This window comes from Musa acuminata, chromosome BXJ2-2 (assembly GCF_036884655.1).
Source record: "Musa acuminata AAA Group cultivar baxijiao chromosome BXJ2-2, Cavendish_Baxijiao_AAA, whole genome shotgun sequence".
In the NCBI taxonomy this organism is placed as follows: domain Eukaryota; kingdom Viridiplantae; phylum Streptophyta; class Magnoliopsida; order Zingiberales; family Musaceae; genus Musa; species Musa acuminata.
In genome coordinates, this window is record NC_088339.1 from 19777540 (window position 1) to 19830973 (window position 53434).

Below are 53434 nucleotides of genomic sequence, written 5' to 3' on the forward strand. Positions count from 1 at the left end.
GAGCAACATCTTTCTTCGTTTCGGAGACCACCATCCCCATGGACTACTCCGGTTTGCTGAACAAACTGTGCATTGTTTTGCCTCTTACAAACGCACTTGCTAGATTGCGACTCCACATCAATACAACCCCCGTTGCACCACTCAAGGCCTAGCAATATGCTGAACTCGCTGCACACTTCAGCCTCCTACGGACGTATCCTTCAGATGCCGAAGAGAAAGTTTCAATACTTCATGGCGCCGAGTTTTGGTCGCCTTGGGATGGCCGCGAACATTCCATCGTCCGCATACAAGTGTTGGGAAATCATTGGGGGGCGACATCATATGCGCAGCGGAAGAACAAGAAAACAAAATCCCCGATTCCCAAAAAGATGTTCGTCGTCGTGCGAAGATTGGTGCGCAAAAATCCGCAAAACACAAAACAGCGTATAGAGATTGTGTTACCTAGGGAGATCGTATATCCCTGTTTTCTTGCAGATCCTTAGGAGAGGGTGAAGGAGGTCAAGCGTCCTCCTCTCTAGCGGTGATCCACACAGCAGGGTTGCGACGACGCTCCTCAAAACTCCAGGCCTACTCTGAGGTGGAGAGGGAGAGGAGAATAGGAAAGGCAAGCAAAGACTCTTGCCTATGAGGCTGTGAATCCCTCCTATTTATAGAGATCCCGTGTCAAACCCTAATGGGTCCTTCCCTAGTCGGTATTGGATCTGCATCCAATAAGACAAGGGCTCCGTCGGATATCTCATATCCGAACCTCTACTCATCGCAATGCCTACCATATGTGTGTGACCCTCTAGGCCCAATATCGAGCTGGCCGTGAGTCATACCTGTCAGAACTCCTTCTAACTTAGTGAATTATTATCTCTGTAATAATTCACTTGACTCATCGACTACGGAAGTACTAGGCCACTACGCCGTAGTCCCCAGACGATACAGGGGAATCCAATCCATTGGACCTGTTTGTCCTCAGTTACCATGTACCTATAGTCCCTCATCCATCTAATATCCCAGAGACCGTATATCGAGCATGGTGCTGTCAGACCCATACGGTTTCTACTCGAGTCTCGCTCTAATCGGATTCTCCCGGAGAACTCTTTCTCTCTCAACCCGAATGACCCTGGCCAAGGATTTGTCTGAGCAAGAACACATAGGATATTCCTCTCATGACGCCGAGAGTGGATGATCCTCTATTGACACTCAATAGCCCTCGTAAGGTCGACTACCACTCCCAATGACCAACTGTACTAGATCTGGGGACAGCCAAACCTATAAGTCTGGTATCAAAGAGTGGAGCACTCATACAGGACATCCTTGGTGTCTCAAGTCTAAGGACCAGATACACCACTAGGACTACGGAATCGCTGTCTGACAATAAGGCATCATCAACCATCCAACATTCCGTAAGTGGATCAATCAGTGAACTCATTCTCCAATGAGCACCTGTACTGTATCCCTAGTGTCCCTACATGAGCAGCTATGAGACCAGCTGCATCCATCATATGGACGGGTATACAGCACACCAGTCTATCCGGTTATCACGATGTCCCTCTCGAGTAACCTATGACCGGGATTATTTAGGATATGTGTTTAAAGGTGAATCGATCTCATTATCGTGATCTCATCACGATCCGATTCCCATTGCACAAATCCAAGGACATCACAATATATATATGCATTTATGCAATAGTTATAAAGTGATATACGCCAAAATATAATAAGCAAAAAGATTCTGTATCAAGTCACACGTGCCATCACTCACGTGATTGGCTTGCTGGGCACCTATGACTAGCAATCTCCCACTTGACCTAAAGCCAATCACCTATGTGTCTGATCCCCATCAGACTCCTGTGACGCTCATAGATAATCTGAGACAACGGCTTTGACAGTGGATATGCAATGTTATCTTCGGATGGAACTCTTTCCACTACTACATCTCCTCGGGTTACGATCTCTCTTATAAGCTGGAACCTCCTCAGAACACTTCTGATGAGACCCGGGTTCCCTTATTTGAGTAATCACCCCATAGTTGTCGCAATATAAGGAAGTCGACTTGTCGCTATCTGTATTGACTCCCAAATCTGTGATGAACTTCTTCACCCAGACTCCCTCCTTTGCTGCATCTAATGCGGTAATGTACTCCGCCTCTGTGGTCGAGTCAGTAGTGGTATCTTGCTTGGAACTCTTCCAACACACTACTCCTCCATTCAAGGTGTACACATACCCTGAATTCGACTTGCTATCATCGACATCAGACTGAAAACTTGAGTCAGTGTAGCCTTCAACCTTAAGGCTATTACCTCCATATACTAGTAAAAGATCCTTAGTCCTTCTCAAGTACTTAAGGATACACTTCACTGCTTTCCAGTGCTCCAAGCCTGGATCCGCCTGATACCTGCTTGTGACACTCAGAGAATGCGCTATATCAGGCCTAGTACATAGCATGGCATACATGATAGACCCTATTGCTGAGGCATAAGGTATCATATTCATGTTTGCCCTTTCTTCTGGTAGTTTTCCATGTCAAACCTTTTGACAATGGTTTCTATGTACCTGGACTGGGACAAGCCAAGCATCCTCTTGGATCTATCTCTATAGATTCTAATCCCCAAGATATAGGATGCTTCCCCTAAGTCCTTCATGGAGAAGTGTCTAGATAACCAAGCCTTTACTGTGGATAGCATTCCTATGTTATTCCCAATGATGAGGATGTCATCCACATATAACACCAAAAAGGTGATAGCGCTCCCACTTACCTTCCTGTACACACAAGGCTCATCTTCGTTCTTAACGAAGTCATAAGATATGATTGCCTCATCAAATCTTATGTTCCAACTTTGGGAAGCTCGCTTTAGTCCATAAATGGATCTAAGCAACCTACACACCTTATCTGGGCAGTTCTTGGACACGAATCCCTCAGGTTGCATCATATACACCTCCTCCTCGAGGTTCCCATTGAGGAATGCGGTTTTCACATCCATCTGCCAGATCTCATAATCATAGTGTGCTGCAATAGCCAATAGAATTTTGATGGATTTTAGCATTGCTACGGGTGAGAAGGTTTCGTCGTAGTCAACACCTTGCCTTTGATGATACCCTTTAGCCACTAGCCTTGCTTTATAGGTCTCTACCTTTCCATCTACTCCGATCTTTTTTCTTAAAGATTCACTTGCAACCGATGGGTACAATACCTTCGGGCGCATCAACTAGGTTCCAAACCTTATTGGAGTACATAGAATCCATCTCAGAATTCATGGCTTCTTGCCACTTCCCGGAGTCTATACTCATAATAGCCTCCTCGTAGGTCTGAGGATCAATATCCTCAGCATCCTCTCCTCTAATATGTCCCACATATCTCTCAGGAGGATGAGATACTCTATCAGACCTGCGTAAAGTTGAAACTTGTGTATTAGGTACCTGAACAGACTCGGGCTGTAGAGTGGTGCTTGAGCTTGGTTCTCTAACTTCGCTCAACTCTATCATTCTCCCACTGTCTCCGCCAAGAATGTGTTCCTTCTTAAGGAACACTGCTCTCTTAGCTACAAAGACATTTTTGTCCTCGGGATGATAGAAGTAATACCCACAAGTTTCCTTGGGGTATCCCACAAATATGCATCGCTCTATCCTTGATTCTAACTTATCGGGGTTATGTCTTTTAACATGGGCAGGGCAGCCCCAAATCTTAACAACCTTAAGATCAGGCTTCTTCCCTTTCCATATCTCATATGGTGTAGACACTACCGACTTAGTTGGAACTCTGTTCAGAAGGTAAGCTGCGGTTTCTAAGGCATATCCCCAGAATGAGATGGGTAGGTCAGCGAAACTCATCATGGACCGTACCATATCTAATAACGTACGATTTCTCCTTTCAGAGACACCATTGAGCTGAGGTGTGTAAGGAGGTGTCCATTGGGATAATATCCCATGGTCCTTGAGGAACTGAGTAAACTCTGTACTTAAGTACTCACCTCCTTGATCTGATCGAAGAGTTTTGATACTCTTTCCAGTCTGGTTCTCCACCTCATTCTTATACTCTCTGAATTTCTCAAAGGCCTCGGACTTGTACTTCATTAAGTACACATATCCATACCTTGAGAAATCATCAGTAAATGTAATGAAGTAGGAGTAACCTCCAATGGCATGAGTTAACATGGGTCCACATACATCACTATGTATGAGTTCCAACAACTCAGTGGCTCTCTCTCCAGTTCCACTAAATGGAGAGTTGGTCAATTTTCCACGAATGCAAGGCCTCACAAGTTGCATAAGATATATAGTCGAATGGATCTAGATATCCATCATTTAGCAACTTTTGAATCCTTCTTTCATGGATGTGACCTAGCCTACAATGCCACAGGTATGCACTGTTCAACTCATCTCGTTTCCTTTTGGACACATTTACATTCATGATATGTGGAGTGGTGTCTAACATAAATAAACCATTATGCAATGTTCCTTTTGTGATGATCTTATCATCTAATAATATTGAACAACCGTTGTTCTCAAAAACAAATTTATATCCACTAACTGTTAAACATGAAATGGAGATAATGTTTTTGATAATAGAAGGAACAAAATAACATGCATCTAATGCAATAAAAGCTCCACTAGGCAGATGTAAGGCGACCTCGCCAACAGCTACTACAGCAACTTTTGCTCCATTACCTATCTTGAGGTCCATCTCGCCTCTCTCAAGTCTCCTAGGCCTTGCTAGAACCTGCAACGAATTGCATATATGATAAGCACTACCGGTATCCAATACCAATGTATTATCATAAGATTCTGACAAATGGAGACTGATCATGAATGTACCTGAAGCTTCATCAAGCTTTTGTTTCGCCCTTTCTGCAAGGTACTCTTTGCAGTTTCTCTTCCAATGCCCATCTTTACCACAGTGGAAGCACTGGCCTTTGTCCTTTGCTGGGTCTTTCTTAGCAACCTTTGCTTTACCTGGTTTGCCCTTGCCCTTTCCCTTCTTAAGGGACCTTTCTGCTTTCCTTTTCTTTCTGGTCTCACCAGTGTAGAGAACTGGCTTCTCTTTCTTAATAGTACTCTCTGCCTCCCTCAACATATTGAGGAGCTCTGGGAGAGTCACCTCAAGCTTGTTCATATTAAAATTCATTATGAACTGTGAAAAGGAATCTGGTAGGGACTGAAGCACAATGTCCACACACAAGTTATCCTCTAGGACCATTCCTAGACCTATGAGTTTCTCTATCCACTCAATCATCTTTAGGACATGGTTCTGAACCGGTGTCCCCTCAGTCATCCTAGCGCGGAAAAGGCTCTTGGATATCTCATATCGTTGAGTCCTTCCCTGTTCCTCAAACAATTTGCGGACATGTAGGAGAATGGATCTGGCATCCATCTTTTCATGTTGTCTCTGTAACTCTGGAGTCATAGAGCCCAACATATAGCACTGAGCAAGAGTGGAGTCATCAATGTACTTCACGTAGCAAGCGATCTCATCCTCGCTTGCCCCTTCTTCAGGCGTAGGCATCACTGTATCAAGAACGTACACGATTTTCTCCGCTGTGAGAACAATTCTCAAGTTACAGAGCCAATCCGTATAATTTGGACCAGTGAGGCGGTTGACATCAAGTATGCCACGTAAGGGATTTGAAAGCGACATTTTCTGAAAATAAAGATGTAGCAGAAATGAATAACATGCAGATTTTGCAAAAAATAAACTATCAAGATATGGACTTCTATCTTAATATGCTCCCACTATTTTACTATCGAGTCACACGACACCCTCAGCACGTAAAACGGAAGTCTCCGGCAGACTTCTAGTGAGGATCAGGATCCAATCAGCGTCTTAGTGTAACCTCGAGGGACTCGACCAATCACACTAAGCCTAAAAGGTAGGCAACTCTTGCCGATCACAACTCCTTGTGATTCCCGTCCTGTTCGGCCTCCGAATCACCATGGCCTCAAGGGACTCGACCAACCATGATGCTCGGTTAAGTCAACACCTTCGTTACAAGATGAGTCTGATTTGATGATATACCATCGAGGGACTCGACCAAGCATACCATGCCCTCAGGTCACCGGTGACATCTCTATGTCGTAAGCAAGATAGCGAATCGCGATATAGGTGAGTCTCGAGGGACTCGACCAACTCAACCTACACCGGGAATCGGTTCCTACTCATAACGATGGAAGGCCATGTGGGTCAATCTAATTGCCTCACGTTTACCGACTTAATATTATCGAGAGATATTTCTATGATTTGGTCTCCTAATATGACATGTCACACATATACATATTTAATATATATCTACATCGCATGCAAATATATATACATATCTAGTATGTGTATAAGCAATCACACCAGATGATCATGGACCACAACCTAATATGATTAGGCCCGAGCCAATAGGCCTAATCACTCACATCAAGATTTATGTGTGCAACGGTGCATCTCCATGCCCTGTGATCGTCCATCTCGTCCTCGTCGGTTTCGTCGACATCTTGATGCATCTCCATGCATCACGATCGTCCGTCTCGTGGGTCCCGCTATCGTATCCACGCTCCCGCTGCGCCTCCTCATGTGATTACAACTTAATCATAGGCACGCAGGCCCGACAATAATCGAGAAATATAATGGAGGTTCGCAGACCTCAATAATAATAATCACAAGTACACACATCACACGGTCCATGATCATCCGTCCACACATCATACATCACATGTATAAATAATCATCATCATGTAGGACTACTAGATAATAATAAAAATAATAATCAACTAAACATTTTAATTAATTAATATTTTCTGAAATCAGGGATATATAGGGAATTTCTCAATTCCTAAGGGTATTTTGGTAATTTTGACAAAAGACAGAAACTGGAATTTCTCAAATTCACAGGGGCAAAACTGTCTTTTTGCCCAAAACCCTAATTCCCTCTTTCTGCTGCCGCTGCCGCCGCCGCCACCCTGCTGTCGGCAGCCTGTGCGGCGGGGCGAGGGCGCTGCCCTCGCCTGCAGGCGGCACGCTCGCTGGCGGCGCTGCCGCTGCAGGTGGGCTCCCCCTTCGGGCGTCGCTGCCTCCGCAGGCGGTGCTGTCCCGCCGGGCGGCCGCCCCTGTGGGGGGGGTATCGCCCGCGGGAGCAGCGGCGGCAGGCGTCGCTGCCCTGCGGCGGCAGACGCCGCTGCCCTACGACGCCTCTGCCCGCGGGCTGCCAGCCCCGCCGGCAGCAAGCCTGCTGCAAGCAGGCCGCCGGCCGGCTGCTGCAGACGCAGCCCCTGCGCTGCACGCACGCAGATCGAGGGCAGCAACTGTTGTTGCCCTTTCTCACTTTTGCGTCAACGATTTTGACGTCAATATTCTTCCTAAACACAACACACGCAGTTCAAAACCAATCATTCGCACGAACAACCTGGCTCTGATACCACTATTGGGAAATCATTGGGGGGCGACATCATATGCACAGCGGAAGAACAAGAAAACAAAAATCCCCGATTCCCAAAAAGATGTTCGTCGTCGTGCGAAGATTGGTGCGCAAAAAATCCGCAAAACACAAAACTGCGTATAGAGATTGTGTTACCTAGAGAGATCGTATATCCCTGTTTTCTTGCAGATCCTTAGGAGAGGGTGAAGGAGGTCAAGCGTCCTCCTCTCTAGCGGTGATCCACACAGCAGGGTTGCGACGACGCTCCTCAAAACTCCAGGCCTACTCTGAGGTGGAGAGGGAGAGGAGAATAGGAAAGGCAAGCAAAGACTCTTGCCTATGAGGCTGTGAATCCCTCCTATTTATAGAGATCCCGTGTCAAACCCTAATGGGTCCTTCCCTAGTCGGTATTGGATCTGCATCCAATAAGACAAGGGCTCCGTCGGATATCTCATATCCGAACCTCTACTCATCGCAATGCCTACCATATGTGTGTGACCCTCTAGGCCCAATATCGAGCTGGCCGTGAGTCATACCTGTCAGAACTCCTTCTAACTCAGTGAATTATTATCTCTGTAATAATTCACTTGACTCATCGACTACGGAAGTACTAGGCCACTACGCCGTAGTCCCCAGACGATACAGGGGAATCCAATCCATTGGACCTGTTTGTCCTCAGTTACCATGTACCTATAGTCCCTCATCCATCTAATATCCCAGAGACCGTATATCGAGCATGGTGCTGTCAGACCCATACGGTTTCTACTCGAGTCTCGCTCTAATCGGATTCTCCCGGAGAACTCTTTCTCTCTCAACCCGAATGACCCTGGCCAAGGATTTGTCTGAGCAAGAACACATAGGATATTCCTCTCATGATGCCGAGAGTGGATGATCCTCTATTGACACTCAATAGCCCTCGTAAGGTCGACTACCACTCCCAATGACCAGCTGTACTAGATCTGGGGACAGCCAAACCTATAAGTCTGGTATCAAAGAGTTGAGCACTCATACAGGACATCCTTGGTGTCTCAAGTCGAAGGACCAGATACACCACTAGGACTACGGAATCGCTGTCTGACAATAAGGCATCATCAACCATCCAACATTCCGTAAGTGGATCAATCAGTGAACTCATTCTCCAATGAGCCCTTGTACTGTATCCCTAGTGTCCCTACACGAGCAGCTATGAGACCAGCTGCATCCATCATATGGACGGGTATACAGCACACCAGTCTATCCGGTTATCACGATGTCCCTCTCGAGTAACCTATGACCGGGATTATTTAGGATATGTGTTTAAAGGTGAATCGATCTCATTATCGTGATCTCATCACGATCCGATTCCCATTGCACAAATCCAAGGACATCACAATATATATATGCATTTATGCAATAGTTATAAAGTGATATACGCCAAAATATAATAAGCAAAAAGATTCTGTATCAAGTCACACGTGCCATCACTCACGTGATTGGCTTGCTGGGCACCTATGACTAGCAACAAGCCCATACATGAGTACCGAATTCTTTGAGTTAGCAATTCCCCTCACCTTTGTGTGCTTTTCACAACTCTTTTGGTCACTAAGCTTATTCCACCTTGCATGGTCTCATCCTTTACCAAGCGCCTCGCTTGCCTTGAGCACCATCAAGTATAGTTGTCAACGTCGAGCCGTAGCTCGAACTCAGCCATCCCAACCTTTGTGCGCTCCGCATTCTTCCCAGCTTGCTTGTCCTTGTGGTGCCTCTTGCGCGAAGGGTTGGCCATTCCTCTAAATGTCACTCTCAGATGCCCGCTCCTCCGAGCGACTTCTTTTCCCTATATCTCCATACTCATTTTCCCTCACATGGTCACGCGTGTGTTGAATGTCCTCTACACAGCCCCGTTAGGTCCCCCACATTTGCATGCCAAGTGTTTCTATAAGTGCTTGTCCCGCTCTGATACCATCTGTCACGGACTTAGCTGGTTTTGCCTAAGTCGTGCGGCACCCTTGTGTGTCCGTCCGCAAAGGTCAGCCTCCCATGGTCCCTCAGGACCCACAAAAGAGAAAACGGGTTAGAGAAAACGTCTCACTCAGGATCCACAAGCAAACATTTCCGAAAACACTTCATAGACAATGCAAATTACAAACAGACTTTACAAGCTCTGAATAGTTGCACAACAATGGGTCAAAATGATCCATTATAGATCGTAAATCTCTCACTAGCGTCCACATGATACACCCTTTATTTACAAGCCTAAAGCGGCCACCAACCCAACTAAAATGGGACTACTATTAAGCCTTCGATCGTCCCTCTATATGTTGTGCAAAGCATGAACATACCAAAAGACACGGACATACATAAACATTACATCAAACATCCTGTTTAGAAGTTTGTCCATGACAGAGCGACGACGACAATGGGACCGGCAAGCAACAGCAAAAGTGGGAGCGGGAGCTGCAAGCGATGAGCGACAATGGGAGCGGCGAGTAGTCGGCACGCAGTGATTGTGGCAGCGGCGAGTAGCGACAGTAGCGGCGAGCAGCGACAATAGCGGCAAGTAGCGACAGTAGCGACGAGTAGCGACAATAGCGGCGAGTAGCGACAGTAGCGGCGAGCAGCGATAGTGACAGCGACAACAGAGAGCGGCGACAGTAGAGAAGAAATCTCAGCAGCAAAATCACGAGTGCTAGGGTTGGGGAAGTCGGGGAAATTGCGAGAGGGAGCCTGATATCGGTGATTTAGTTAGTTCGATTGAACCAACTAAAGCACCGGAGACCAACGTGACCTAAAAATCTGGTTCGGTCTCCTAGTTTAACCCAGGTGCTCGCCCGAAGCGCCCGACTCCCGGGCTCGGGCGAGCGCCCAAGCGACGCCTCTTTGAAGCGAAGCGCTCGGACATGAAGCGAGGCGCTCGGGCCTCTCCTCGCCTCGCCCGAGCGCCTAGGCAAGCGCCCGAGCGCCTATTGAAATCACTTATTGTAATCAATATATGCTTTGCGTCTCTAGAATTTATATTTGCTCATTTCTGCAGAATTCTGGGAAGGTTTGCCTATAATTGCATGGTACTATTTATCCTTTTAAGTAATTATTCTTAAATATTTTATTTTACCCGTTTTGCCTTTTTCATGAATCCAATAGGACTGACATCAGATGGACAATGGAAATCTAAACTTTATATCCATTACATGTCATACAACCTATTATGTGATATGCAAAGTTTTACTTTGTTGGACTTCATGACACGAAGATATCAGCAATGTGCTTCTATCTAAGTCTGGATGAGTGTTTCTCAAAAAATAATATGTGCACATAGTTATTCTTCCATGATGCTAAAATCAAATGCTATGGTCATGATGTCCATTCTTTCTATCTGTCATTGTTCTGTTCCCACTTCTTAGATTCGGTGACAAGAACAATTTCACTTTCTGGATTCTTTGTGCCAAAAAAAAAAAAAAAAACTGTTTTCAAGTGAACAAATCTCTTCTTAATCTTTTTATGAATATGGGTGATGGTCTATGAAGAAACAATCTCATTTCTCTCTCATATGTCAGGGTTAGAGATATTCTTTTTACCAGACATGCCTACAATGTTGATGGCTCACATGCACTTTTATCATATATCATCTGTGATATTCTCATTGGAAGTGGAAATATGATCATAATGATATATGAGATTCGAGGAGTCTAATACTATTGACCATATATTGATGTTTAATCAAAAGAATTTTTCTTGGGTTCCATGGTCCATATCATGTGCCACCACTGCACATGTTGTTGTTCCTCACCGACCAGAAGGGACATGTGCCAGCCAGCATTTGGCACGGTGGGAAAGATGAGTCTTACCCTATTATTCCATTAGGAAGAATCCCTTTTTCCTTTTTATGATTCGGAGATGTGATTGATACATGCACATGAAGCATGTCAAGTCTTACACCATTTGATTGCTACTTCTGCCTTGTGCTTCCTAAACAGGTGCATCTCTCTTTTACCTTTGCCTCCATCAATGCAACATCTAAACCTTATCAGTAATGGAATACTACAACACAACCACAATAACAAGCTATAATTAAATCAATAACATTCATATCTCTTCTAACTCCACCATCTAATGTATGCTTTAATGACTTAATCTGAACACTGTATATAGTTAATAAAAAAAATCAATCAATGTGCCATGTAGATAAAATAATATGATTTGATTATGATATATATATATATATATATATATCTCTTTAGATCGTAAATGGTTATGCTTTCTCTTTGCCCCTCTCTCCCTTTCATCATCATGATTGTACTTCCTCTTCATCCTTTTCGCCTAATGACGACTATACTTCCTCTTTACTCTTCTCCTCTCGTTATTAATATACCTTATCTCTATAAGTGAAAGTGCATTAGGGCCAACAACTATAGAGGCCTTCCTGAGCATAGAGCGCAAGTCCTAGGCAGCCATCATCGCCAACTGCTACCTTTTGTTGCTTGTTGACTAACATCTATGACGGTAATATCATTGGAACGATGAACTCTCTTCTCTCACCAGTATAACCAATAGTCGTAAATGATACCCATCATAAAAAATCTCTCTCTGAGATAAAAATTATTCTTTGTGTGGGTAAGGGTCTTATTTTATCTACAACATGAAATTACTTTTTATTTTTATTTCTGCAGAGATAACATGAAAACTATATGAGATATGGTAATAATATTAAAATTTTCATGGTTATTGATTTTGATACATAGTTTTATGATGAGGTGGAAGAATGTTGTTATTAATCGCACCTTTCACCATTAGCTATTATTTGTATGTTTCCTAATATGTTTATCAAAATATAGCTTTCGTTGTATTAAGAATCAATTTAAGAATAAACTTTTGTTTTCTTATTGATATTGTTTCATAATCAAAGTTATTGTAATAGAAGTTAATTTTGAAACACGTTAGAGGAGTTGTTACGTACACTCATAATAATATCATGCCTAACATGATCAACTTCTTATTATCTTCATTGTTTTTCTTGTGTAGACTCAATGATATAATTTTTTATTTCTTTTCCTATTGATGAAATATTACGGATAAAAGTTAGATTAATAATAATAGAGTTCGTAACGAGTATTCACAAGATGTTAAGGTTTCATTAATTTTGCATTAGAAAAGGGTTGCTTGGGATGGAAAGATTCTCTCTCTGTCCATGCAAATTATGTTGTAATTTTTGTTATATGAATCATGAAAGTATATATAAAAGAAATTTAACATGCTACATAAAAAATCTATGCTATGAGCCTTTCGACCTTACTTAACATGTTTTAAGATGCTTGATGTGATGGCGACATGCACTAATATGGAGTTCTTATCATTTAAAAAATATTTTATATGAATCGAAATATTATTCAAATTTTTTTTGAGAGGAAATACAATTTGTTTATATAAAATTTTATTTTTTTATGACTTACATAAAATAATCTTTTCATTTTTTTGACTTTTCTCCCTTTACAAAAAAAAAAAATATATCTATACTAATTTTCTTATTTTTTCTATATGTTTATAATTTAAAGAGTATTTTGGTATTATTGGAAAAATGAGTCACTATGTGGTGCTTTGCAAAACAAAGAAAAATAAAACTACTCATAATCTCATTAAATATGATGATAAATTAATATAACGAAATATATTCAATTCTTCGAGTATTCATACAAATTTCCTATTGTGATGTAATAATATATTTGTCTATAATAAATATACAAATAATAGTGTTGTATTTGGTCAATAATGAGTAAAAATGAAACAATGTGAAGGTTGTCAGCCACATCAACCATAGCGACAAACAACATCAGTCAAAGGACCGGCGGAGGTGGATTTCTTTGATAACTGTGCATATCATCATCATCATCATCATCATCAGCGTCATCATCATGCCAGTTGTGATAAAAGAGAGATTTTTAAGCGGCCTTTGTCGACGACGGGAAGGAGTGCGAGTGGGCAAGTATCGGATGCTCTCCTTGGCTTTGCTTTCCAGATAATCTCGTTGGGGTTCGGCCTCATCACTCCCTCTCCTCCTCCTCCTCCTCCTCCTCCTCCTCCTCCTCCTCTATAAGAATTCGCGACAGCCTCCGTCCGCGATCGACACCAAAACCCCTCGTCGATGGCGGACCTGCTGGCACCCGAGCAGATCGCGGAGTTCAAGGAGGCCTTCAGCCTCTTCGACAAGGACGGGAACGGTCAGCCCTCCCCCATTCCACTTCTCTTGCTTCTGTCGACCTCTCTCTTTCTCGTTTACGATTCGCTTCGAGTATTGAAGTAGGGTTTTTGCTGCTATGCTTGATTGACGTGGTCGTCTAGGTGATTCCCTTTGCTGCTTTTGCTCTGAATTCATTGGCCTTAAACTTCTTCTTTTTTCTTTTTGTTTGGGTTTTTCGATCTAAAGAATTCTCTTTTAATTTCTTGCTCTTTTACCGTATAATTAGACTGGGCGCCATCATCTCTTTTGTTCAACAAGCTTCATGCTTTCTAGCGGGCTATAACTTGTACCCATGATATTTATTGGAACTCCATCCTAAATTATGTACAATAATTCCTTGTGGTTGTGGTCTGTTCTTGTCATCAGCATATCTTGACAAGAAGATTTATGGTGGCCGTTCTCTCACCCAAATGATTACTGAAATAAATGGCCTCCTCTGAATCCATATTTACAAGTTCAGGTTCGATGGAATTAACCTTAAGAACCTACTGACTCTGAAAGTAATGTATTCTTTAAGAAAATTCAAGATTTTGAATGTTTTGGTGGGGACATTAGTCTAGAAAGCGAGTAATACGCATGAGGGAACCCATTTCTTCCCAGTTTGCGCTGAACTAATGATGATAAGATTGGAACTTCTTCTCTTTTGGCCAATCCAGCTAATTTTAAGGCTGACATTGGTTTTGGCCCAGACTTAGCCAGAACTTGAAATTGTGACGGAAGGTCCTTCGGAGATTCATGTTAGTAGAGGAACTTCAAACATTAAACAAATATTGGTCAGTTAAGTTAGAAGTTAAAAATATTTCTGAATTTTGTTTAGGTTTGAAATCCCTACAATTTGTTTCCATAAAATAGGGATGGCTGTCCTTGTAATTTTTATAATATACATTTTCACCTTTTTTGGTCAGTTTCCATTGTCTACATATTTTTCTCAAGCTCTCTATTTTTACTGTATTAGCATATGATTTGAGTCTACTTTTGTTTGTACGAAACTAAGTTAATGAAATGTTAGGTGTGTTTTACTATTCTAAATACTTGTACCGATTTAGCTGACGAAGTTGCTATGTAAATCATTCCCATCCTTTTGATTTATTGAATATCTATTAATTTTTCCACACTTAGCCTATGATTTTTAAGGTTTTTTGTCTTTGCACAAAAATTATGTTAGTATTTTCTCATTTGTTGGATATCATAAAATTCTCATTGTAGTTACCTTCTCAACAATAGAGTGTATGTTCTTCATTTGGTTTCTCCTAATAAAGAAATATGGTTACCCTCCTCAAAATTAGAGTATTTGCTTAAATTTCCTGAGTATATGTTCTTCATTTGGTTTCTCTTAATAAAAAAATATGGTTACCCTCTTCAAAATTGGAGTATTTGCTTAAGTTTCCATCTCAAATATGTTGCATCATTTTTATTTTTTTTTTGAACTTTTGGTCATTGTTGCAAATTGCACTATCAATTATAAACCTCTTGTATCTTCTGGATGAAATGTCATTAGGTCACATCACAACTAAGGAGCTTGGAAATGTGATGCGAACACTGGGACAGAATCCTACAGAGGCAGAGCTACAGGATATGATCAATGAGGTGGATGCCGATAGGAGTGGAACCATTGATTTTAAAGAGTTCCTTAACCTGATGGCACACAAGATGAATGCTGGCTCAGAGGAGGAGCTTAAGGAGGCTTTTCGGGTATTTGACAAGGATCAGAATGGGTTCATTTCTGCTGTTGAGCTTCACAATGTATTGGTCAATCTTGGAGAGAAACTGACTGATGAGGAGATTAATGAGATGATGCATGAGGCTGATACCAATAATGATGGCCAAATCGATTATAAGGAGTTCATAAAAGTCATGAATGCAAAGTAAGGAAAATTCCTGCAAATGTTTTTCTCTAAAGAATCAATACTTTCATGGCTTTTCATATAAGTAGTATTGTGAGAAAAGGCAACAATTTGTTGGTTTGGTGATTGTTTTATTTTGAACTGGCTTCCTAGAAATTTGTTCTTTCTGTTAAGATTCTTCAGGTTTCAGATTTTTCCCTTTGGAACCTCTGGATACCAAGATTTGCGACCTCTTTTTTTCGTAGTTTTGAATCTCGGAGTCGACTTTCACTATTTATTTACAAAATAAATGTCCAAACCAATCATAATCATATTAATAAGTAAGGCTTACTTCATCCCTATCTATATCGGTTTGGGCCACACCCAAAACCTGGACTACTGCAAAAACCTGCATTATTTAAGTCCTCATGTTGCAAATTGACTAAAAGTATATCTGCTGTGTGTATTTGCTTTTTCTTTTTCATGCTTATTTTGCTATTCACTTGTAATATTAAAATGCCTTGGAATATATCCTGTACCATAGGTCATAATGTCATTCTGTTCTTCCAGCTTTGTTTAGTTGAAACTTGAAGAAATCTCCAAAGGGTGCCTTGTAATATTTCCTACCCAATCAAACACGTGAAAATAATGAAGTAACTTCCATTGATCCTTCCTATGTTTTACTTTACACTCCACAAGTGCTCTTGTTCTCAAAATCTCAGGATTTGCATTACTTTGTGTCTAACTACTAGTTCTTATTGCATCATGTGGCAAGCTAAATTTGTTAGATTAGTTTTCTGTTTTCATTGTGACTGTACTTGTGGGACGAAGGATTTATTGCCTTTTGCATGCAAGCATTTCTTTTGTTTCTTTAGGTGTTCATCATTTCATTTAAGTATCTTCGCTAACTAGATTCTCTTGTGGCAGATCCTAGGAAACCCATTGTCTTTTCAACTCCAATGCTCTGCGTATATTTTGCTGGCTATTAATTTGCAGCCTATATTATTCTGCATGACTGCTTGATACTGCCTTCTTTGGCATTAGGGCTGAGTCTTTTATCTATGATATAGGTCCACTCAAATTGAAACATAGATGAAAGTAGCAGACCTCTGCCTCCTGGCCCAGCTCGATTTGACTCAGTTTCTAGGGTTCTATAAGCTTCATTGGTCAACAATTCTTCATATGCCAAATTTAGTTTTTGTTTGTAGACAATACTGCCCAATACTTTTGTTCATTGGAACCCATTTTAAAGCCACACAATTCCAATGCTTCCAAAAACTATTTCTGTTTTAATGGTGCTGAATACTCTGATCATAAGTTGGCTGCTTGTGGCTTGCAAGATGAGTGATGTTACTCTCTGGTGTTGCTTTGGTTACTGTCTGCTCTATTGTCATGGCTAATATTACCTTCTTAAACTTGCTGTTGCAACTCCTGCATTGTTTCCTTGTGCACTAGTCTATAGGCTGTGCTTAAAGAAACTACATGGTCAATTGGGAGGTTTCATGATGGGAACTTCTAATTGTTTATGAAGGTGCCAGCTAGCTTAGCTAGTAAAGATCTTGACAGTTTATCGTAAGGTTCTAAGCTCGAATTCCACCTTTATCATTTACCCTTTGCAAAAAAAAAAAAAATTGATTATTTGTTGTCTATATAATTGGTTAATAGTGCAACCTTCTTATTTGTCATTTTTAAGAGATGGCATCATTTAAAGAATCCATAGGATTAAAGCAATACTAGAGCTCTGATTGTGATTGGAATGTGGACTTTTTTTTTTTTGCAGACGAAGACCAGGTGAGGGGAGTGATAGCAAGAAGGCCGAGACCAGTCCTCGTCACTCGAAGCACAGCGGTGACGATCCTCCATCAAAGTGCAGCCAAGTCTGCTCGAGCTGCACTGTTCTCTAATCGATCTGTGTAGGGAGGGCATCCTTACTGGAGACATGGAATGAGTGAGTGACATGGTGTTATGTTCCGTATGTATGTAACATTGCTTGGTACCCTAAATGAATTCCTCTTCCCTGTGAGTAGACATATTTACTGTATCACACTATAAAAGCCATATTGTTTATATCATATGTATTTGCAAATATTTTCATCTGATTCTGCTTCTTCCTTCTTGTTGTACTGAAGATGTTATTGGTGTTCACTTTCAATAAGCTTATTTTATCTCAATTCAAACATATTTCATCTTCCTCTGACTTTGAATTGGCAGAAATATCATGCGCTGGGGTATTTAGAGTAGTAGTATGATCCACAAATGCTAAAACATCATTCATTCTATCTTGCATGATTATTCATGAAAAAAAAATCATGCTAAATTTTTTAAAAATAAAATGAATATTTTGCATGGTATATATTATTTGGGGACCCCTCCACCCAGGCCTCACATTGATGTCTTATCCATGATGCTGAGGGGCCTCACTTTGAACCCATTTCTTCCATTAATACTAAGAGAAGTTGTAAACAAAAGTATCATACACTCAACTCAGTACAAAAATGTGAAAACTTCTGAGATGTGTTCAAACCATTACCAAACAATTTGAGCTCCAAAAAGTCAGACTACTGTGGTCACATAAGTAAATTGAGCACCAAAATGCAAAAAGGATATAGTTTTACTATTCACAGACCCCATTTGATTATTGAAACCCTCATATCTCTTTTTTTAAATAATAAAATATTATTTTACTATCTATAGTCTTGATATTATTGATTTTATCTTTTTTTTTTCTTCTTCATGACCCCTTCTTTTATCCTTGACGTCGATGTCGCTTGTCACCTCTTGCTCATCGTTGATACCGCTCGTTACAAAGAAGAAAGAATAGAGAAGAATATTTATATTTATTTATAAAAAATAATTTAAAAATGTTAAAAATTTTGAAAATATGAATATAAATAGTAAATATAGAGTTGCAAATATTAATATAAAAAAAATAGTCACCTACTCCAAAGATAGTAAGACAGTTGTCAACCAGCATGAATCAGCACAAGTTATCCGAACAAAAAAGAAATGACTTCCAAAGAACACATCACAGTCTTGTGGGATCATTCACAATTAGTTCCTTGCATTTAAATTGAGCAGACCCAAAAGATGTTGTCTTCTTCGTCTGCAACAAGACACGGCATCATCTTCAACAAAGTCATGGGCTCTACAATTTGAAATCTCCAAAGAAATAGGAGCTTTCAAATGGCAAGTTTTTTTCTTTCTTCTATTCATAATCACATTTTAAAAATAAACTTATTATTTAAAACTCCTCTCTTACTATTTATAATATTTTTTTAAAAAATAATAAAATAATAATAATTTACTATTCATAGCCCTTCTAATTTTATTTTTGTTATTTTTTCTTTGTTTTTCTTCCCCATGAATCTCCACTTGGACTCTCTCCATCGCCCACACACCCTATGACCCTCATCACTATTGTTATTGATTCTCTACATTGTCCATTGTCGTTGATCATCACACATGGTCTTGCCCTCACCACTTATTATCGTCGGTCTCCAGTCTCATCCTGCCCACTTGTTATGAATCTTCCACTAACATCGTCATTATCGAATTTGCTACTTGTAAAAGAGGAGAAAATCGTTATCATCGATCGTTAGTCCCAACTTGCTCGCTTATCGTTAATCTTCTGTTAATATTATCGTAAACTTTGTTGATTGTCGAAGGGGAGGAAGCTATTATCGCTAATCATCACCTTAGCTTTCTCGACTATCGATAATCTTTTGTTGACATCATTATCATCGACTATGTTGGCTATGGAAGAGGAAGAAGTTATTGTCATCGATCATTAACCCCAACCTACCTATCTGCCATCAATCTTTTGCCGACATCATCATTGCAACTCCACTATTTGCGGAAGAGGAGGAAGAAGATGAGAAGTGGAAGATGATGATAATGATGAAGAGGAGAAGGAGGAGGAAGAAGAAAAGGAGAAACAAGTGAAGAAGAAGATGAAGGCTAAGAGAAAGAAGTGGATGATGTTTTGGTATATTTATAAAGGAGTAGTTTAGATATATTAAGGTCGAATTATAGATAGTAAAATAGGAGTTATAAATAATAATCTTTTTTTTAAAAATTAATATTTCTATGATATCCCTTTATAAAATAGACATAAATATCCTCAATTTATTACTTAATTTTAACTGTCTTTCAATTCCTTTCCTATAATCCATTTATTTAACTGTCTTTCAATTAATATTTATTACTTGATGGTCTCAACAATCAATGTTCTTACATATGATCGGTCGATAAACGAAGTAAGTTGTATGAAATAATGTAATTGAGGAGTCGTGGAAAAAATAAAGATATCATTGGTAATATAGGAAATGTATTTAGTAAAATTATATTTTTATCTGTTTAATGATTATATGAAGAAGTAATGGATTGTTAACAGCAAATAGCAACACTAAAAAAAGAAAGAAAAAAAAAAGAGAAATACTTTCTATTTATTATATAAAAAATAATAACGATATTGAGAAACTTTTGTATTATAGGAATCGGTCAATAACAAAGTATAAATAGTACGGCAAGAAAGTTATCGTCCACATCATAAACAATGACGAAGAAACTGTCAAAGGAGCAGTGGAGGTAGATGCTTTAATAACTGTGCATCGTCGTCGCCATCATGGCCAGATGATAAAAGAGAGATTTTTAAGCCGGCTTTGTCGACGACGGGGAGGAGTGCGAGTGGGAGAGCATGGGATGCTCTCCTTGGCTTTGCATTCCAGATAATCTCGTGGGGGTTCGGCCTCATCCCCCCCTCCCCTCCTCCTCTTCCTCCTCCTCCTCCTCCTCCTCCTCCTCCTCCTCTATAAGAATTCGCGCCAGCCTCCGTCCGCGATCGGCACCCAAACTCCTCGTCGATGGCGGAGCTGCTGACGCGCGAGCAGATCGCGGAGTTCAAGGAGGCCTTCAGCCTCTTCGACAAGGATGGGAACGGTCGGCCCTCTCCCCCCCCCCCCCCTCTCCCCCACATTCCCCTTCTCTTGCTTCGATCGACCTCTCTCTTTCTCGTTTACGATTCGATTCGAGGATTGAATTAGGGTTTTTGTTGCTCTGCTTGATTGACCTGGTCGTCGTCTCGGTTCTCGCTGGTGATTTCCTTTTCTACTTTTGCTACGAATTCGTTCTCCTTTTTCTTTTTGTTTGGATTTTGGATCCAAAGAATTATCTTTTAATTTCTTGCCCTTTTACCATATAATTAGATTGGGCGCCATCATCTCTTCTGTTGAGCAAGCTTCATTCTTTCTAGTGGGCTATACCTTCTACCGATCATAATGTCGTAGATAAGATGATATTTATTGGAACTCCATCCTAAATTTTGTACAATAATTCCCTGTGGTTGTGGTCTGTTCTTGTCATCAGCACATCTGGACAAGAAGTGTTGTGGTCTCCGATCTCGCACCCAAATGATTACTGAAATCAATGGCCTCCTTATATAATCCATATTTACAAGTTCAAGGTCAATGGAAGTAGCCTAAGAACCCACTGACTCTGAAAATAATGTAATTTTCAAGAAAATTCATGATTTTGAGTAGGTTTTCGTGGAGACATCATCAGCCCAAAAGGCTGAGTAATATGCATGAGGAAACCCACTTCTTCCATCAGTTTTGCGCTGAACTTGATGATGATAAGATTGGAACTTCTTCTGTTTTGGCCAATCCAGCTAATGTCAAGTCTGACATTGGTTTTGGCTCAGACTTAGCCAGAACTTCAAACTGTGATGGATTGTGTTTAGGAGATTCATGTCTGTAGAGAAACTTAAAACATTAAAAAAAAAATATTTGTCAGTTAAGTTACAAGTTAAAATTATTTGTTAATTTTGTTTAGGTTTGATATTACTACTATTTGTTTCCACAAAATAGGGATGATGGGTGTCCTTGTAACTCTGGTAATATACATTTTCAATTATTTTGGTTAGTTTCTTCCATTGTCTATATATTTTTCTCAAGCTCTCCATTTTGTACCCTATTAGCATATGATCTGAGTCTACTTTTGTTTGTACAAAATTAAGTTAATAAAATCTTGGGTGTGTTTTACCAATGTAAATACTTGTACCGATTTAGGTGAGGAAATTCCTAGGTAAATAATTTCCGTCCCTTTTATTTAACGAAATATCTATTAAATTTTTTTTCCAAGTTTAGCCTATGATTTGTAAGGTTTTCGGTCATTGCACAAAAAATTATGTTAGTATTTCTCATTTGTTGGATATCGTAAAATGATCGTTATAGCTACCTTCTCGACAGTAGAGTGTATGTTCTTCATTTGATTCCTCTTAATAAAGAAATATGGTGACCCTCCTCAAAATTATAGTATTTGCTTCAATTTCCTTCTCTAGTATGTTGCATTTTTTTAAAAGAACTTTTTGGTCATCGTTGCAAATTGCACTACCATATATAAACCTATCGTATATTCTGGATGAAATATCGTTAGGTCACATCACAACTAAGGAGCTTGAAAATGTGCTGCGTACACGGGGGCAGAATCCTACAGAGGCAGAGCTAGAGGAGATGATCAATGAGGTGGATGCCGATAAAAGTGGAACGATTGATTTTCCAGAGTTCCTTAACCTGATGGCACGCAAGATGCATGCTGACTCAGAGGAGGAGCTTAAGGAGGCCTTTCGGGTATTTGACAAGGATCAGAATGGGTTCATTTCTGCTGCTGAGCTTCACGATGTAATGGTCAATCTTGGAGAGCAACTGACTGATGAGGAGGTCAATGAGATGATGCGTGAGGCTGATTCCAATAGTGATGGCCAAATCGATTATAAGGAGTTCGTCAAAGTCATGATTGCCAAGTAAGGAAATTCCTGCAAATGGTTTTCTTATAAGAATCAATACTTTCATGGCTTTTCGTAGCAGATAAGTAGTATTGTGAGAAAAAGGCAACAATTTTTTTGTTTTGTTGACTGTTTTATTTTGTATCGTCTTCCTAAAAATCTGAAGCCACATCCAAAACCTGGACTGCTGCAAAACCTGAATTATCTAAGACTTGCCACAAATTGACCAAAAATATATCTAATGTATGTATTTGCCTTTGTTTCTTTTTCATGCTTATTTTTCTATTCACCCATAACAATATCATTCTTTTCTGGAACTGGAAATATGTTCTTCCTTCTTGGTTTAGTTAAAACTTGAAGAAATCTCCAAAGGGTGCCCCCTTGTAGCATTTCTTTCCCAATCAAACACATGAAAATAATCAAGTAACTTCACTTATGTTTTGCGTTACCCTCCACAAGTGCTCTTGTTCTCAAAATCTCAGGATGTGCATTATTACTTTTAGCTTTCTGTTTTTGTCGTTACAGTACTTGTTGGATGAAGGATTTATTGCCTTTTGCATGCAAGCATTTCTTTTGTTTCTTTAGGGGTTCATCATTTCATCTTAGTATATCTTTGCTAACTAGATGCTCTAGTGGCAGATCTTAGGACTTGGTTGGCCTTTTCGACTCAGTTGCACTGGGTATACTTTGCTGGTTATTAATTTGCAGCCTAAATATTCTGCATAACCACACACTTGTTTGTACGCCAAACTTAGTTTATGTCTGTAGATAATACTGCCCAATACTTTTGCTGATCGGAACCAATGCTTCCATAAACTATTTTCTACCTTAATGGTGCTGAATTCTCTGAACTTACTTAAGTTTGCTGCTTGTGACTTGCAAGATGATCATATTACCATGGTTACTGTCAGCTCTAAATTTTGATTGTTGGTTGTCTGGTTAATAATGCAATCATCTTATTTGTCATTTATTAGAGAGACGGCATCATTTAAAGAATCCATAGGATTTAAATAAAGCAAGCTCAGCTCTGATTGTTGTGATTTGCAATCTTCTGCAGACGAAGACAAGAGGAGGGGAGTGATAGCAGGAAGGCCGAGACCAGTCCTCGTCAGTCGAAGCACGGTGACGACCGCCCTTCACCATCAAAGTGCGGCCAATTCTGCTCGAGCTGCACCATCCTCTGATCGACCTGCGTAGGACGTGGAACGAGTGACATCATGGGGGGGTGGGGGGTGTTTTGTTCTATATGTATGTATCATTGCTTGGTATTCAACCGAGTGTTAGGCCTGAGGCATGTGTGCAACAGTCGAGACGCATTATTCCTCTCTCCATAAGGTCAAGCCTAATTAATGTGGTGGTCATGCGAGTGAAATGAGCTCCAAAATCCATAAAGTAACCTCCAACCGAAGATATAACACAGTTCTAAAGATATTGTTGTCGACACAAATCAATTGCTTCAGCCCATGATGACATGGTGATATAACACAGTCGGCAAGCTATATTTCTCTCTATCTGTGAGGGCAAAAACCAGTGTGCATCAACACGACCTGAGAACCATCTTTAGTTAGGTAACCACCGGTAAACACAAACTCACATAACACCAAGTTCCTCGTATTTAAATTGAGCAGACCCAAAGATACTCTGTCTTCTTCCACATCACATGGACTCTGCATAGCATTTGTCCTCCACAACATGACACAGGGCATCATCTTCTACGATTTAACCCAACCCCACATGTGCCCCCCGACAAATGGGAATCAATTCTGGTGACTCCTTTTACATGGAGGCTGTTGTGATTCACCCACACAGCATTATAAAGAACCCAACAGATACAATGGTATAATCTCGCTACTCATTTCTTGAGCTAAACAATTAAAAGTGCAACATACCTAAAACTACATAAGAACAAGGAGGGAGGAAAATTCTAAAAGAGAGAGCTTTGAAGAAGTTTACAAGCTCACACTAATCTGCGAGTCAGAAAAAGAGCAGCTTTTAGTCATCTTCTCCAGGGGCAGCCTTGGAAGAGCCAGAGCCCGCCTTCTTGGGGAGGAGAAGATTGTGGATGTTGGGCATCACGCCACCGCTGGCAATAGTGACCTCCCCCAATAGCTTGGAAAGTTCTTCATCGTTCCTCACTGCAAGTTGGATGTGCCTGGGGACAATCCTGGTCTTCTTGTTGTCCCTGGCTGCATTCCCAGCAAGCTCCAACACCTATTCACGAACAGTACAATATTTAGATCTTGAGAGGAGTAATACGTCAGTAAAACCAATAAATTAAAGTCGAAAAGAAGGAAATCAGTGAAATAACCCCAAAGCAACACGACCTAGATCCACAAATTACCAAAATTCACGAAAAGATACTAATAGATTTCCAGAACATCAAATTGGACCCCTGTAAAACCAAGACCAAAACCAGATCGAAGAACATTAACCCTAAAGTTAGTGGAAACGACAGAAAACATCGATTTCAACGACGAATCAATAGAAACACCTGAATCAAGTAGAAGAAAAAATAAAAGATAAAAAGGGGGGAAAATCCACACCTCAGCGGCGAGGTACTCGAGTACGGCGGCGAGGTAGACAGGGGCGCCGGCGCCGACGCGCTCGGCGTACTTGCCGGCCTTGAGGAACCGGGCGATCCTACCGACGGGAAACTGGAGCCCGGCCTTGCTGCTCCTAGAAATGGACTTCTTCGCCGCGGCAGAACCGATAGCCTTCCCCCTCCCGGCCATGGCGACTACTGTCTTTAGGGTTTCGGAATCAGTGGGAAAGGAAACGCGGCCGTCGCAAGCGATAACGCTGTCGATTGGAGGCGGGCTTCGCTTATTATTTATAGGCCCGAAGGGAGATGGAGATTGGCTGCCAGACTAGCACACGGATCGTCAATCCTATCCGTCGGATGTGCGTCGTATGGACGGATGGATCTTTTTGATTAAGTAACACGAAGAAACGGGAAACGATTATGAGGTTATTTACATATTGGTCCTCCTAATTTAGATTATTAACTATTTAGTTCATATATTATCCCTAATTGAAAGTGTCAATTATGTCAACGGGATTAAATATTTAATAACCTCACATTAGGTTATGAGGTTAGATTCCGAAATTAAGATTTATATAATTAAGAAAACCATCCAATTGTAATGACTTCAGATTCGAATCACAAATCAAGTAAAAAAAAGAAAAATCATATAATTAATAGATCATTTTGCTAAAAGATTTAAGATTTAGCATATACCTTGGCAACATGTATTAATTTTTATTACCAATAAATAAACATATAATTAAATAAGTGTTCCTATCATTTCAGTGATTTGAAGAATCATCTCACTGTTAATTAAAACTCCAAAACGATTGTGGTTTTATAAATATTTGGGTTATTTAAGTTTTTTGGCTTTTTATTATACTTAACAACTAATAATCACAATTAAGTTATACTTGAGCTAGGATGATATTTTTAAAAAATATTAATATTTTGGATATTTTTCAAAACTCCCATTTTATTTTTTAATAATATTTTTAATTTAAAAAAAATACTATAATTGTTTTAAAAAAAATTCATCTTTTTTATAAGATCTATCTATTTGAAAATACTATAAATGAGCTAAATAAACCTCAAACCTTAACTACAAATATGAAAAAATGATACTGTAATATTTTATAAGCAATAATAATTAAATAGACAATATGATATCACTTACAATACTTTTCAATAACGTCTATAATATTATCAATATCTTAATATAAAAATATAAATATTATTTAAAAATACTATAAATAAACCAAATAAAAATATTATAGTAGTTAAAAATAATAAAAAATTATATTTGATAGGAAAACTTTTGAGGGGTATTTTAGGTATTTTAATTATAGGTACTGTTTAAAAAAATTTTAAAAAAAAGGAATACTTTTGAAAAATACTTAAGATATGGGTATGTTCTTGGAAAATCGTCCATTGAGCTTCTCATGATAAACGTAGCAATAGAATTAGTGTATGTGACCAATCTTAATATTTGGAGCGAAATATGAGACATATTACAATTTATAATAGTAAATATGATTTTTTTTTCAAAAAATACAAATAGGTCTAAAAATTATATTATATATATATATATATATATATATATATATTATATCATGTAATCCATGACCGTCGTGGAAATCCAATTGGATTTCGCCACGTCATCGGCATTCCATTGCCTTCAAAGCCGAGCTACCTAACCCGCAAGACGAAGAAGTAACAGCAGGAAAAAAGAGCCACATTTTGGCCCAACGGCAGGTCGATATCAGTCATCCCCCGGTCTCCCAGCCGTCGTCGAAATCTGGGTCTCCGGCGACAGGTCGGAGAATGGCCTCCTCCGAGAACCCTATTTGCTTCTTGGATTGCTCCCTGATCGACGAAATCCCCAACGATGGGGATGATTTCGCGGCGAACGATGGCGGAGGGTTCTGTTTGTCCCCTCAGGGCTTCAATCCCTCTTCCACTGTCCGGTAATTCGAACTGGAATCTCGGTTGTAACTCGATTTTCTTTGGTTGGTGCTGCAATGATGAGTGAACATTTATGAGAGAACCATATTTTAGTTGTTTGTTAGGAATTACTAATGTAGGAAACAATATTTTTGAATAATTTACAAGTTGATTATGGAATAGGTTGGTGTTTTAGTTATAATTTGTATTGATTGGTAACAAGGTTGATGATTTGGTCCATTTGGTGCCTATTTTTCTGTCTTGTGTAGGATAATATGCTGCTTTGCTAGGATCTGAAGTTTGCCTCCATCATCTGAACATAGAATTGTGAGGCAAATTATGTTTTTGCAGTAGCAAATTGAATGCATATCAGATCTATTTGCAGCTTATTCTTTTTTCTTAATGCACTTTTGATTGACAATACATTTGACAATCAGTGGTCTTGGATAAAGATTATAGTTTAAAATTCTTTCCTGCTGCCTTCTATGACTTACAAATTTAGAAATTAGCCTGATTGGAGAAAATTTTGCTATTTATGCTTCCAATCCCCAATTCTGCTCACTGTTAACTCTTGTCCATTACCAGTCATAAACTACAATTGAAATAAATAAGGGCAAACTGCTATGATGCATTTGTCTCACATAGGTGAACCTAGGCATTCCCCAACTCAAATTAGAGGAATAGCAGCAGTGGTAGAAGAGCCAACCACTGCAAACCAGGGTTGAGGCCCCCTCCTTATTCGAACAAGCGACTGGTATGTCTTCTGATTTCGATGAGGGTTCGGTGACGTTCACCAAGTATCGGACAGGGGAACTAAACCCATAATTGTCTTGATTGGCTTTCTCAGGTCCTGTTTGCATTTAGACAAAGATTGATGACATAACACGGCCATTTTTATTCTGATGGGGCCCTGAGTCTTCCATTGATGCACTATGCAGTGCTCACCTTCTGCTTACACTTGCACAGTTTTAGCATGGTGATATGCTATGTATTTTTTAATAATTTAATTTACTAATAAAAGATTCTTTAGGCTAATTTTGTCCTTCCATCAGCATGCTTTGGAGCCAAAAGTTGTTGCACATTATCTGATCTTGAATTTCAATATTAGTAAATCATCCAAAAAGTTCCAGGACAAGTGACCTTATTTTGATGTTACGTGTACCAATGGCATTTGCACTTTCTGTCACATGTATATGACTTGGCAGAGTCCTGTACCGACTGTTATTTCTGACTGAATCTTGCATTTGTTCTGCTTTTTGTCAGTTTCTTATCTTGCATCATCTTGACACACTTGAAGACTTGTTTATTTAGATATATCTTTTGATCTTGTAATTGTTTTTGTAGGCATCCAATTTCTTACTTATCTCTTTTGCTAGTGTGGATATTGATAGCTCTTTTGTAAATTCTGAGAGTCTCAAGCAACTAGGCTCGGCAAAGCGGTTTGAGTCCTTTTGATTAGGGATTCTTATAATAGTACTTTAAATAAATCCTTTTGTAATTGCAAAACATTTATGAGTTGCAGTGTCAGATCAGAATCCTGCAGTAGACCTGCCTCAAAAGCCTGAAGGGAGAAGATGAGAAGGGAAAAGTTAAATGATAGGTAAATATATTCATCAGTACATGATTAGTTCTTGTGACTTATCAACCTCCAGCAACATGTCTTTAGAGTTTTCACATTTTCACAATTAAAGGTTCATGGAGCTGAGCTCTCTCCTTGATCCTGGGAAGCCACCAATGACTGACAAAAGCAGCTATTTTAAGTGGTGCTGCTCGTTTGGTTTCTCAGTTGCATGATGAGGCACAAAAGCTAAAAGATTCAAATGAAAGCCTCCAGGAAAAGATAAAAGAATTGAAGGTGAGATTTCGTTTCATGTTGCACATTCTCTACGAGTGTAGAGTTGTTGATAGTTCTTTTCATGTTTGTTCCTTTATGATCTGGAAATATCGATAATTTATCATTTGTTTACTTAATAATCTTTAATCTTTTATAGTTCTATTTTATTTTATTTAATTTTAGTGTTTTTTTAATTTGAAATGATAATTAAATACTATAAATTTCCCTGATAAGGATAGTAGCTAAATGTTGTGCTATTTCTAAATTCGAATTTAAATGGTTAAAGAATATTATTTAAAAGCTTCTTGGAGTTCTAATATAAGTATAGCATTGTTGACACGTTAGGTGTCGAGAACCATCTCGGATCAAGCATCTAAGCCTGTAGTAAGTCTAGTGTTGGATATTAGAGGGATACGGATGTAATGATAAAAATCTCTTCGTTGCTTCGGAAGACTCGTGCCGTTGTTAGGGATTCTTGAGCAACATATCGGGATGAGAGGGCAATATATCGAGTCGATGCTGATGTGAATGCAACGTTCAACCAATATATCGAGCTAAAGGGTGCTTGTCAAGATGTGACATACCGTCGGATTGTCTGCATGTCAGACCCTCTCTTATCAATCATAAATTAGCAAAATTGGAGAGTATACTTTGCAAAATAGCAATCTACAAAATATAAATAATTGAAGTTTCAGTAATATTCTATTTTTTATTTCAAATTATAAGACTTCTCGATAGAAATGTTAGGCTGTGAGAGAGTTTTATATCACCCAAAAAATTTTCTATAAGGCGACAAGGAAACCAACATGTGGCAGCTTGACTTGAAAGACCTACTGCATTTGATGTTATTTTCTTGTTTTAGGCTATATATTTTTGCTCTGGGTTAATTCATCGTATTTTAATGTTTTTCTCATTTGTATAAGTTCATGTTCATCTTTCAAGATGTTTTTGCTTACCTGGGGAACAACAGATCTTCGCACCAAGTCCTTCATCACCTTTGTGTTCATCAAGACCTACTTCTCTTTGCAGGCTGATAAGAATGAGCTTCGCGATGAGAAGCAGAAGCTAAAGGCAGAGAAGGAGAGTCTGGAGCAGCAAGTAAAACTATTGAATGCACGACCAAACTATCTACCTCACCCACCTTTAGCACCAAGCCTCTTCCCAACCCAAAGCCAGGCCGCTGGCCACAAGCTCATGGTCCCCATCATGGGTTTCCCTATGTGGCAATTCATGGCACCCACAGACGTCGATACATCGCAGGATGCGGATAAATGCCCGCCCGTTGCTTGAGCAGCTAGCTGTGGTTTCATGTGTAGTTTCTTAAGATAGGTTTTATCGATCTCATTTGCTTCAAACGACAGTTATTTAACCGAATGTTATTCTAGTTCTCCTCATGGATGTGGGGTATCACTGTCCATGCCTCCTTGTTCAATTGTATGTCATGAATAAGATCTTATCTCTGTAAATTACATTAACGAAGGTGATGCGATACATTTCGCCATGCCAGTATGAAATACATGAAATTTCCTGAACCTTTGTTGTTATGCTGCTTAATTTGGTGTGCCATTCTGGGAGAAAATGGTATATATACAAATGGATGTGCCGCAAACGTAATCTACATGAAAACCCTTTTCATTCTTTTGGAACATCAATCTTTTTTTTTAATAATTATTAATATCCATTACATTAGACACGTACAAGACTCGAACCAACTTGAGACTCGTTGCTGCCCATCAAGTCCTCTTAACAGACACTAAAAATCGATCACTTGTGTATCGATACACTAACCATCAACCGAGATGGAACATCGATTCTTATTTTGTTTGTTCTCTCTTGATCCAACACCCAGGAAGAAGAAAGACTCTGTAGCCACCATTTTCCATGTTTCAGCAGGTCTGCACAAGACATGAAATCACGATAAGCTCCTCTTCATAACAGTATCAGATTCAAACAATGCTGCCGGAATATTATGTTCCCCAAACCAAAAGCTGTCATAAACAGAGCATGCACGGAAGCAGGGTATGATGCAGCAGCAGCAGTAGCAGCTGAATTCCAAGCAATTTGAGGAGAGTGAAAGGCAGAATGGTGTTTACAAAAGAAGAGAAAGCATTTTTTTACAAGAGCTATTTCTTGAGAACCGAAAAATCAATCAAGAGGGACAAAAAAACAGAGACAACTTTCCAAACTAGTTTTTCTTTGACAAAAAGAAAAGGTTAAACTAAGGTTACGAGAATGTGTTCTAAAAGAGGACAAAGTACTTCTTCTTTTTTTTCCTCAAGCCTTGCTATCAAAAGGATCACTCAAAGAAAATTTTTGCTTTTGAATTTATGTTTCATAAAAAGAAATATTTATAGAAGCCAAAGAAAAAAAAGAAAGGAAGCATTTATTTTCTAGAGCTGTTCCTTGAAAACTAAGTCCAAAAATTAATATAAAATATAAAAAAATAATCACAATCATTCACAATTTGTTTTTGGAAACTAAAAATTATGTTCCCTGACAGATACAAATTAATCATCGGTTTTGTTCTTCGGGTGGAAGCATTTTCTTCTTCTCTGCCACCTTAATCTCAAGAAACTACAGAGTTACCAAGTATTTTCTTGTTCTTTCTTTCCGGCATTGTTTTCAAGATCTGTTTCTAAAAACGAAAACCGAGAATCAAAATAAAATATGTTTTGGGAACGGTAACAAACCGGCCTTTGTTTTTGTTTTCTGGGGAGAAGACTTACTGGCTTTGTGGTGAAAGCATCCGGACGCACTTTACCTGCATCAGAACCCCATTATGTCATCCCAATTCCGCCGAGGGACAGCACCAGCAGCAGCGGCGCCACGGCGATCCACATCACGGTCTTGGCCACGGCGGCGCGGCCGACGCGGTCGCCGGACACCCAGACAGCGAGCCCCAGTAGCCCAACCCCGAAGAGGAAGAGCACGAGCAGCGCGAGGTAGTAGGCCACCGGCAGCAGCTGGTGCGACGCGAGGTGGGCGGGTGGTCTCACGGCTGCGCCGATGCAGAAGGACGTCACGGTCATTCCCTCGAACACGAGCTTGCGGAGCAGCTCCGGCCCCGCCGCGCCAGCGATCGCGTCGGCCGCGTCCTCGCCGCCATCGCCTCCCCCGGCAGCGGCAGCGGCATCGATGAAAAGGCGTTGGCCTCCGCCGCCGTCTGCCCCGGTCGTGTCGAGCGTCGCAACAGCAGCCTCCAGGCCGCCTGCGTCATTGGCGTAGTAGGCCACCGGCGGCAGCTGGTGCGACGCGAGGTGGGCGGGTGGTCTCACCGCGGCGCCGATGGAGAAGGACGTCACGGTCATTCCCTCGAACACGAGCTTGCGGAGCAGCTCCGGCCCCGCTGCGACAGCGATCGCGTCGGCCGCGTCCTCGCCGCCATCGCCTCCCCCGGCAGCGGCATCGATGACAAGGCGTTGGCCTCCGCCGCCGTCCGTCCCGGTCGTGTCGGGCGTCGCAACAGCAGCCTCCAGGCCGCCTGCGTCATTGGCGAAGCCGCCGTTGCCGTCAGTTGCTCCGTTCATGGGTGCCTACGCACACTCGGGGAAAGCAACCCAGACACAGCAGAGCTGAGATCGACGCTAATCGTGTGTGCTTATATTGGCAGATAAAGTTGTCTCTAAACAGAAAGTAAAGCGTAGAGATGGAAAGAAAAAAGGTGGGCCTTAGAATGTCGGAGAATCTGTCGTGGCGGTAGCGTCGGCCCCAAAGGAAAAGCAAAGAGTCGGTGGGAGGCAAAAAGATGGGAAGACGCATGTCAGAAAGTATGTGGTGGCGGTAAGTGTTGGCTCTAAAGAGAAACAAAAGTAGCTGACAACGATATTTTGCGAGTGTTGCTCCAAAAAAAATATATATATTTTTTAAAACATTTATTGAATATTACGTAATAAATTTATTTTTAAAAAATATTTTTAATACTTTTTTTTATGTAAAATATAGTTTATTGAATATTTATTCTAAAGAGAAAGTAAGCAGATGGAATTTTCTTTTTTTTTCTAAAATAATATTCTTAATTAAATTTTTTTCACCACACCAAAAATACTGTAAATAATATAAATAGACTCCTAATATCAACCAAACTAATTACAAGCCCAAAAATATGATATTATAATGCTTTATGAACAATAATAAACAAAGAGATATTATTTGATGTCACTTATAGTATTTTTTAATAATATTTTTAATACATCAATAAAACACAAAGCAGTATAACAATTGAAAACTGTATGAGTATTTTCTAGGATTAGAGAGCGAGCGAGAGAGAGAGAGAGGGGTGTGAGGAGGAGACCTTCTCCGCAGCATGGACGGAAGAGAGAGAGAGAGAGAGAGAGAGAGAGAGAGAGAGAGGAGGAGACCTTCCCCGCAGCATGGACGGATAGGAAGGCTGTCGTGAACGCGGCGGGGAAGTCTCAGATAGCGATTGTGGTTTGGTTTTGCCTGTATATTAAACGAGACCCGAAACATTTGCTTATATTCCGCTTTTGTGCCTCGGGCACTTCGAATTTGACTGATAGTATATGACATTTGAGAGTGTCAGATGATAAACAACCACGTAATGGACGACAAAGTATGGAAGCAGGCCAAAGTTGACTGCTTCATTTGATCGCCACGTTCAAACAAAAGCATTCACTCACTAAAGAAACTCTCTCCTTTATCAGAGCCTCACATTAGTCCATCGATCTTACCGTGAACGAACTATATTTTATATTATAATTCTAAAGGAATCCATCATTGCCGACATAAGACATGACATCAGAATATATATATATATATATATATATAATATGACATCAGCTATCACAGACTCCCACCTGAAACAGTAACCAAGACAGAAGGGCCCACGCATCTCTCTTGTCGAACGTTCGAACAATGGGGAAAGGAAACTCATCTTTCTGAAAGAATTATATGTATATATATATATTCTTAATTAATTCAAATTTCAAGTGTTAAGCTGAACCATTTACCATCCACACGAGGGAAAACGTTAAAAATATATATTAATAGATCATATCTTATTTATTAGTTTAAGCTTTTAGATATGAATATATTAGGTTTTAAATCAACTTGACAGGATAATTTAAATTCATACCAAAGAGCAACTGTTGAATACTCGTTGCCACTTATCTAACATAACATGCAACTTTTTGTTATCAGATACACAAGTATCATCCCACTGCACAATTGACATCAAGAAACCCTCCATGTAGATAATGCCATACTTTCACAAGTGTTTATTAATGTTAATTTGAGAACTCATCAGTTTGGTCCACAGATGACAACATGTTATTCAAGGTCACTTGGATGCAAATGCGATTGTATCACAGAGAGCAAATGTAATCTTCAATAAATCACTGAGAGGCCTAATAAGCTTTGATTAGTCATGTAACAATTGTATTTAATTATTGAACTGAACTTTATGGTGGTCACATGCTGATGAATTAAATAGTAACTTGATTACAGCTGTTTGACAACATAACCATGGTCTGACGATGAAATTTCATAACGATGATCTGCATGAACTAAAATGTTGGGCAGATTCACGGACGCCGTCTCATATGGGTTTCTGGATCTGATCTTTGAGGCTGAAGCTGTCTATCACCACGTTTTGCATTTATAGATCCAGCTGAAATACATCAAGTGGCACAATGGTTGGTGGAATCCTATCACGGACTGTTCTTGCATAATCTGCGCAGTTTGGCAGACTGTCTGCGCCACTCATGGATAGGGACCTACAACGTATAAACATTTGTTTTAGGATTCAAGAAGAAGAAACAAAGGAAGAGAAAGAGGAATAAAAAACCATCCTTACTGCAGGAAAACCACCGTAATCACCAGATTCCGCAAGATCCTTTGTCACACAACTATTTGCTGCGAGTCGAACCTGCAATCCAGATAAAGATATCATTGACATGCAGTTATGCACGAGGCAAAATTTGGTTAGTCTGAATTATGTGCCAAGAACAGTTGTGAATGCATGAAATTCCCTGTTCAAGTTCCAGAACAGAATCCAAAAATTATCAATGGCGGTGCGACAAGATCTTGTTAATCCCCAGCTAGCAGGATACTTGGTCGACCAGATAAATGTTGCACAACTACAGGTTCACTAGATTGTACACAGATAAGGAGCGTACAATGAAGAGAGAATCTACAAGTAAAATGAAGAGAACCTAAATGTTGAAGCAGAATCTAGGCTTGAATTCCATAATTATACCCAAAAGTAAATAACTTAGATGTCACTCAGGTCAGGCAGCACTAATCTCGCCCTCTTTTGGCCAGAAAGATCAATACGATGTTTTTTAAATAAGGTTTAATCTTGTCAAAATGTTTCTATACAGATCTCTGTTCTCTAGCTGACACAAAGCAGCTGGCTGGTCTGCACGCCAACTATGCATGATATAACAACAAGAGGGGATTGAACAATGCCAAAGTTTGGCTGATTGGTAAGAATTAAGCACAAGAAGTCCAGTTGAGAGAATAAGGCATAAAGGGGGCACCAAAAGCCACCAAAATAACTTCTTGATAAGAAAGCCAGCAATTTTACTGATACATCAAAGCAATATCTGTTGTTATTGTTGAAATAAGTACCTTAGAAGCGATGGACACATGATCTCGTATGGCTACTCGGCCTCCCAAAGTGACATAATCACCTAACCTACAAACACAGACATTTATCAGCTACTAATGTATCAGGTGCCAGAATACAGAGGCTAGAGATAGAAAGAAGAGAGTATATATAGTTAGATACGTCACAGAACCAGCAATCCCAACTTGTCCGCAAAGCATACAACACTTCCCAATAATGACATTATGACCTATCTGCAAGATGAAATTTGATAATGAGGCAAAAGTTTTGTATTTAACAGTTTTTATTAAAAAAAGTTCTTGGCTGTCACTTCAAGAGAATCTGTTAGTGCATAAAGGCACTGAAACTCACCTGAACAAGATTATCTATTTTGGTATGATCTCCTATTACAGTGTCTCTCCAGCTGTAGCATGCATATGATAAGTTTTCCATTAAATGGCAGTATCAAAATATTGTCTATCAAGCATGATTTTAATGGAACAATTTTCAACATAATGAAATCAGCATAAAAACCAATGAGCCTCCTGGAGCTCCTTCACTAGGCATTAAATTTTATAAAGTTCACAGAACAGTAAATTCAAATGTACCAAATAATTCACCTGCCCCTATCAATGCATGTTTTGGCACCTATCTCCACATTGTCCCCAATCCTTACATGTAGTGCCTTAAGAAAATGAAAAGAACAAAGATGTGACATACTATTGCTACAGTATTTATTTCTAGAACATACAGCCCTCATCAGCTAAGTTTTAGTATTTAAAAAAAAATGATGCTAAGATAATATCTTTAAAAAGTAGATGCTTGTTGTAATCACCAAACATGTAATTCCATAATTCAAACCCTGGTCTCCCAAGTTACAAAGGACCAACTTTATCACTGTACCGAGGTCTGCTTTGATAGGACTACGTTGTAGTTGATTTATTAAATTGGCACTGAAACAACAATCTATTAATGATGTTCTTGTCCTCAAGAGACATAAATTAAGATAACAACATGTCTGCAAACGGCTACGTTTCTCCTCACATTAGTGAATCATGAGACAACATTTAGATATAAATTCATGCTAGCTTGATTGTCCTATGCACACCATGATATATGTGGATACAACATTTCACAATTTTTTTCAGATTCCTCTTATTTTGGCATGCAAGAACCATGAGATTCACTATACGACAGAGACCAAACTTGTAAAACAAAGAATTACTGTAAAACTCTTTTTTATGACAACTCAGCAAATTTTGTGACACGATGTACACTGCACAAATTATTAAGGATGTGTGCAAGTGCATAAAAAAAATTTAATTTTAAGAATAACAAAATCATCACCAACTTGGGGCTTCTTCAATATGTGTCCTTCCTCATTCATAAAAAATCCAAACCCTGCGAGCAGTAAAAATGAATAACTCATGAGCTGCAGCATGATGGATAACAAGCATTAAAACACAGTGAAGACTGCAAAATCAGACAAAGACCAATGAAGAACATGAAAGTCTATAAAAAAAAAGTCAAAGAAACTCAACCAGAATTTGTTATGGAATCAAGAAAAAAATGTTTGCCAGAAGATTGGCATTAATCTGGAGTGCAGCAGAAAAGAAAAATCACAGATCAAACAAAGTTCAATTTTGAAATAAAATAATGCATATTGTTGCTAAGACATGTCAAGTCATAAATAAAATTCAACATTTTTTATTTCTGTAATAATAAATAAATACACTAAACCAAAGGAATGGAAACTAGATGTCAAAATTTTGCTTCACTAAACCAAACATATGGAGAAAAAGAGGTGCAAAACACTCTCTAACATTTTATCTCTAAATTACAATCAAGTAAAAGAACAGAAAAGTGCTACACAGTGGGATAAGCGCACCATCTTGACCAACACAGACCCCATTATGAATTGTAGAAAACTGGCCCACGGAGCAATTACTCAGCACAGCATTGTACCTGGATCATACTCGAAATCATCATTAGCAATAGTAAACCTGGAATAAGAACACTAAATCTTGAACCAAAACTAACTTATTATACAATGGAACTGTCTGCAGCATTTAACCAAGACAACATTGTCCAAAGAATGTTTTTAAATGCAAAAGTATGATCCTCAAAAGCAAAGAAGAGATTTCAAAGTCATATTTTTTATAACTTTTTACCATCGATCAGCTAGCTTGGCAGGTATTTGAATTATGTTTTCAGCCATTGTGAGATTTAATATCTCATCTACATATAGCCCAATGAGAGCTATTTTAAGTATACAGTTTACCTACTCTCCTAATTGTATTTTTGCTTCCCAGTTATTTAAAACTAATATCTCATCTACATACGGCATTTTGAATCCAGTGTATCATTAATCAATTTGAAATTTTGATCAAGTTACAAAAGATACAATAGACCACGAAGCTTATGCATCCACAAGAAATTTCACATGCATCATTCAAGACTACAGTCATCGGAGAACGATCAAATCTTACCCAACTTTTGTGGACTGCCCAATTGATACAGAAGGCCCTACGACGGTTCCAGATCCAATGCGAACATCCGATCCGAGCACGGAATCGGAATGCACAACAGCTCCAACTTCCACCACCGCAGTAGGATCGATGCGCGCGGACCTGTGGAAGAGGCCGCCGCCGTTATTCCATCTAACGAACGCCGACGTGTCTTTAACCATCTGCTCATCTGATTCAACAACAGTCGATCGCGAGCAGAAGGAGAAGAGCCGAGAAATGGCGGAACAGCTCAGTCGAAGACGTACCGGAGAGATCAGAGGGAGCATCTGAAACGTGGCGAAAACCGGAGCGGTGGAGGGGGAGCCGAACCAAAGTGCGTCGGCTTCTTAAGAGGAGACGGACCGCCATGGCTCCAAAGCTTCGAACCAAAGCAGGAATGATGACCGGAGCGGCGTGGAGACCTAAAACCCTGCCGCCAAGTGCGAACCCACAGGCCTTTGTCCACTGGACGATCAAGACCGTCGATTCTATCAAACCGGCAAATTGAATTAATTGGATCGGACGAAATTGAACGGTCCAAATGGCGGTTCTCGATCAAACCAGTAAATAACGGTCGAACCGAATCGGTCGGACCGATTTCTTGTACCTCGAAACAACTATTTTGTACTTTCAATTTGATTGTGGAAAATGAGCAGTTATTTGACATTAATCAGATATTAGAAGCTTCTTGCTTTGATCAGCACAAGATTGCCATTTTACTTTTGATTTCTTTTGCTGCAAAAAAAAGATGATAAGAAACAAGTAGTAGTTTTTGAGAGATTATTCTTAGAATAGTGGAACAGAAATTTTCTTTCTTTTCTTTGTTAGTTGTATCCCACTCATTTTGTTGTACAGCCATGCACTTTATGAGAGAATCAAATGTGTTGAACTCATACATCTTACATTAAATCTCATTTTATAGAGAAGGAAAAATGATTTGATCAAGATAAATTAACTTAAATATTCTGGATCATACAACGGCTGCATTTGGGAAATACATTTATTTATAATTTTAATTTAATGTGCCTATGAAGAAAATGACTTGAGTAAATATGTAGTTATGAAATGCTCTTAGTGATTGATAAATAATAGATGAAGATTGTATTTTAAATGTGTATTGACCGTAAAATTATATTTTACAAAATCTATTGAATATTGTGTGATAATATTTATTCAAAAGTATGTATATATATATTATTTAAATTAATAAGTAAATAAAAATAAATAAAATAAATATGTATAATCATAAGAAAATTTGTATGGTCCAAATATATAATAAATAAAAAATATAATCATATAAATGAATGTAAAATCATCTTTAAAAATATATAAATAAAATTTCATCTTAAAGAAAATATACATCATGTCAATCTTATGATTTTAGATAATGTCATAGGATAATTTGAGAATTTAAAAATTATGTTCATCCCACAAATACTGAAATGCTAATGTTATCCTGAGATAATATTAGCATTTGAGCATTTATAATATAACATCTAAGCCAAATACATCTCTCATATCTTTGGTACTACTAATCATTGTCCCTATTTATATGTGCTTTAAACATCTAAACCTTTGGGTGTCTCTTGCAGTACACAAGGAGCAGGAGATGGAGATTGTGTACCCAACAGATGTGAAGCATGGTGCTCATGTTGGCTTTGTGACAATCCATTTTAGGTAAACAACAACATCAACTTTTTTTCTCTCTTTTCCATGAAATCAGACCACCTTAATTTATTTCCTTCCCTCAATTATAGAAGTTCTTGAGGATGCATGAGTTGGTTTATCTTTCTAATTGTATTTGTCTTTAAATTTGTGCATGTAAGACATATATTATGCATACATACATAGAAAGATCTTGAGAAGACCAAGAGTTATCTGCATAAAAAGAGTTGATGAGGGAGCTTGAGAAATTACCACTCATTCATCTGCAACTATTGTTTCAGACAAATACTTTTTTTTTTTGAGAAAAGTAAAACATATTAAATCAAAGTATCCTTATACAGGCCATTAGGAGGTGTGTCTCCTCTCCAAAAAAAAAAACAAAACTATTCATTGTTGCTGTTTCTCTTGATGTGAACTATTGATGTGCAACAATCTTTGGTTCACTTTGATCATTTATATTTGTTTTGCTTAAATTAAGATGGACTAGTTAGAATCAATCCTACAGATTTGATAACACTCATCCTTGCTTGAAAGTTTTCTTTATATATATATATATATATATATATATATATATATAATTTGCTACAGCAGATTTTGATCAACAGAGCTGCTGCCATTTTTATGCACCACCATTTGCCTGACATACCAAAAGCCCCAAAGAAGAAGAGCAAGAGGAAGAAGACGAAGGTGGCGTCGCCAGCACGGTCATCGAAGTCGTCGGCGTCGAGAGCTTCCTACTCCACTGCAGTTGAAGATGCTATCGAAGCACAAGATCAATGCAGGATGGCATCAAAGTGTCATCTATATTTGAACAACACTGGGGTCTGGAAACTATGAATTCAATCAAAGAACACAATGCAGGAGGGAAAGAAAGGCTTCCTTGATTCTCATCTCGCTTGAATAGCAGTACTTTGTAAGAGTGGAATTTAATATGATTCTTTTATTCATTGAAATAATAAATAATAAACAATAATTTAATCAGTTGTCCTCACACTTAGTCATACAGTATCTCATTTTATCCACACTGTCCAACCTCCTGCGGTCCAATGAACAGATCTGCACATGAATTCATACAACTCATAGCATATTTTAGTCTGCTGCCAATAAAATGAACAATATGTTGTGAAAAGAAGCAACAATTTTTTCTTTATATAAATTAAATAAGTTATATCATCCATAATTTTTTTTTTTATTATTTTAGATCTTATGATCACATATTTCGAATCTTCAATCTTTCATAATTATTAAATAAATATTTTATGTGTACATATCTTGAATAATGACCTTTATTGATTGAGTCTAATATATTATTTTTTCAAATAATAAAATACTATTATAATGATCCACTTTATGTGAAAAAATTCCTTTGTCATAAAAAGAAAATTCATGATCTAAATTAATTTTTTTCTGATAATGAAATCACAAATAATTTTCTTTAAATCAACCATAGAATACCAAATATTATTATCTTATCATTAAATATGAGATGACTCGTCAAAAATAGTAGCAATCATCTTGTAGAAAGCTAAATGTAAATAATAAAATACTAAAAAATCATTAACATTAAACTTATATTGACCGTCCAATTATTCGATTCTGCAAAACAAATTATTAGTATTTTTATTTTATATAAACATCTCTATGTAATTAGTTTTATAGGTATTTATGTACCAAACCTAAATCTCAAAGCTTTAAATAATTGAAGCAATTATGTCACTTCGAACATGAACAATGTGAATCAAACCGACCTCTCGGGTTGGCAAAGAGCCGCCACCATCCACCCCACACCAAATGAGTTGGGATCCTCTCCGATACCATGAACCTGTTTGAATTCCCATCCACCGTCCATTTCTCATGTTGTCTCATCTCAACCGTTCACTGGATATACCGGTGAAGCCCGCTCTAGCCGACGGGCACGTCACGAACGGCTCCGATGTGAGAACAGCACTTTCCAATTATACGTGCAACTTGGAGAGGATGCCGATTCGATCACAAAAGCCCACCGGGGCCATTCCGGGATGGAGGACTCCAAATTTATAGGGGCATAAAATGCCCATTTAGGGCCGTTTTGCGGTAGAAGAATATAAATTTGTAAGGTTATCCCGGGAACGTTAGTTCTGCACCAAACTCGTCGCTGCCACCAACCCCGTCCCTCTCGCTGCTCTCTCCACCTCCGCATTAGAGCTAGTCTCCCTCTATTCGATCGCAAGATCCCCTGGATTCTTTATCGACGTGCTCTTTGATCCACTCCCCTGCTCGCTTCAACCCCTTCCTCCTCGCCGTTGCGCTTGGTTTGGCCATCTTTGCAGCCCGATAGATCGCCGTCTACGGTTGGCAAAGCACAGGAAAGTGAGTTTTTTGTGGGTTGCTGGAGTGACCTTGCTGCGGGAACGAACAAAGGTGGGATCTTTTTGAGGTTCTCGGTCGAGTCCCTTGTTCTCATCGACGCGAGGAATCGACTTGATCGCCCCTTGTTGCCTTCCGCTGGTTCCTCCGCCTCTCCGTATCCTAAAGGTCGGATCTCGGCATCAATCCCTAGAGGCCGCGTCGCTCTTCGACATGATCTCCTCCGTGAAACAATCCTCGGCGGCGATCGGCGTTGCCGATCTCGTCGGGCGTAAATCCCCGTCTCTCAGACCTCGGATCGCCTCCGTTGCTCCCTTGTCTGCCATCAGAAGTCCTAGTTTATCGCTTCTCACTCGAAAACCCCTTTACCTTGCATCTCCGGAGGGGTTTGTTTTTGGCTTCCGCGATGGGATCGTGTCGGCTGCGAAGCCTCGGGGTCTCGCTTTCAAGTGCGAGGCTTACGAGGCCGATGGATCGGAGAGCGTCGAGGTTTCCCATCAGGAGTCTCGTTCGGCCACTGCCCAGAAAGTAAAGATCGGCATCTACTTCGCCACCTGGTGGGCGCTCAACGTGGTGTTCAACATCTACAACAAGAAGGTCCTCAACGCCTTCCCTTACCCCTGGCTCACCTCCACCCTCTCCCTGGCCACGGGTTCGCTTATGATGCTCATCTCCTGGGCCACCAGAATCGCCGAGGCCCCCAAGACCGACTTCAATTTCTGGAAAGCCCTTGCACCGGTGAGACAAAAAGCTCCATCCTCTTATATCACTTGTTTCATTTTGGGGTTTGTGAAGGTTTGGTGGCGTTCTAAAGACACTAAATCTGGCTTGATCAGGTGGCGGTGGCTCATACGATCGGGCATGTGGCGGCCACCGTGAGCATGTCGAAGGTGGCAGTGTCATTCACCCACATAATCAAGAGCGGGGAGCCTGCTTTCAGCGTGTTGGTGTCGAGGTTTCTGTTGGGGGAGACTTTCCCTGTGCCTGTATATCTATCGCTGTTGCCGATCATCGGTGGATGTGCTCTGGCTGCAGTCACAGAACTGAACTTCAACATGACTGGTTAGAAGAGAATTTAAGAGGGCATTTATATTGCTTGATGTTATCTTATTTTTCCTTCTAAATTCTCCTAGCTATTTGAGGTTCTTTCAGTGATCTGATAATCCTCTATCAAAAAAGGATCAATCTGGTAATCTAGTGTTTGTATATCATGAGGTTTCTGGGAGAGTTTTGCAAGCTCATGTCCATCGAAGATGTGCCGCTACCAATGTCACAAAAGATCTAACAAAGTTGAAAACTTTCAACTTGATAGATGAACACACTGATCCAAAATTTTAGCCCTTTTAAGATTAGGAAAGCTGCAACAACTAAAAAGATGGTTCTTTAGGTATTGTTAGGATGGTTGGAGAGGAATTTTATTGGAGTTTTTTATTGTGCTGATTTTAGTCTGTACTGACATATGATTTAGGTATCTGAAATATTTAGATTTTTTTTTTTTCTTTCTTCACTCAGAGGAGAATAGATGTCGCTGTAACTAATTGCTCATGATTTAGGTGTCTCAAATGTTTAGTTTTTTCCTTTTCTTCCCCCTTTCTTCTCTTGAAGAAAAATAAACTTCAGTTTTACTAGTTGCTGGAGTTGATACACTATATCTTTTGGCTTATCAGGACTAAAAATATTTCATATTACCCTCGTTCTCAACATATTTCTTTTTCTGAGTGCTTTTCTCATGCCTGTACTGTTTATGGTTTGGATTATGTTGATGCTTAATTTTCAAGCCACTATTGCTGAATTGGCTTTCTCAAGTGTAATTTGACCATTCTGAAGCTTGGGGTCCATTTTGAAAATTTAAATGGTGAGGTGGCTTTCTTTATGAGTTATTTTTGGCAAGGTGTTAGCTGGCTTGTCTTGATTCCAGGTTTTATGGGTGCAATGATATCAAACGTTGCATTTGTCTTTCGCAATATTTTCTCCAAGAGGGGGATGAAGGGCACATCAGTTAGCGGGATGAACTATTATGCCTGTCTTTCTATGCTGTCTCTGTTGATACTCACACCATTTGCCATCGCGATCGAGGGCCCCCAGATGTGGGCTGCTGGCTGGCAGACTGCAATTTCACAGATTGGTCCCCATTTCATCTGGTGAGTAAAAACTAGATGGTCGATCAATCCTATTCACAAAATTCAGTTACTGCAGTAATTTATGCTCTCTTTGTTACCCTTCACATGGGATAGATTTAACTAATTGTAATTCACAGTATATTTGCACTACAGTCCAAAAATATTCAATGTCTTCATGATCTGCTGGTGGCAGTCCCTGTAATGCTTTTGCTGGACTTCAGTTTTCTGGGCTTAATCTGTTAAGGAGTTTTAAACTGGAAATGGCTGAATTCAAACAAGTTGATTTGATTTTTAAATTTTAGTTAGATCTATAGTTTTTTTATTGCCATGAGTAGCTTATTTGCCTATATGACTCAATTGCTTTTCATATTTAACTTCTTTAAAGAAGCGAATTTTGATCCTTTTTTTTTCTGAGAATTCGGATAACTTTTAAGCCGTTATATTTCTTTTCTTTCATTTTAGCTAATGTCTTGTGTTTGTGTGGCTATAAATTTGTGATGGTAGGTGGGTAGCTGCTCAGAGTGTCTTCTACCATCTGTACAACCAAGTCTCCTACATGTCTTTGGATGAAATCTCTCCCTTGACATTTAGCATTGGCAATACTATGAAACGGATATCTGTCATCGTCTCTTCCATCATAATCTTCCATACTCCTGTCCAGCCCATCAATGCACTTGGAGCTGCCATTGCTATCCTAGGAACTTTCCTCTACTCCCAGGTAACAAGTAACAACTTCTGTTTGTTTTATCTGAAAATATAATGTCATATGTTTAGTTGTATAGAGATGACAAGAACGTCCATGAAGATAAGTCATCTGCATGTTGCTTGTATAAGAAAAAGATTTTGGAACCAGGTTACCAATATTAAGAAGAATGATTATTTCTGTGTAGGTATGGGTGTGTGCGTGCGTGTCTTTATGTGAATGCTTATTATAATTTAAGCCAAAGATTTTGTTATTCATACTCCTTTAGTAGTTATGAATTGTGGACATTAATTTTGAGGACAAATACCAGGACTACCAATTAATGTGAAGGAATAAAGATAAGGGCAAAATAGGAAATGAGGGGGAGCATCATATCTAGTGAAGTGATTTTCCACTAAATATCCTGTGTTTAAATATAAATATCCTCACTGTTCCAGTTTCAAGATTGTGAACTAAAGAAAGTAGTTTCTGTAATGATTTCAGTGTGAAATATTCTAAAGAAGTTTGTAGTTTGATCATATTGTCAAAAAATTCGTTAAGCTAAATTTAATTTTCCTAAACATGATTGACGAAGTTTTGATGGTGAAAGTATCTAAAGGACAGAAAATATACGTGTACAGAGTATTCAACCATAGAAAGTTTACATCTTACTGTAATTTTAGCAATCATTCTCTGGAACCAGACGAGACATTTGATTGCTGATGTTTATGTCAGCTAGGTTGGGAACAGTTGAGTAGGTATGCTTAAGCCCCTGTGCTTACTCGATGCTGATAACTAATGATTTTTAGTATCATTTGTTGAACATATCTAAGTTCTAAGATCAGCTGGTTATAATTGTTGTGGCAACATAAGGTCATGATAATTATAGTGAGGCACATTATTTGTCACTAGGAACACACATCTTGGAAGTGGCTTGTTGGTATCTAGCTTGTCTTGTTAGCAATTCTTATGTGATTTGTGCTCTGGATTCGAGACTAAATAGTTCTTTTTTGTCAAATATGATGCAGGCCAAGCAGTAAAGGGGGGATTCGAGAGAGACGTAACAAGATCAGTTTTTACATATGTTCTTCATATATGCATGGCCATGCAACAACAGTAATTAGATGTCGCCAAGTAGATTATTTTGGTTGAGTTCAACAGCAGGTTCCTGTTGTTGATGACACTAGAAATATACCATGATTTGTCGACTGGACATAGAATAATGTTTCTTGTTTTTGTCTGCATTTGCATGGTCATTATGCAGAAAGAGAGACTGTTGAAGTGCTTCTTTTACTTGTCGCAGAATAATGGTTTCAAGTTTATCGCTAAGTTTTATTAGTAATCAAACAGTTTTACTTGAAAGGATTGCTTGCCTAGTTCATCTTCCCTTGCATGAAAACTTTGGTACTGCATGCCCCATGGTCTGGAGCTGTGGACAAAAGCTCAGATGTGGACTTGATTGGAATGTAGTAATTATTATTATCATGTTGGATGCAGACTAGTGTATGTGTGTGTCATTGCCTGGTATGCACCTACTACCAATGTGTCTTTTTTAGTTCAATGTTTTGATCTTTCAATTGTGCAATGTTCATTCAGATGAATCAATAATCCCCCTGCAGCAAATTAAGTGCACTGTTGGATTGAGTATGGCTGCAGAAATTATATTGATCTTTTTCCTGCAAAAATGAACAAAACCACCAGCAGATTGTTTTTATGCATCAGTTTCTCATTCAGGGTGGGAGAATTAAGTTCCATGTTGATCAAAATCATGCTGCATTGAACCTGAAACATGTTTGTATTTGTTTATCTGGGAACAGTTTCTCAAATGGAACCTGAAACAGGCAACAAAACCTTGGTCAACTGTTGGAGAAACAGTCAACATTTTACCTTGATAGTATCTGTGCATGGTGTTTAGCTGTAAGATTACTGCTTTGTGATCTTAATTGATAAAAGTTTTGGGTCATGGAAATAAATCAGTTTGCATCACTGCATACAATAGCTCAGATGCATATATCATGATTATCATCCTCAGTATTGCTTAATTCTCATTATGAGTATATAAAAAGAAAGAAAAATTAAAAATAACTATTTGTCTAACATTTTAGCCTTTCTGAATTCTTTTGATACAAAAGTCAATTTCTTCTTGTTCTTAAAAAAAAAAAAAGTTCCTACTTGATAGTCTAAAAATTGTGCCTGCAATTTCATGGATGATGTTTTAATGGACATTAGAAAAACATCATTTAGATTGGTTTTGGATGGCAATTTCTTAACGGGTCGGAGTTAGGTTAAAATTTTGGTTCTAATAAGTAACAGTACGCATCTCAATTGAACAAACTCCGCTCGACCCGACCCGTTTAAGACTCTCTCTCTCTCTCTCTCTCTCTCTCTCTCTCTGCCGCTGGCAATCCTACTCTCTCTCACCCCGCCGCTGCCGGTGGTGATTTTCCGGCCGGCGATTTCATGGGAGATGGAGGTTTGCGGGGTAGCGGTTCGGGCCCCAATCCCTTTCCTTTCGTTCTCCCTCGCCCTTCCTCGTCTCTCGGTTCCGTGGCTGACTTGATGAAGAAGTAGCAGCAGGAGATTGCATCCATGGCCGGATGCTGTATCCTTTGCTATCTTATTCATTAACATGATCGTGTTTGGAGCGCTGGTCTTTCTGCCCGTTGATTGAGATGCATTGGTTTGGTCTTCGCCATGAACATTCTTCATTAGATTTCTGTCTTCATTCATGATTATACTTGCATAACCCTTTTCTTTTTATCAAACACCTAAAGGGCATAACAATTGGTGTTGGGAGACATCAAATGATCCACGAAACCAGGTTTATCCTCAGCTCTTTGGAGTAGGAACTTGTTGCTTGCCACAAAAGACCTGCTTCAGGGACCGGAGACCCTTCATGACTCGTCTGAACACACAAGCTCCTGCACCACAGACACTCGACCTGAGGTTTCGATGCCGTCGGCCCCGTCTTCCTCCTCGATCGGCTTCCTCCATGACCTTGTAGATCAAGAACCTCGCCCGCCAGCGCCGCCGCTCCTCGGGGTCCTCCTTGTCGACCCTTGCGTAAGGGCGCGCCATCCTCAACAAGCTCATCTCTCATGAAGAAGCGGAAGAAGATAAGAGAGGGAAGGCCACCAAGAAGACAGATTACATAGCGATCTTCCTTTGGATGAAGCAATTGTCTGTACTGCGATGAAGGCAATGCTTGCCTTCCTAGGCTACATCGACAGCAGATGAAGCCAAGAGTGGGAGGCGCAATGAGGTACAAGCAATTGCATGTTCCTTGTCAGATCAATTCCTGTCGGCTACGTGTTTGTTTATTGGCTTCAATGACTCCTCGGTCATTATTATATCATAGTAAATTACCAATAGATCCCAATCAAACATTAATTTCATTATATATATATATAATTCGATCAACCTATATATATAAATATATCATTTGATTGGTGTGAGATTTGCCATTCCTTTACTCTTGGTCTCGTGTGTTCGACTCGTGCAAGTTGCCCGAACGTGATCTGGTCAAATGTTATCTATTTCCAACTCAATCTCAACTCAAGATCGAGTTGGGTTATGGCTTACAAAAATAAAATATTTAACTTTAATTTTGTTTACATCATTAACTTTGTTGACGGAAAAAAATCACACATGTTAGTCATGTGTAAAAAGAACATGAATGGAAGGAATAAAATTATAATTTTATTATTTTTTACATTATTAATTTCTCGCTCGCTCGCAGCGTAAGGCTTACACATAAATTGCTGACCTCCCCTTCGGCTATGCTGCGGATGGTAGACCACGGCAGCATCGATTGAGCATGAGGTTGGTTCTTCGATAGAAGGTGACTCAACAATACTGTGAACTACGAGACCTCGGTCCTCTTATGTTCGTCGTTACAACAATAGGTTGGCCTTTGGCTCCGTCAAACCACCCATCGTTCCCTTCCAGATGCCAACAACAGCAAAGCTCAAAGGCGAGGAGGAGGATGAGTCCACAACTACATAAAACTGCATTGCAGCAACCTTCGCAGCCAAAGGGAACATTAGCATCGTTAGAGGAGCGCATGTTCTCGTCTTTGGCAATGGTCGTGGTGATGTCGTTGCCCAATGACTCAAAGAAGTATAGTGCCACAACAAGGGAGTTGCCACCATCGGTCTTTCGATTTCCCATTCTGTCACGGAGTTAGCTGGTTTTGCCTAAGTCGTGCGGCACCCTTGCGTGTCCGTCCGCAAAGGTCAGCCTCCCCGAAGTCTCCCATTGTCCCTTAGGACCAACAAAAGGGAGAACGTCTCAATCGAGATCCACAAGCAAACATCTCTGAAAAACACTTCATAGACAATGCAAATTACAAACATACTTTACAAGCTCTGAACAGTGGCACAACAAAGGGTAAAATGGTCCATTACAGACCGAAAATCTCTCGCACGTGTCCACATGACACAACCTTTATTTACAAGCCTAAAAAGGCCACCAACCCAACTAAAATGGGACTATTAAGCCTTCGACCGCCCCTCTACATGTTGTACAAGGCATGAACATGCCAAAAGACACGGACATACATAAGCATTACATCAAACACCCTGTTTCGAAGTTTGTCCGTGACATTCTCCCCCACTTATTCCTTCGACGTCCTCGTTGAAGCCTTTGTGAACACTGCAACTCTTCGCCTTTGCTGAGTCTTCAATCTTTTGCTCCAGCTGCAATGCGCCTCCTGGCTCCCAGCTGCTCTCCGCTGCTGTTTTTGAGTAGTCGAACCTTTGATCCACCATGCTGCTTCAACTCGCCAATGACTCTGACTCTGGTGTGGGGTTGGCTGAGTTGTGTTGATCCTCGTTGATTCCTGCGGATCCACCAAATGAAGGAAAAGACCATCCTTACTGCGCCAGTCTCTCAAAATTTCCACATGCTGCTTGAACTGGGTGGATGCTTGTTGGAGCTTTAACGAGCATCGCCTCGTAAACTTCTGAAGTTTTGGGTCCTTCCTCCACAAAATCTGCTCATTGACTCTTCTTTCAGTTAGTTGTCACATCCAAGTAGGTTCGCATCACTACCGCTTTCGATTGGCATTTCGTTGGGAAATGAAGCGGACAATCTACTCTCAGTAGCACTGATCACCGTTGGTGAGGATTTGACAACTATTGTCTTCCATTATCTTCGAAGGGTCTTTGAACTAGTGCAGAGTTCCTCTGCTGGATAGATAAGAGAATTGGGGTACTCGGTTTCGCCCATTCTCTTAAGTGTTGAGAAGGCAAAGGTTACTTGACTTCGTCCGCCTCCTCGAGGTTGTACTTCATGCATCGAGCTGGTTACTGGCCTTCGCCTACTCTTTGCTCACACTTCTGAAGCACATGAAGTGTTTTCACTACTTGCGTTGAGTTAGTTACTGTGATTCACCTTCTCAATGCCATTGAACTTCTAGAATGCAGGAAGTTTTCACCCCAACTTGGAGTAGTTCTCTCATAGGTTTGGTCGCCTCTAGGATTGTACCGTCTTCTCCATCAACCCTGTCGCCTACTTCACCGAGTAGCAAAGGTACAGCACCGCGTACTGCCTGCTTCGTTCCTTGGTTATGCACTCTTGCATGACCCGAAGTCCTTCACTTTCGGCTATCTTGATGAGAAGCACATTGACACCGGTCTTACGAAGTTCTTCGGCCTCTGCCCTTCAGCCTTGTCTCGGTACTTGGAGATTGCCTCTGCATTCTCCACCTCCTCGGCCCCTTTCACGACCAAGCGCTCTTCCTCCATGAGAGCAAGAGATCAGTGACTTTCACGGAAGTCCCGCCTCTGCGGTACCATGGCGCTGTCATGCCCATGGCCCTACTATCCGTCGCCTCGCATCTGCATCCCTTTTCTTCACAATCAGTAGATATGTCTCCGTGGCACTCCTTTGAGTCCACCTCCATTCTAACTGATGCTTGATTTTGGGTAGCTAAGTCCCTCTGGACTCGTCGTCGCTTCCTCGCCCCTTTCGACCCCCTGCTTCAACACCTCTGTGTTCTCCAAGCAGTCCGTTTGGTCGATGGAGAGACAAACTGCAACTCTCATGCATGGCCTCTGCCATCACGTTGTAGGGTTTGCACCGATTCTGTTCTCCTTAGCTTCCTTGGTAGCAACGTTCGCTTACTCGGCCTTGTCCTTTGACTTGCCGGGCTCCCTTAAGCGAATATGAGCTCTGGAGCAGTCCAACTCTCCAACTACTTCGATCATACCTCTGCATGATCAAGTCCCTCCTATGGGATTCACTGGTACTTGCATTCAAACTTTTCCCTTGGTGGAACCCAGCCCCCATATGCTGCTGACCAAGGTTTTCATCCGATGCAAAATTCGATGCACGCACGGAAGACCCGCCTCTGCGGTACCATGGCCTTCACTCCTTGAACCCATAGCCCTTCTTGCCGTCGTGTTGTTGACTGAAGTGGAGCTTCCAGTAGCTCCCGATCATACCTCCATATGATCCAGTCCCTCCCGGGACTAAGTCGTGTGTATCGCATTGCCACGAACTGTTCCACCACGATCCGCTGCACCATGTCGCCTCCTGGTGACATCTCCATTGCATTCTGATCCTTGTGGAATAAGCTCGAATTGTGAACCCTCCATGTGTGGCTTCTGCCAATACATCGCAGGGTCTCCTCCACCTCCGATTTTGTTCGCTCCTTTGGCAATCGACCTTCATCCACCCACTCTTGGGTCACACCTAGATGAAGCACCGCTCTAGGACAATCCGTCACCTAGTAGCTCCTGAAGTCCACCGACTTCACTGTAGTTTGTGCACCATTGTCTGGATCCTGGGCCTCTGCCCCTACCAGCACAATCTCCGCTGCGCACCGCTTCCTTCATAGCAACTTGAATGACAACATTGTGGCATATTCTTCAAGAGTACCCGCCTCTGTGTCCTCTTGCCCCGTGCTAAGGCCTTCTGTACCCAACTTCGCCTCCGCAAATTGAGTCGCCTTAGTTCCTCCATCAAATGCTTCTCCGAGATAAGGTGCATGTGCCCCGAAGCTCCCTTCGTCTTTGGCACCATGCAAGATAAGTCCGCTCCGTCAGAATGAAGGACCCATGGAACAACATGATCCTACTCTTGCCTCTACAAGAGTTCATGTCCTTGACCTCTGTCTAAGGAAAGCACTGTGCCTCTGCTCCACGTTCCAACTTCTATGCTGGCTCCCTTCATGCGGCTTGAGTACTTCGCCAAGTTATACCAAAGTTGCTCCGCTCCTCGTTTTTGCATTGAGTCGATGGTGGTCCTCGCGCCCACCATTCCACGGGTCAGCCCTCCCTTGAGTCCGATCTCCACATCGACTCCAAGTGTGCCTTCATTTAAGTTGCTTTGGGTCGCTCCCCCACTTGATCTCGCAATGCATCCACCAATGCATTCTCTCAAACGAGATCATACGACGACTCCTCGCCGCTTGCTCAGTCCATCGAGCTTCGTGGAGTTGTTGTTTGTTGAGGTACTCCTCCTTAACATGTGAGGTCCGTCTCACATGATTCTCTCTCTGGAGAGCCGGGACTTATCCCTCCTGGATAGTTGTCCCATTGGAGTAACATCTCTCTTCGTTTCGGAGACCACCATCCCCTTGGACTACTCCGATCTGCTGAACAGACTGTGCATTGTTCTACCTCCTGCAAACGCACTTGCTAGATTGCGACTCCCCATCAATACAGTCCCCGTTGCACCCCTCAAGGCCTAGCAACATGCTGAACTCATTGCACACTTCAACCTCCTACGGACGTATCCTTCACATGCCGAAGAGAAAGTTTCAATGCTCCATGGCACCGAGTTTCGGCGCCTTGGGATGGCCACGAACATTCCATCGTCCGCATACAAGCCCATGCATGAGTACCAAATTCTTCGAGTTAGCAATTCCCCTCACCTCTGTGAGCTTTTGCATAACTCTTTTGGTCGTTGAGCAACTCATTCCACCTTGCATGGTCTCATTCTTGCCAAGCGCCTCGCTTGCCTAGAGCACCATCAAGTATAGTTGTCAACGTTGAGCTGTAGCTCAAACTCAGCCATCCCAACCTTTGTGCGCTCCAAATTCTTCCAAGCTTGTCTGTTCTCGTGGTGCCTCTTGCGCGAAGGGTTGGCCATTCCTCTGAATGCCAATGTCAGATGCCCGCTCCTCCGAGCGACTCCTTTTCCCTACATCTCCATGCCCGTTTTCCCTCAAATGGTCGCGCGTGTGTTGACTAGGTCCCCCACGTTTGCATGCTACGTGTTTCTATGAGTGCTTGTTTCGCTCTGATACCATCTGTCACAGACTTAGCTGGTTTTGCCTAAGTCGTGCGGCACCCTTGCGTGTCCATCCGCAAAGGTCAGCCTCCCCGAAGTCTCCCATTGTCCCTTAGGACCAACAAAAGAGAGAACGAGCTAGAGAGAACGCCTCAATCGGGATCCACAAGTAAACATCTCCGAAAAACACTTCATAGACAATGCAAATTACAAACAGACTTTACAAGCTCTGAACAGTGGCACAACAAAGGGTAAAATGGTCCATTACAGACCGAAAATCTCTCGCACGTGTCCACATGACACAACCTTTATTTATAAGCCTAAAGAGGCCACCAACCCAACTAAAATGAGACTATTAAGCCTTCGGCCGCCCCTCTACATGCTGTACAAGGCATGAACATGCCAAAAGACACGGACATACATAAGCATTACATCAAACACCCTGTTTCGAAGTTTGTCCATGACAATTCGCCCTTTTGCCTTCTTTATTAGGGTGGACATCACGTGCCAACAACCGTAGGGTGTTCGCTGTGCTACCGCACTTTATAGGTGATAAAACTTTCCTCTAACCACATCCTTCCTTGCAGCCATTGGCCGCCCCCCCCCCCTGACCATGTCCACGTCGACATCCATTTTGACGCCCTGCACTAGTAGTGCAAGCATTGGGTCAATGCCAACATGCTGGTCCTCAACGTTGGCCACTAGTGGAACAACAAGAAGACGATTATTGCATAAGTAAGGTTATGCTTCTGGAAATGGGACACTGAGCGAGTAGGTTGGAAAGAGGAGGGAAGGAAAAAATCAATCAC

At 40.4% G+C, this 53434-nt stretch overlaps 6 protein-coding genes and 1 pseudogene across 9 annotated transcripts; 4 read left to right on the forward strand and 3 right to left on the reverse strand.

Annotated features, from left to right (window-relative positions):
- Positions 1–13313: 13313 nt before the first annotated feature.
- Positions 13314–17542, forward strand: LOC104000258 (calmodulin-2). Of its 2 annotated transcripts, XM_009422262.3 has the most exons (3): positions 13314–13576; positions 15095–15461; positions 17200–17542. In XM_009422262.3, exons 1-3 carry the CDS (start codon positions 13501–13503, stop codon positions 17321–17323), a joined length of 567 nt encoding a protein of 188 aa, XP_009420537.2. In that variant the 5' UTR covers positions 13314–13500; the 3' UTR covers positions 17324–17542. The 2 variants fall into 2 exon arrangements, with proteins under 2 accessions (XP_009420537.2, XP_064951184.1); XM_065095112.1 differs by lacking the exon at positions 17200–17542 and having other exon boundaries at positions 13367–13576; positions 15095–15465.
- A 2568-nt stretch (positions 17543–20110) lies between these two features.
- LOC135605244 (calmodulin-like) lies at positions 20111–23555 on the forward strand. Of its 2 annotated transcripts, XM_065095110.1 has the most exons (3): positions 20111–20357; positions 21852–22218; positions 23258–23555. In XM_065095110.1, exons 1-3 carry the CDS (start codon positions 20282–20284, stop codon positions 23382–23384), a joined length of 570 nt encoding a protein of 189 aa, XP_064951182.1. In that variant the 5' UTR covers positions 20111–20281; the 3' UTR covers positions 23385–23555. The 2 variants fall into 2 exon arrangements, with proteins under 2 accessions (XP_064951182.1, XP_064951183.1); XM_065095111.1 differs by lacking the exon at positions 23258–23555 and having other exon boundaries at positions 21852–22222.
- Positions 23556–24030: 475 nt separating this feature from the next.
- Positions 24031–24998, reverse strand: LOC135605245 (probable histone H2A.2). The gene is made up of 2 exons (XM_065095113.1): positions 24744–24998; positions 24031–24411 (listed from the first exon to the last, which is right to left on the reverse strand). Exons 1-2 carry the CDS (start codon positions 24930–24932, stop codon positions 24193–24195), a joined length of 408 nt encoding a protein of 135 aa, XP_064951185.1. The 5' UTR covers positions 24933–24998; the 3' UTR covers positions 24031–24192.
- Positions 24999–26448: 1450 nt separating this feature from the next.
- On the forward strand, positions 26449–30044 carry LOC104000261 (transcription factor ILR3-like; annotated as a pseudogene).
- A 74-nt stretch (positions 30045–30118) lies between these two features.
- LOC135605246 (uncharacterized) lies at positions 30119–32888 on the reverse strand. 2 transcript variants are annotated; one of them, XM_065095114.1, is made up of 3 exons: positions 32794–32888; positions 31264–32035; positions 30119–30397 (listed from the first exon to the last, which is right to left on the reverse strand). In XM_065095114.1, the coding sequence occupies exons 1-2, from the start codon at positions 32872–32874 to the stop codon at positions 31280–31282; spliced, it is 837 nt and encodes a 278-aa protein (XP_064951186.1). In that variant the 5' UTR covers positions 32875–32888; the 3' UTR covers positions 30119–30397; positions 31264–31279. The 2 variants fall into 2 exon arrangements, with proteins under 2 accessions (XP_064951186.1, XP_064951187.1); XM_065095115.1 differs by lacking the exon at positions 32794–32888 and having other exon boundaries at positions 31229–32236.
- A 956-nt stretch (positions 32889–33844) lies between these two features.
- LOC135605248 (probable UDP-3-O-acylglucosamine N-acyltransferase 2, mitochondrial) lies at positions 33845–37995 on the reverse strand. The gene is made up of 10 exons (XM_065095116.1): positions 37841–37995; positions 37557–37764; positions 36956–37032; positions 36419–36468; positions 35688–35752; positions 35440–35491; positions 35251–35321; positions 35091–35157; positions 34315–34386; positions 33845–34234 (listed from the first exon to the last, which is right to left on the reverse strand). Exons 1-10 carry the CDS (start codon positions 37941–37943, stop codon positions 34169–34171), a joined length of 831 nt encoding a protein of 276 aa, XP_064951188.1. The 5' UTR covers positions 37944–37995; the 3' UTR covers positions 33845–34168.
- A 3339-nt stretch (positions 37996–41334) lies between these two features.
- Positions 41335–45749, forward strand: LOC104000263 (glucose-6-phosphate/phosphate translocator 2, chloroplastic). Its single transcript, XM_009422269.3, has 5 exons — positions 41335–42323; positions 42422–42647; positions 43504–43726; positions 44210–44423; positions 45416–45749. Exons 1-5 carry the CDS (start codon positions 41799–41801, stop codon positions 45425–45427), a joined length of 1200 nt encoding a protein of 399 aa, XP_009420544.2. The 5' UTR covers positions 41335–41798; the 3' UTR covers positions 45428–45749.
- The last annotated feature ends 7685 nt before the right edge of the window (positions 45750–53434 follow it).

Coding starts and splice junctions, on each gene's coding strand:
- LOC104000258 (XM_009422262.3), top strand. CDS start 13,501: ATGGCGGACCTGCTGGCACCCGAGCAGATCGCGGAGTTCAAGGAGGCC. Junction 13,577..15,094: donor CTTCGACAAGGACGGGAACG/GTCAGCCCTCCC, acceptor AAATGTCATTAG/GTCACATCACAACTAAGGAG. Junction 15,462..17,199: donor ATAAAAGTCATGAATGCAAA/GTAAGGAAAATT, acceptor TTTTTTTTGCAG/ACGAAGACCAGGTGAGGGGA.
- LOC135605246 (XM_065095114.1), bottom strand. CDS start 32,874: ATGCTGCGGGGAAGGTCTCCTCCTCTCTCTCTCTCTCTCTCTCTCTCT. Junction 32,036..32,793: donor CCGTCCATGCTGCGGAGAAG/GTCTCCTCCTCA, acceptor GAGTGTGCGTAG/GCACCCATGAACGGAGCAAC.
- LOC135605248 (XM_065095116.1), bottom strand. CDS start 37,943: ATGGCGGTCCGTCTCCTCTTAAGAAGCCGACGCACTTTGGTTCGGCTC. Junction 35,492..35,687: donor ACATGCATTGATAGGGGCAG/GTGAATTATTTG, acceptor TGCATGCTACAG/CTGGAGAGACACTGTAATAG. Junction 34,235..34,314: donor ATTACGGTGGTTTTCCTGCA/GTAAGGATGGTT, acceptor TATACGTTGTAG/GTCCCTATCCATGAGTGGCG.
- LOC104000263 (XM_009422269.3), top strand. CDS start 41,799: ATGATCTCCTCCGTGAAACAATCCTCGGCGGCGATCGGCGTTGCCGAT. Junction 42,648..43,503: donor ACTGAACTTCAACATGACTG/GTTAGAAGAGAA, acceptor TCTTGATTCCAG/GTTTTATGGGTGCAATGATA. Junction 43,727..44,209: donor ATTGGTCCCCATTTCATCTG/GTGAGTAAAAAC, acceptor TTGTGATGGTAG/GTGGGTAGCTGCTCAGAGTG.
- LOC135605245 (XM_065095113.1), bottom strand. CDS start 24,932: ATGGCCGGGAGGGGGAAGGCTATCGGTTCTGCCGCGGCGAAGAAGTCC. Junction 24,412..24,743: donor TCGAGTACCTCGCCGCTGAG/GTGTGGATTTTC, acceptor GTTCGTGAATAG/GTGTTGGAGCTTGCTGGGAA.
- LOC135605244 (XM_065095110.1), top strand. CDS start 20,282: ATGGCGGAGCTGCTGACGCGCGAGCAGATCGCGGAGTTCAAGGAGGCC. Junction 20,358..21,851: donor CTTCGACAAGGATGGGAACG/GTCGGCCCTCTC, acceptor AAATATCGTTAG/GTCACATCACAACTAAGGAG. Junction 22,219..23,257: donor GTCAAAGTCATGATTGCCAA/GTAAGGAAATTC, acceptor AATCTTCTGCAG/ACGAAGACAAGAGGAGGGGA.